Source organism: Pseudopodoces humilis, chromosome 4 (genome assembly GCF_049639895.1).
Source record: "Pseudopodoces humilis isolate 2021_Gansu_Grassland_sample_001 chromosome 4, ASM4963989v1, whole genome shotgun sequence".
Taxonomy (NCBI): Eukaryota; Metazoa; Chordata; class Aves; order Passeriformes; family Paridae; genus Pseudopodoces; species Pseudopodoces humilis.
This window is the reverse complement of record NC_142203.1, coordinates 62,331,651-62,403,739: the sequence shown is the minus strand read 5'-3', so window position 1 is coordinate 62,403,739 and position 72,089 is coordinate 62,331,651. Positions and strand designations below refer to the sequence as shown.

At 38.2% G+C, this 72,089-nt stretch overlaps 1 protein-coding gene and 1 long non-coding RNA gene across 3 annotated transcripts; one reads left to right on the top strand and one right to left on the bottom strand.

Annotated features, from left to right (window-relative positions):
- Positions 1–21,788: 21,788 nt before the first annotated feature.
- EMB (embigin) lies at positions 21,789–47,052 on the bottom strand. 2 transcript variants are annotated; one of them, XM_014260965.2, is made up of 10 exons: positions 46,749–47,052; positions 41,797–41,877; positions 38,707–38,772; positions 36,499–36,661; positions 35,276–35,364; positions 31,699–31,823; positions 30,496–30,772; positions 29,772–29,805; positions 28,115–28,179; positions 21,789–25,938 (listed from the first exon to the last, which is right to left on the bottom strand). In XM_014260965.2, exons 1-9 carry the CDS (start codon positions 46,834–46,836, stop codon positions 28,143–28,145), a joined length of 960 nt encoding a protein of 319 aa, XP_014116440.2. In that variant the 5' UTR covers positions 46,837–47,052; the 3' UTR covers positions 21,789–25,938; positions 28,115–28,142. The 2 variants fall into 2 exon arrangements, with proteins under 2 accessions (XP_014116440.2, XP_087910793.1); XM_088054667.1 differs by lacking the exon at positions 29,772–29,805.
- A 4,993-nt stretch (positions 47,053–52,045) lies between these two features.
- Positions 52,046–54,520, top strand: LOC148184515 (uncharacterized). Its single transcript, XR_015772434.1, has 3 exons — positions 52,046–52,171; positions 52,907–53,076; positions 54,410–54,520. It is a non-coding gene; the product is annotated as an uncharacterized LOC148184515 (long non-coding RNA).
- The last annotated feature ends 17,569 nt before the right edge of the window (positions 54,521–72,089 follow it).

The window sequence follows — 72,089 nt, the reverse complement described above, 5'->3', positions numbered from 1 at the left end:
TTTAATTTTGAACAGGCAAACTTTTAATAAATAATTTGCATACAGCTAATGGATTTGAACAAATAAAATTAGAATCTTACCTAGCTTACTTACAGTAGCTAAGACAACAAAACTGGGGGTTATTCTCAGGGTAAAATATGAAAACAGCAATGAAGGAAGCGTGGTTTCCATCCCTTGAAGAACCATAATACAAACAAACCCAAAAGAACAATAGGAAACATAACCCTCAGAAACACAGAAAAGAAGATATTCTCCAGAGGATAGAAGGGTAAGGTTCCTTAATCTGCATATCCATTGTCTTAATTCTCTGAACGTGACACTTCACACATTTCCTATGAGACACATTGGTCACTGAGTGAGGAAGTACTACTGTGTGACTGAAACAGATAGGCTCCTGGTGGGATCCTGTGCTCTTTGGAAAACTTTTTTTAACTTTGATTTTAATGGCAGCTGCCCTTTAATAGTTCAAAGGTGTTAAGGTATGTATAAGATGTTAAGATGATTCTTTTGTCTTCCTCTGTGTGTTCTCTTACAGCTCAGTGAGCTGAAGTGCCTTTGCTTGCTATCATGCAAACTTTCAAACATTGCTTGAATATTTATGGTTTCTGTTCAGTTTTGTGCCCACCAGGATTCCCAGGTACTCTCCTGAAAAGTAATTTTCCATCTGTTAAGTCCCTATCAGAAGTGTAGGGAAAGAAAACAAAGAGCTTTTAGTTAGAAAAGGAAGGACTATTCAGTCAAGGCAGGACAGATGTAATAACATTTTTAAAATGTAACAAGTAGAAGTAGCACAGTAGTTTTACAGAAGAAATTGTTAGACAAGCACTTGTCTTAGGGGAAAAAAGCTGATGTTGCTATTAGGGAATCAATCACGCATATTATTGGTTAGCAGACATCTGAACATTTATACTACTGGCTACCCAGGCTCAGGCTATTCTAACCTGACAGTGAAAATGTTTCCAGATGTACCACATCTCGGGAGCCCACCTCATGTGTTCCATAGGAGTGCCTGGAGCTGTTCTCCCTTGGTTCTAGTACTTGGCACTACTTTTTCTTGTATTTATTGATGTTTCTGTCAGCCTGTTTCTCCAGCCTGCCGAGGTCCCTCTGGAAGGCACCACAATCCTCTGTAGTATCTGCCACTTCTGGTTTTATATCATCCTCTGCAGTATCTACCCCTTCTCCTGGTTTTATATCATCAGCAGCCTTGCTGAGGGTACCCTCTGCTCCTTCATCCAGGCCCTTGATGAAGATATGGAATGGCATCAGGTCCAGCGTGGGCTCCTGAGATACCTTTCTAGCTACTGGCCTCCAGCTAAACTTCATGCCACTGATCACAATCCTCTGGCCCTATCCCTTCATCCAACCCTGCTGTCTGCTCACCTAGCCCATACTTCAGCAGCTTCTCTGTGAGGATTTTATGGGCAGCAGCATCAGAAACACTGATGAAGTCTAGGTAGTCAAGTAGGAAATATCTGCTGGTCTCCCTCCCCATTTCTGCCAAGTCAAACATTTCATCACAGATTATTAGTCTGGGAAAGCAGGACATCTCTGTGAATCCATGCTGATGGGTTGTCCTAGTTTCAGATAGGGCAGAGAGTTAATTCCCCTGCAGTTGCTGTGAGGGGCATGGAGCCTGGAGCAGTATGGGCATGTTTAGGTTGTTATTCATTACCATAATACAGGGCATGACTTTGGGTGGAAGAAAAAAGGAATGCAACACACAGTCAATGGCATTTTGTTCCTTTTTTCAAGGGGAGAAGAAAAGCAGTGAACATAGTGGTGTACGTGATCCGGCTTGGAGGTTTATCCATCCTTGTTTTTCACTGCCTTGGGTTTGGGGGAAAAATACTTCAGCTGTGGTAACATCTGCCATTTTCTCCCTTTGCTCAGGAAGCCACATGCCTCTGGCCACAGTAACAATGGGTGGGTTGGATTTCTGTAGCCATATTTTGCACGCAATACCCTATTTTATACTCTGTTTTTATTAGTGTTGTTGGTATTACTCTTTATTTTCCTCATCTAATTGCTGTTCTAGTAAATTGTTGTCTAAACCTGTAATCTCTGCCTTTTTGCTCCTTTTTTACTGCAAGGGGTGGTGGGAAGGGAAGATGTAGCTTGGAGCTTAATTTCCAGGTAGTTTTAAATCACAGCACCAGTCCTGATCAGCTTCTTTTTCTTCATGTCCAAGGAATGGTTATTCCATCACCTTCCAAACTGTTCTCAGAAGCTATTTTAGTAAACATTCCAAGGAGGGGAGTATGTCTGGGTGCAGATACAAAACTTGCATAGAATATTTAATTTATCATAATTTAAATGTCATGAAGTTGCATTGAAAGCAAGAACATCTAGTCCTTACCAGGTAGCCAAAAGGTCTGTCTCACTTCTTAATTAAAAGAAGGTAAAACCTCAATGGTTTATGTCTATGAAAATTGCTTTACTGCATGAATAACAGTCCCAAACATGCTTGCTTCTAAGGATTCCAGCACCGCCTAACATAGTGCAGAGGGACAGATGTACTGGTTATGCATGGGAGCAGCCATTTGGAATGTGGTTTGTCAAGGATGATGGTGGGGAATTGCAGATGAAGCATCTCTGGATAGCCTCTGAGGAGTCTGTGACCACTTCCATGGGTGAAAATCTTGCCAAATGTCCTTCACCCGTGCCCTCTCCCCAGTGGGCTCTCCACTTCTATATTGTGTTGCTTCTATATTGTGTGAGTTCTGTAGTATAGAGGGGATTAAACTGTGATGCTCGCGGTCAGTGGCAACTCTTTGCATGATTCATTACAGGCACTACAGGAAATATGGTAACAGGCTTGCAAAAAGATTGGTCATTCCTCACTAATTCTTCCCTTGTTCTGTTACTCTGCTCTATATTGTACAGAAGAAACTGCACTGGAGGAGTAAAGCAGTGATGCAGCCCTTGTTTTTCCTTCACGTGTTTGTCTGTACAGCAAATAACTTCAGGATATTGTACTTCTAAACATGCATTGGGAATAAACATTACCATAGTATTTAACAAACTAAGATTGAGCCATTTATCCCTGGTATCTTTCCATCAGGAAGCTTGGAAAATGCCCAGTATGCATTGCAGGTTTGAGGTTTTTGCCCTCTGTATAGAGGCAAACATTTTTATATTTGTCATGTGCCTTCTACATTTTCAAGAGTAAATCAGCATTATTTTGCTGACTGAATTAGAGAGCTGCTGGTGATTTGTGTGTGTCTGTGTTTATGTGTGTGCAGTCACAGGTGAAGTTTCCATTACCTGTACATGCAAAAGTTAAAAATCATTGTGCTTTGGCAATTGCTTTGAGATGTCAAGGAATATTGATGTCAGAATTACATAATGTATTGATATTTTCATGAAATGGTTTCAGAGACAGCCTTGTCCCCAGCAAGATACCCGAGTAGAGTACTAAAGTCTTATTCTAGTGACACAGAACAACATAGATAGATTAGAATATATTTATTTAATTATATTTTTGCATATTAAATATACATTGTCCTCCATTGTAAACAAATAGCTTAATCAGCTATGAAAAGAAATAACTCATACACTTATGAAATACGTGATCTTAATTTGAACATTTTATTCTTTACGACAATTATGTCTGCAACAAATGTGTGTCTTATTGTGTTTGCCTCCAGTAACAATTGCTTGTTGCAATATGCAACATTTTTAGCATAGTTTTGGAAGATTTTTTTCTTTTATTTCAAAATAATTTAAAAATACATGTATCCTTAGAAAATATGATTGAGAGATAAAGATTAGTATAATCTAGAAACTATATGACTTGTGACCAAACTCCTGTTCATATTTAAGGTGAATATTTCAGAATACTCATGAGAATATGTGAGGCCTTTTTTTATTTGAAAAAGCCATACTTCCTTATTTCTCTTGAGTGAATCTAACCTGGATTATTCAGAGTTGATCTTTGGCTTTTCTACAGCTTTTTTGTCACCTAACCTGACATCTTTCCTCCTCATTCTTACATCTTTAAGTCCCTATGTGTTCATCTTCACACTTAATATTATAACATTTATGTTACTGCATTTCTAAATTTCACACAGTTTTTCTGTATTTCAGAGATATTTCTGGTTTTGCTAACTTTCCAGAGAAAGCCTTCAGCCTTCACAGTCTATTTCAGTATTGCTGCTCTTAGCAGAAGCTTCAGCCTGTTTATGTTTGACCATTAATCTGTTCAGTGTAAATCATGGTAATTTTACTTCAGTCTATTAATGGGATGAATTGAAAATTAATTATATTTTAATTATATTGTCCTACCAGACAGACCTTTACAATATAAACTGCATTGTATGTTATTTTTTTAATTTGAATAAATAAATAAAGGCTATCATCACAACTAGATTATTTATTTATTTGTGACCAGTCAGAAACTATGGGAGAATTCTTTACTTGATATGAAACAATTTATTTGTCATTTAGACAAAGTTTTTTCTGAAGTGGCCTTCTCTTTGCATTTTTTTCATTGTAAGTCTATACATGTCTTTGCAAGGACATTTATTTATCAATAATCCTCCTCTCAGGTTTCATAGCTCATCTTACACTTCCCAATAAAAGAGAACACAATAGGAGAGTCTTAATAAAATTCTTAGTTCTGCAGAACTACCAGTTATGCTTGTGGTACACTCTATTTGTTCCCCAAAAACAAGACAAAAAATGTGATTCCGTTCCTATAAATCATCATTTTTTAAACAGGTCTTTCATTTGAAGTAGTTTGCTTCTGCTTTTGAGCTTGACTCACACAGTAATTCTAAAAGAAAGACAGAAAAAATATAAATGTCTAGACAATTTGCTGTCCTAGTTGCAGAACTGTAAAGAGAGACCAATTGAAGATTTACCCTTTGTTTGTTGTTTTTGCAAAGAGCATCAAAATGCTGTCTGCCCCTCAAAGTGTGTAAGTGTAATCTTCATGCTGAAAGGAATTAAAATTGGAAAAAAAAAAAAAATTAAAGAAGACTAAAGGGTTATGTTTACAATCCTTATTATATACCCTCTCCACTACCTTTCAGTCTGGGAGCTATCTTGTCACACAGTGTCCATGGGATATATATGGAAAGAAAGCTTTGACATAAACCTTTCTAAAGAGGAAAGATCTCCCTCCTATTAAGATAAACTTAGTAAGACACAACGTACACTGTAGATAGAACACAATTTTCAGCTTATTAATTTTATTATTATTTCAACTTTATTGATGTTTTTTGCCTACCAATCTCAAAAATGAGCAAGAAAATTATGATGCATAAGGCCCTGACCTTCATTGCCCTTGATAAGTGAATCAGTGCTTTTGCTCCATGCCTGTCTTGGTTTAGCATACTTTAGTTAAAGAAAACAAGAGAAAATCAGTTAAATTTAATCTCTCTTTACTAAACTCCTGAGTTCAAAATTTTTTGAGGGCCCAAAGATCCTATAACTCTGAAACACAGATTATCAAAAGGTTTTACTTTCTCTAAAGAACGGTTTGAGAGAAGGAGACAGACAAATAACCACAAAAGCTACAAGTATCTTTCTGTTTTAGCAACTTCTTCATCTTTTGACAAAGCAATAAATCCTGACAAATACAGAGGAGAGTGAAGGAGAAAGGGAATGAAGACTGTGTAGCAATTCCCCAGGGTATACTCCCAATGTTCATACCTAAAGGTCTGTCTGTTTCAGATATACCATCTTGATGTATTTTTCTTGGACAAATATTTGTTCACCTCTTGCAGATCGTGCATAAGCTTTTAACATCTGCAGTACCCTGACCCAAGAAATTCAAAAGCTCAACTGCAATCGCCTAAAGTGACCCTGAAAGAGACTACAAATAGTTCTGTATTTGCCTTCTTTTTGCCACTCATTATTCAACTTCCACATATAGGTCTCCAGCAAATCCTACTACCAGCCACCTCTGGATTGAAGTGTAACTAGTTCTGAAAATACTTTCTTACTGGTAGAAACCCAGAATGGGTATACCAGAAACAGCTAAGTAGCCCAAAGTTTTCCAGCCTATGGAGACCATATGGTGGGTTTGTGAAATCAGGAGAGAGGGTGGATTGTGTGAGAATAAGTACATATTTTCCAATGTAAGTGCCAGAAAGCATTGAATAAAGCTATGGTGTAAAGGCTGAGAACAAACCAAAGGCAGAAGTCTTTTGCATGATGTTCAATTAAACTATGGGACTTCACTGCCATAAGCTGCTGTGGAGAGAGAAAATTTGCATGGGTTCAATCAGTTTATTATCAAAGTGATGGGAAGAAAATCCTCTGCAAGTTATTAGTACATAGGCATTGTGTTCAGTCAGCAAGCCCTAGACCTGCATGTTTTTGAAGGTTACAAGGGCATTTGAAAAAACAACAGTATATTAATTCTGGTCTGATTTTCCTACTTAGGCATCCACTAGAGCCAGGTATTAGAGCATGTATAATGCGTTGGATGGACCACCGATCTATGCAGCCCTTGGGATCTGCACTCTTGTGGGTTTGCTTTGTCATTTTAGTTTCTCTGTCCTTACTTTCTGTAAGCTATTGCAAAAATGAAGAAAACATAGAAACTGAGATTAGCATAACAGTCTTTTATCAGGGACACCTCAGATGATGATTACCTTATAAAGGCTGTAGAATTTTTTTGACTGTTGACCCTTAAAATGGGCATATTCCTCTAGCTGATGCAGGAGCTGCCAGCACATTTAATTTGAGGTCTCTTAACTGAAAAATCCCTTTAGCAACATGTGCTCCTTTCTCTGCCAGGTCACTTGCCTATGAAGTGTAGATGCTGACAGTAATGTCTTTGAAAAAAAACCTGCCCTTTGGAATTACTTCAGCAAATGTTGCTTTTTCTTATAATGAGAATTTTTCCACAGTAGAATGTCTCGTCAGGCAAATACAACTTGCCATTAGTATTATTTCTTTCAGGATTTTGAAGTTAATGGTAACGTTTTAACCTGTAAGTCTAGCAAGAACTAGAATATGTACAAATCCAAATACAGATGCTGGTTTCTCAACATAGAGAAAAATCTTTTTTCTTTATACCCACCTAATTGTACTATTTCTTAGGTTTTACTAGACATTTGTGTAGGTATTTGTCTTTTTTTTCAGCTTTAGCTTTCTACAGGATTATTTGCCTAGTATTTAAATTCCAGCTGTATTTGTCAGGTAGAAAACTATATTCATAAAATGCTTTGAAGCTATCAAGTAGATTTTTATGTTATGATGTCTTCTGCAGTTTGTATGGTGATTCCTTTGGTCCAGGTATTAATTATAATTCAATAGGATAACATCTCTAAGCATTGTTTCATTGTCCATTTAAAATTAGTTATCTGATCCTGTAACTATAGGCACTCTAAGTGTAGTAGATCCAGGCCAGAGAGGAGAGAATGATAATGTCCACACAGGTACATGTGGTCTGATGCCTGAAAGCTTGAAATGAGACAAACATCATTATTTTAGAAATAAACGTGAATTTGAAAGCCTATTTGCATAAATACTATTAAAATCTTTGACTCACCTGCTCTAGGCATTTATGTCAGAAAACTTAAGGGACTGTTTTTCACACATGTCTGTCAAGCAGTTCTGTTAGAGGATATTGCCACTGAGAAGCCTATCATTTCAAATGTCAAGGCCACATATATGACTTCTCTTCTGTTGTTTTTTTTTTATGTTAATTCTCACTAACGAGAAGAGGAAGTGGTGGGTGGCTACCACAATTGAGGACTGATTTTACCAGCTACTGTTAAGAACAGTAACCCCTCCACTTGGGTTGCACCCCCATTACCCAGAATTTCATGAGCTGATTCCTTTAATGCAGCAGTCTTCAAAATTTTTAATCACACACTCCACCATTAAAAAGATTTTCAGCACACCCCCTATGTATTTTTAGTTTTTAAAAGGTTTTACATATTTACTGTTGTAATATTATGCACACTATAAGGCATGCACAAAAAAAAAAGATTAAAAAGCGTGAGATTAAGGTAAATTTTGAGGTGGTATTCTAAAATCTCTTTTATTGTCTATACAAAAAATATTTTCCCCCCAAATCTGAAAACCAGTACTTTCCTGTGCATGCACCCCACTTTGGAGACCAGTGCCCTTGTGAATCAGTTCAGACATTTCAGAAAACTAACCCTGCAAAACAAATAGATTGATTATTGCTGTCTGCACTCTCAGAACAATCTTTCTGAGAGCTCACAGGAGACCTGGGGGATCAGGAAGCATCACATTAGAAACAGGGAAGTGTGACCATCCCAGTTTCAGCAGCTAGGTCATCAGAGCCAGAGCATCATCCCCTGCCTAACTGCAGGAGTCCAGAGTCTCAGGCTCCTTTCCATGTTTTCCTCATTTGTAAACTGGTTGAGTTAACCCTTCTCAGGACAAAATTACCTGTATGGCACCCTATGTTATGGTTATTGCGGCCTTAGTCCTTGAATCCCAAAGGAAACTTTAACTACAGATTTTCAGGCACATCAAAAACTGGAGTTTACCCTGGGAATAATAAAAGGATAGTGTTATGTACTGAGCTCCCTAAGGGAAAAAAAGTGTGTACTACAGACAAGCTTTAAAAACATAAAATAAATGTTTTCTATCAAGGTAAAGGTTAAGAACATAACTTCTCATTGTGGAACTATCTTACATCCATTATAGAACAGACTCATTTGACTTGTTTTATCATCTTTATTTTCATCTTCCTGCACAGAGAAGCAGACAGCTCTATATATCATCACTTAAGCCAGAGCTCCTCTTTCCCTTCTCCCTGTACTTGTATGAGCTTTCTACCCAGCAGCCAGGGACAGAGTCATCCCAAACAAATGACCAGGACATGGCATCTCCTCACAGTCATGTCTCAGCATACCTCCACAGCAGCACTTCCTGGGGTGACAGCTCCTGCTGCCTTCACAGAAGTGAGAGCAGCTCAGACCTGCAGGGGAGGGTTTAGCACTCACAGCACTGGATGTTGCAATGCTGTCCCCCCCCACCCCTTTTTTTTTTTTTTTTTTTTTTTTACATGCCTCAAAGAATTTTACAAAAAAAATGCATCACGCTGAGTTAGGAACCACCTATACTTCCATATGGCACATTAAGGCTTCTACAAGGAAATACTGAGGACAGTGACACTTGTAAACCTGCTGCTACCAAAATGCGTAACTGCAAGAGCACTCAGACATCCATTTCAACTAAGTTAATCTGTTAAATTTGGGCAGAAGCAAATAAGGAAAAAGGAGTCTCTGCCTTTGGGAACTGATACTAACCATGGTCTAATTCTACTTCCTGACCTGTAATAAGATATATTTGTTCTTACTGCCCTATCTACACAATACACAATACAATGTTTCCCAAGGAGACAAAACTTCATTTTTCATGGACTAGAAAAGATGATGGTGAAATGGAAGTACAAACAGTGAAAACACAGACAGACAACTTGACCTAGACACAGAAATATTCTATCTGAACACTTTTTGATGAAACTGATCTCTGTCAGCTGATCATACTTTGATTCTGCAGTCATAAAACAATGTCCTTGTTCTGATATTTCAACTTCATGTCACAGCTCATCCTTTTCAGATTCATTTGGATTGAGAAAGTTATCAATCCTGTGATGTAATCAATGTAGACTACTCCTTGCAGCTGTCAGTGCTACCTGAAGTGAGTTTCATGCATATTAATGCTGAAATTTTATTAAAGCTTTTGTACAGATAATATGATACCTAGTGAGACACTAAGGAGGAGAACACAAGACATCAGGACTTAGAAGTGAGAGAGGTGCAAATGACAGAATGATGGCAAAAGTCCTTCATTCATTGTTCAATTTCTATTTCTTGATGGAGAAACAACAGTACCAAAAAAACCCCAAAAAACCCAAAAACCCAAAACCAAACCCTAAAAACCCCCAAAACCTCAAGCCTGTGAATAACTTCAGCTTCTCTTCAATAAATGATTATCAATTTGATATTTCCCTCTTTAATTGCTAATGAATCATATAAAATATTAATTACTGCTCTTGTGTATTAGGCTGGACATCTGTGCTACATTATCTTACAAACATAATGCTGCAATATTTGATACTGTTGTGAGATTAGGGTCATTTTGAAAAGCAGTCTCTGGTGATGAGGAGGAGTTTTTCTGAACTGTTGGTAAATTGGAAAAGACAGTAGAAATTAGAGTGATTTCATTGGTTAGGTCAGCAGAGAGAGGTGGCTTGCAGGCTGCACACTAATGTCTATGCTGCCTTCAGGTCTGTCAGCTAAAATTAATGATTCACTGCAAACTAGAAAGGACTGTTTTCTGAGAGCTGCTGGGGGATAAAACAGCTTTGCAAGGTCACTTTCTGTGCACACTGTTCCTCATTAACCTCCGCCTGGCCTAATCACCAGTGAAAAACAAAATCCCCATGTAGACATATGAAAAAAGGCAGTAATATCTGATTATATTTGGGAGACCAACAGGAGGTCGGGGAGCTTATTCTATGAACAATGTATTTAGCTAGATAAAACCTGGCAGAGCAAAGCTGGGTTTTACTGGAATTAATGGAAACAAAATATTAATACATTTCGTATCTAAGAACAGAGTATGGTCCTACAATAATCACTTTAGAATATGCATTTCTTTTTAAAAATATATATATATTTCACATGCATTTCAGCTTGCTTTCTTAATTTTCCACTGTTCATCAATATTACTTACACAGAAATATATTCTGAATCTAAAGTGATAGACATCTAAATTATATAAAACATTAAAACTACCACTTTTCATTTTGTTCTATTGAGATTGCTACAAGAGGAGGCAGGAGAGGAAAAGATGCTGGCAGAGACTTCCAACTCTGCCAGAAAAGAGTATATTTTGACCTTTCACCAGGATATTCATGTCAAACCAAATCCTGTATTCAAAAAATTAGATATTTTATGTCTTCATTTCCTCCAGAAATTTAGGCATGGTGTTAAAGATCTTCAGATAGGAAAGGAATTATGTGTCCCTCAAGAGACTGAGAAAAAAGCACATAAAGCAAACTTTACAAAAAAAATCCATAAATATTTTAGAAGTAGAGATGTTGAAGACTAAAACAAAGCCCAAATAAATCTAAAGTAATCGAGAATTATTTAAAATAATAACATATGCTTAGTCAACATAGTAGAAAATATATCCTGTTCATACAATATAGATTGACAGAATGATATTTCAAATACTACATTCTTAGCCAACAAACTAGAAAACATATATAGTTCACATGATATGCATTGGTATAATGATGTTTCCCAGTTGTCAGCAAATTAAGCCAGGCACTGTACACACAGTACACACAGTAACAGCCATTTTCCAGTGAACTCAGACAGCTGCAAAGCAGCCACATTTTGGCAGCCCCTTGGAGCTGCTACCTTTCCCAGAGGTCTAAATACATTTTGAGTATGCCAATGGGATTTTTTGATTTGACCTATTGCACCTTATAAAACAGATATCCTCATTCTCTCCAGAAAAGTAATGAGAATCTGGTTATTTAGTATGATGCATAAGAGCAATGCTTTCCTTTTATTTTTTTACACACTTTTTAAGGTTTCCATAAAGCATTATTTAAGATAAATAGTGAATTACAAGAGCTCCCTGATATATTTTTAATAGAGGTATGAGTTAGAGGAAGAATCTGCCACTCTTTCTATCACAGTGGAAAGGATCAAACATACTCAGTGAACTTTATTGTTTTCCTAAATCAAAATATAGGGAGCCATTTTGTTGCAATGTATCATAATAAGTGTAAGCATACCAAACAGTGATTTTCTGCATATACTGTGTATGTTAAATACTTCTGCTTTTATAGAATTATTGTGCTCGCCTAATGCTTCATTAACTCCATTCTAGAAGGTCATGTCTTTTGTACTGGCACAGCACATTATGAACTAACATGGTTGACAACAGTGAGTTATAATTTTGGAATAACACAGTAGTGTTATTCACAGTGATTCTAATAGGATCTGACAGGGAGAGTGTGTGAAGGCTGTGCAGAAGGTGATTATCTAAAAAATTCCAACTCCATGGAACATTTACAAGGATGTTTGTGCAGATCTGCTGCTCACAGAGTGTTTCTTTTGAATAAAATCTGTGATGCTGGAAAATAGTTCCAGAAACAACTGTTAGGCAAGTAGAGCCTTGCCAGGGAAGATGAGACCTATACCTTTTACAACTGATATAAATCAATGTTTCAAGCATTGCATCCTTGTTGGAAAAATCCAGTGAAGAAGAGGCAGTCCAGATTCATCCTGGCACTATCTTCTAGTGTTTTACTGAGGTGCTGACCTAGGGGGAGTCCTTTAGCTCAGGATGCTTCACACGACAGAGGGCAGATTTATAGCTCTGTTAACTCCGAGTTGCTACTGGATGCATCTCTCTGGCTCTTCATGAAATCCAGATGGAGTAGGATAAATAGATGTCTAAAGTGCCCAACAGTGGGAAAGAAAATGTCAGGTCTGACAATCTACTGCTGTTCTTCCTTACCCTCCCACTCACTTCTCAGTAACATTGCTGCCTTTGGTCTCATGCTTCCCTATCATCTGTTAGTTGTTAGAAGCAGCACTGTCTCTTGCAGTTAAAAGCAAAACAAAATAGTTCAGAAACTGTTAATTCTTTGAACAGAAAGCAGCCCTGTCTCCTGCAATGTACATGTTGCCAAATGCTGGCAGAAAGTTGACTAATAAAATGGGTGCAGAAATTTAGGAATATTACCTAATTCTCAGATAGAAAACCATGACATTCCTTAAAAGCATCAGGAATGAAAACAGTGGGCAGACTTGCAGTGTCTTTGCTGTCAGGAGGCCCAGCTGAGAGCCTCAGACTGGTGGTTGTAGCCACGGTGCTCAGGGTATCCCAGTGCCTGGGACATTCCTGTGCTGAGGACATCCCTGTGCTCAGGACATCCCAGTGCTTGGAATATCCCTGTGCTTGGGGCATCCCTGTGCTCGGGACATCCCAGTGCTCGGGATATCCCTGTGCTCAGGACATCCTTGTGCTCGGGATATGCCAGTGCTCAGGACATCCCTGTGCCGCACTCGAGTCGCTCTGGGCACTGGGGGTTCTGCAGAGCCACAGCAGTTCGTCCCAAGCCTGCAAACCACGGTGACAAAGTGACACCTTCCGGCCAAAGGAAGATTTGCAAGACGCCCAAACTGCTGTAGCTCGGAGGGTGCAGGCGTGGAAACAGACCAATTACTGTCTCTCCTGCAGCCTCTGTTTTCTTTAAAATACTGAAAGCTAATTATTTTCTACCGATACCATTCAACGGCCTAATGCTGGCAATCATAATATTCCACTGCTGGTATTTGGCCAGTGATGTTTTGGAATTGGCTGAAATAAAGAAATCAACGATCTTTTTAATCGCTTATGAATATTCGTTTAAAACCTAATGAATATTCATTACTGAAGGAAACGGAGGATGTGAAAATCTCTACAGATGTGTGGTAATGGTATCATCATTACCTGGTGCTAATGCTATGTGGCAGGCACAGGAGTGCTCCATGTGACACACACTGAACTTCTCAAGCAACCTGGGGTTCTGCAGATTGTGACACAGGTGCCAAGCACTAGCACCCAGTTTCTTTCACAGCTCGAAAATGTGTGAACAGGTAAGGCTGCTGAGTGTCCGAAGCATTTCAGGATCAGCTAGTTAATAAAACCTTTATATTATTCTTTCTATGTACTGAATTTGCTAGAAGTCTCTAGAAAATCTACCCTTGATTGAAATGTTGCCTATCATCATGGCCATTGATGAATAGAATTGGTGAGAGCAGGGTGTTGCACAATGGCAAAGCAGTACGACACCGACTCTCTTGTGAGTTGAACAGTAGAGCAAGGTTTATTACCTCAGATCTTTTACAGACCAATATGCGAAAGTACAGAAAAGAAAACTCTTATTGATCAGTGAACTAACACATCACCATCATTGGTCAGTGGGGTTCACCACCCCTCGACCTTCTCTTGCAAGAAAACAAGGAACAGACAAACAGCACCTGCAAGGCTGTCTTCTGTCTCTGACGATCGTTTTAATTCCTCCTAATGATTTCCCAGGCCATTTTCTCGGGTGAGACTGAGAAAGTTATGTGGCCTGCTATTCCACAGACACTGTGCTCCCTGCTTTCTGCTCACATTTAGCAAACATAACAGGGGGAATAGAGCAAGATGGGGTTTTGGTTGGTTGACTCAGCTGAGTCAGTCCTCTACTGTTATACCAACTGAGAGCTTATGAACTGCTGTAATGGAAAAATACTATTCTTTTAAACATGACTTGGAATTTAATAACTCAGCCAAATGGCTTTAGCTTGACTTGTAGTAAGTCAAGGGGGGAAATGAAATAGACTAGAACCTCATTTTCTCCTAATTTGTGTGGTTGGGCAAGTCAATAGTTAAAAATAATCCCCAAAAGCAAGCAATGAATCACTGTTGGTAGTAAACTGATAACCATGTAAGAGACAGTGACCATGTTCTGATTCAATATGTTGGTGCTCTGCCATTGCCCATAATTTCAGCCAGGTATACCTTACAGATCATTCCCTTTGGGGATCTCCAATTATTCATCAAACCACTGTATGGAAATCTCATTTCCACTTACAGGATTTTTTTCAAACACTGTGCTAATATTGCCTGCTTGCAGAAATCTCTTCTGCTGCATTCTTTTCAGCAACAGTCTGCCTGTGGTTGTTCAGTAGTACCACTGCACCGTGTCTCATCCTAGGCTGCTTTTTTGTGTTCTAATCACGTTTCTGTGGTCCCTTCTATCAGAGATGATAATGAGTAACTCTTTATAACTAAGGGACACTGGATAGTTTCAGTAAGAAATTGAATGACACTTATCAGCTATTTCTTCATTGTCATTAGAGCTACAACACTGATAAGGATACAGTATTTTTACTTCAGTTGTCAAATTTTGATAAATAGGATGTAGAATTTCTTTCATTGGTACTTTTTGTTTAATTGCCCAGTAGTTTAAATAAATAAATTCCTGACAAATTCACATCAAGGGTCACATGATGTTTCCTGACTGGCTTCCCCCTGTTAAAATAACTTCCCAGCTGCCTCACTTGGTCCCTGCATTTTCAGGCACAGAGTTTACCATGTACCTTTCTGTACATTTCAGAAGTTTGCTACAAGAATTTCCTTTTCAGAGGCTGGGAGTCACCAGTTACTCAGGCTCCTGGTGAGCAAGGGAAAGGAATTTTTGTGACCTTTTTGCTATTACAGAAACAGTTCTTCCATTTCTCCTTAAGAACAACATCAAGATATTTTTTTCTGGATAAAATAATTTAAATATAGGCTACATTGGCCAGTGAAATAATTGGATTGACAAATGAGTCAACAGAGTTACACCATCAGATTCAAGCCTGAATCAGTTTTTTGATGTCCAGGCTCTAGTCATATAACCAAACATGTTGCACCAGTGCCTTTAGGTGCCTTTATTTTGATCTAACTCTAATTAGATAGGGTATAAATATATACCTAGTTACAAGTATGCCTCCAAAGCACTGTGCAATGGGAGGTCATTTGCTTTTATGAATAATTTTATTAAAGGAAATTATAATCTTGAATTCCCATTTGTGGAACACAAAAACATGAGAAGTTTATTTTGCTTGATTTCCTCCCACATATATAGATAAATATTTAGCTGTTTTTTGGTGCAGATATAGCTCTTTTTTGATTAACAGAGAGGTAATTATGAAATCTTACACTATAGGATGGACCAAGGATCAATCTCCCAGCTGGACCTTAAAGTAGAAGATCTGATTTCATCTTCTGCTAAGATTTGTGGAAGAGAGATGAAAAAGCAAGTAACAGCCTTGAACCTGACTATATTGCTGCTTCATCTTGCATGAAAAGCCTTTACTTCCAGAAACACCCCAAATCTACAAAATCACCAGTGGCAAATACAACTACTTGAAAAACTTTAAAATCCCAAAAGAAGCATATGTGCCTTACCTATTGCCAACTATTGAAGGATATATGCTTTAAAGAATGATATATTTTACATTCAATACTTTCAGAGGAAGGGGAGGAATTGTATTGCCTTAATAGTTGTTCTCATTACTTAGGCCTCTGCCTTTTTGACTCCTGCTGGAAATTTTCAGTCAGTTAAGTCAGTGGGAAAGAAGCTTGATAAGTTTATGACAGTTGTGTAGGAAGAGATTTTTTGGTTTGCTTTCAGGCCAGTGTTGGAAAGGAGATGCAAACCTTGTATAATGCTGGTGTACTGGGTCTGGATGGGACAAGTCAATGTCATTCACTGCAGCCCATACAGTGCTTGCTCCAAAATTGTAGCTGAGTGGCGAAACAGTGCTGATAACACTGATAACACTGATAGCTGATAACAGCAGTGTTTTGGGCACAGCTGAACAAAACTTGCACAGTGTCAAGGGTTTCTCTTTTGTGCTCTGACTTCCCAGAGAGTAAACCCAGGCATGGCATTAGAAGGCCACCCAGTCAGGACAGCTCTCTGACTGACCAAAGGAATTTTCCACCCCCTAGAGCATCCTCCTGTCCAATAAAGGCTCAGAGAAAGTATATGAGATATGACAGAGGACATATTTGCCCTCTCAAGCAGCTGTTACACATGCTGAGGGCCTGATTCCCAGGATGAATTTGGACATCTGCCCACCAATGGCAGGTAGTGAATGAATCCCTGTTTTTGCTTTGCTTGCATGCACAGCCTTTGCTTCCCCTATTAAAGTGTCACTATCTCGATGCCAGAGTTCCTGCCTTCCATTTCCTCTGCGTCTCGCAGGGAAGCAGAAGAAATGAGCACAGTGTGGGTTTTTGGCTGTTGGCCAGGATCAAACCTCCCCCACAGTCAGGTAGGTTGTTTCCAACAACAGGAAAAGCATAGACTTTTGGGGCATATACCCCTAATACAGGTCTTCCAACATAAAAAAATATAATTGTTGAAAATAAAGTCAATAGCCTTTCAATTGTCCCTTCTGAAATATTTTTAATAAATATTTTTAATATTTTAAATATTTTATTATAAATATTTTAATAGTTTAATAATTATTTATTATTTATTATTTATTATTTATCCTGATATGAAAAACCCCAAAGTGATATGAGTGAAGAATCACACACTAGAAAAAAACATTGTTGCCTTATTAAGGTATATAAACAATTTCTAGATGGCATTTTTCATTGGGAAAAATGAAAAAATGGATAAACTGTACCTTAGCTTTTTTTGATCTAAAGAGTCTTTTAGTGCTAATTGGTGACAAACAATCTTGAAAAAAAGAAATCTGTATTATGCAGTTTTTCTATAATTATTGCAGCATTAACCCTGAAGTAAGGGAACAAGCAAAAATTCAGCATGTTTCTGCTGTCCTTAGCATACCATTAGAAAGGGTATGAGTATGGCAGGCACACATTGATATGCTTCAGGGATATCTGCCACGATTTGACCCATCCTTGGATTAGACTGTCCTTGAGACAAAGGCTCTAATCAGTGCTCACTACTGGCAGACTTTGCATTTGTGAATTTACATAATTACTTTTTAAGCTTGTCTAAGCTTTGATATTCATAATATGCTGCACCAGTTAGGTTTCAGTTTAATGATATCTTGTGGGAAAACTACAACTTAACAATTTGTACATAAACTAGCTATTGTTTTGTTTTTATCAACTTCTGTTATCTGCCACCTAATTGTGCTTAAAATGTTTTTCTTCTACAGCCCTGAGAACTCATTTTCAGATTCATAGTTAACTACCAGTGGTTTATCAGCTCACTAAGCACCCTTCTTGCTTTCATTACTGTGTTGAATATTGTAGATCTTGGTGTTGATCCCTGCACATTATTCAAATTTTTCTGTTTTTGTTAAATCAACTGTTGTTCTACAATAGGTCTGTTGCTTTTTTCCCCCATGCATTTTCAGACACTGCTAGTATGGGACCTTGTTAAAATTTTTGGAAGTCAAATACACCATTTCACTCTTACCATGACTATATTAGTTCCTTGAAATAACTCCTATACATTTGTGTGGTGACACTACTCCTATACGGATTCCTCCTCAGTGTACCGTCTATACTCATATCTGCTGATTTTACTTTTTACTGATGTATCAACAAATCTAAGATGAAGACCAGTCTACAATTAGAAAGATTTCTTTCCAGATGCTTTCCAAACTTTAGTTAATAATGAAGAGGGCAGGCTCTGAGCTGCTAGAAAGGTTTTTCCAGATGTATTACCAGGTTTATTCGTTCTAGCATTTCTGTGTTTCTTTGGTAACAGGAAGATGCTTTTCTGAAAGAACTGTTCTAAAGTGTGCTTGAATTCACCACCAGTGTTAGCTTTTGCTATTCATCTCCCTTGAAATCTATCAAACACTTTCCATTTCTTCGGCACACATCTTTGCCCATGCCTGTTCTCACTGGCTCTCCTTTTTGAAATCCTGTCACTTCTGACTCTCTGCTCATTCATGGTGTTCTGAGGGTGACATAATTTTCCTTGCTTTTCCTGCAGGTTATGCTCTCTTGCTTGCCCTGCATAGCTGCTGAAACAATGGCCAGCCACAAGACTCATTTATAGTGTGGTTTGTCCATGCTGTGATGGATCAGCACCAGAGTACTTTAATTTACACACCTTTTTCTGGGAGAAGTCACTAGGAGGACAAGATCAAGGGCACATCATCCAGCTTCTGTAAAGGATATCTGTGACCTTGCAAAAGCATACATAACAACTCTCTAGATTCAAAGGAAAATTCAAATGATACACAGTTGTTTTGTTTGGTTTTCTGACACTCAACATATATATTATGACCATGATCTTAGAAAAGATCAAGATGTTGTGCAAAGATAGCTTTTCCTGGTGTATTCTTGTAACTGTCACCTAATGTACATTCTTACTCAATACGTAAGACATAGCAGAAAAAATATTTGTCCTGTTTTTACAACTTCTTATGTGTTTTATCCAGTGGTAAACTGCCACGTCTTCCGCATTAAAATTTTGCACAGGGGTGACTGCTGCACAGTACTTGAGAGAAAATTCTCCCTTCTCTATAAAGCCACAATTCTTCCCTTACTCCACCATTTACCTGGACCCTTTTCCTTTGCATGCAGTAAGAATGCCCTAAAGCAGCCCTCGGGTAACTTGACAGCCCCATAGCTCCTGTTGAACAAAGTGAGCATGTCATCCTTAGGGTCCTAGATCTGATGTGCTGTTATCGTTACAAGCTGAAATAAGCAGCTGATGTCGTTCTTTCCAAAATGTGAGTTAGGACAAAGCCTGTTCTTTCTCTTCTTTGCACATTTTTCTTACTAGCAATGCCAGAAAGCCAGAAGCAATGTAAAATGCTTCCAGAGGTAGGGAACTCTGAAGGGTTCAGAATATTCTTTAGTTTGTATGTCTGCACTGTCAAAATCTGAGGCATGACAGAAGTGAAAATCACCTGAACAGCTTTTAAGCATTGTATCTTATTTCCTCGTGGTATCTCAAGAGCATACAGGCACATGCAGATCCTTCTGCCTAGCCTGATGTAACAAACTGATCCCACAGCTCATTTTCCCAAGTTAACTATCTGACAGAAATGCTTTTATTTACTTCTCCAAAAGCTTTTGCACTGCATTTTCTAGGCAGTGCCTATAGACACATGGATGGAAAAAACCCACTAAGAACTTCTTCATACACTCAATGTATGGGTTAAAAGTGTTAAAACCAGACACTTGGTTGAAAAAGAAAGGAATACTTTTGCTCAAAGTGACATGTCAGCTGGGAATGCTGAAATTGCCAGCGTGGGAAAACTCCCATTTCCTATGCCTACTGTTGCTCATCATTCGAGAAGCAGAAATCACATGGAGAGGTAAGACAGACATGTGCAAAACCTTTTGTTATATAGGGGAAGGCAGCAGGGCACCCCCGCTGTCTGCTAGGATGAGCTGAGCCTGATGGGGCCAGCGCCCCTGTGTGTCTCTGCTGCCTAGGCTTGGGTAATGAAATGAATGTGCTCTCTGCTTTTATCTCTGCTTTTTATCAGCGGTTTAACAGTTGTCTTTGAGAATTTCTGTTGATTCACACATTCAGCTTTTCTGAATGGATGGTTTTACCTTCTGGGATATAGATTTCTTTCTTACCACTTTGGTGGTGGCAGAGATTTGTGTGAACTCTGAGCAGAATCACTGCACCAGAACTTGCAGGTTCTGATGAAACAGTTGCATACAATGGCTGAGCTATGTGGAAAATTGAGATCAGCTCACCAAGAAAAACGTATCACTATAAAACAAATCATCCTAATTCCCAAGTTTCAAAGGGTCACTGCAGTTTGAGGGACCTGTAAATAATGTAGAGGTTAATGTATTTTAAATACATTTAAATACCACTTCTTTGTCCACAGAAACAGAATTAAAGTGAGTAAATAACAATTGTTCTGCAATATGGAAAGGCTATTGCCATTTTACTTGCATTGAGATGTTTAATTTCCAATCCATGGTATGTGTTTGAGCTGTCAACTTGTTTGGCATTTTAAACTGTTCAACCTGTTTTGCTTTATGATTTTTGGCAGTATTCATGCATTTAGCAGACTTATGACCCTTAACAGCAAAGGATACAAATTCCCTCATTCCCCTCTTTTGGAAGAACTCCAAACTTTGCCTCCCTCTGCTAATTCTCCATTTTCTACATGGTGCCTTTTAAATAGTAGATTTTTTTAAAAAAGACAGTATAGAAGTATGTGGTACTACAAACAGATTCACTTTTACTCCACTGCAGCAACTTGTCCACCAAGTGGTCTTGGCTGCACATCCTACATCTGCTTAGGATGTGACCATTTATTTACTATTAAATAACTATTAAATACTATTAAATAACTATTAAAGCAGTTAGCTTTAGTGTTTCCTAATTTTGTACAGACTTGTCCTGTGCAGCAAACTCCAAGTGGCAGAAATACAGGTAATGGTACTCGATCCTCTTCCGAAGGTCAGCCTGCCTGGTAACATCCTCTGCTAGAAGGGAACAAGCTCACACTCAAAACAGCTACCAAAAGAGGGAGCAAATATACCCTTGCTGCTGTGCAGTTTATTTAATTTATCCCATTTGAGCTCTTCTGGCAAAGACAGCACTGAGCAAGGATGTGCTCCTTAACACAAACAGTGTATGTACTAACAAAATGCCTATTATGCTTTTATGATCATAGAAGGTGGCAACCTAATGAAATACCCTTAGGTCTTCCTTCAACTGGTAACTGGCAGGAAAAAAACCAGCGCTTACTTCAATTTCCAAGGCAAGGACAGAGATTTATCTTCATGGGAAGACAAACACCAAATAAATGTGTTTTTATAGCTTGTGCTTTAGAGAAAAATTAGGACTGATACAGGGTGGGATTTACCCTGCTTAATCCAGATTCTATTTAGACTGCTATTTTCTGCTGGAAGATACCCTTTAGCACCACCTCCCATTAAAAGTGAAACACTAGATGCAACTTCCTAACTTGTATGTCAAAGTTACAAAGGGTGAATCTAGGCCAGATGAAGTGTGTGCATTTAAAAAGGAATTACACAGATTCTATTTTATGTTTGGGAATTTCCATCTAGAAGGTTACAGATCTAAGTAGAGACAGTTGGGTAATCAAGCAAATGAGCAGTCTGGGTCTAAAGATCTAAAGATAAAGGGTATGGAGAAATAAAATTAAAAAGAGGGAGTTACAGAAACAAAATCAGACAGCAGGCATTAGATCACAATCACTTTATGGTTAAATTTATTGAAATTATTTCTAAGTATACGTATCAATTCACACTACTCATAACTACCATCCTCATTATCTGATATACATCAAACAGGGTACTTCCATTTGCTTAAGCAACACAATGGAACCGTTGAGTGAGCACAGAATATAAAATCAGAACATAAAATAAGGCAAGCATGAAAAAAGCATTAGGCTTAGGAGTCTTCCACTAGAAAACATTTTGCTGTCAAGTTTCAGAGGAAAACTTTCAACAAACATATTGCAAAAGAGAAAAGCAAAATTAACTACAGTAAAAAAATTTCTTCCTTCCAGGCACTGTTAAAAGTTTTAATGTCAATCTGAAAATAACTCAGCAAGTCAGCTGATAGAAATATTATCATAAGTAATAGAAAAACCTGCAAAATCTCTTTGGTTCAATATAAAGCTGAAGACAAAAACAAAGCAGATGAAGTTTCTGTAAGGAAGTAATTTTGAGTATGACAGAATGAACATTCTACAAAAATGAACTCAATTGCCAACAGTAAATTTTGACAAATCAAGACCTTCAGTTAGAAGCTGTAAAGTTTGGAACTTGGTTTATTTTTTCACAAAGGATTATGTATGTGTATTCTAGCTTAATGAAGTAACAAGAGTACAAAATTGTTAAACTAGCAGAGAAGTATCTTCTAAGCAAGTAACTTCTAGTTCTGTCATGAGACATCTCATCTGGTTTTCTGCTTTCATCTGTTCAAGTGTTCAGCAATGGCAGATTGTTTTCAGCTGCTGTACAGAGCTTTCTACACAGTCTGAGTGGTACAACTGAAAACATGTTTTCTCCTAAAGATTTGCATTCAATCTTCCCTGTACATGTCTCACTGCAAGACAGCTTCTGCTACCTGTCTCTCAGGACCCCTACAGAACACCAATATGCAGTTCCTTCCCATGTCCCTACAACATTCTCAACTGGTTGCTTCCTCACTATCTGCACCTTCTGTTTTGGGGGAGCTTCCAGCTAGAACTGAATCATCATATGGCTAATTGTGGTCAGACAACACGTGCTGGGAAGCTCAACATTTAGGGTACCACTTGTCTCAAAAACCTCCCTTGACCTTAAGGTACCAATCAGCGTCTTTTCAATTTTCACTGCTCAGCAGTCACTGCTCAAAGGTTCTGAGGAACAATTTAAAGACAGAATATAAACCTCTTTCTCTGGCTGAAAAAGAGTTAAAGGCACATGGATGCTGATTCTAGTAGCAACACCAGTATTGATGTGCCTTCCCTCTCTGCCCCAGGATTACATGTGTTGAAGAATCAACAGCTAATCAATTTTTTTGAACAACTGTATGGTAATGCTTAAGTCTCCACACTGAAGAAATATTAATGCAGTTGTATTTGAACCCCCAGTTTGGAAGCTGTTCTAATATCTGTCCATCTTCACTAGGAATTTGGTCTCAGAGCTGCTTGTGTCTACTTTAGACCTAAGGGCAGGAAGGATTTGCAGTGAAGCAGCTGGAAGTATTAGCAAACAGCTCTTCAGGACTCTTTTTCGGATTTCAACCTTCTCTAAGAAACTGGTAAGGCTTTTGTTCATCTAAAATCCAGGAAAATATCCCCTCTTACAAGAAAAGGTTTTAATTTTGAAAGACAAGATTTGCCAAGCAGTTGCAGTTGTTAAGATTCAGTCTACCCACTTAAGTAAGTTATTACAGATTAATGTTTTGTTATTAAAACTAATTTTGTAGGTCCCTACACTTAGCTCCAACTACTGTTTGAAGGAAATTGTACAATTGTTTTGGATCTTATTTATTATCCCCTATTTCAAATGAAGTAAAAAAAAAAAAAAAAAAAAAAATCACCGCCTAGAGTTTTGGGCTTTTTTTAAAGTCACAAAGTTTTTGTTCTATTCAATGCTAAAATCATAAAGCAACTGCAGTGGGAATGCTTTGAATATATACATAACTTACTTCTCAAAAATATATTTCCACAGCTCCTTGTGTTACTTGGACCAAGAAAAGGAGAGCTTATGCTTTTGAAGTTGTCCATTAATTATGTCAATTATTAATATTTACCATTTAGTATTATTTCTTATTTCCCTTCATAGGGAAGCCCAAAAGGGTTTAAACCTAGGAGAAAATGCATAAAATAAAACCACTTAAAATGATTCAAAACTACTCACCAGCCTAAAAATAAACACCAAAACCCTCAGACAAACCAAGTAGAACATTCTAGAGGTAGGTCAAGGCAAAGCTATGCTTTCAGCAGCCAATCTGACTAAGGTAATATAGCTCTGATAGATCTAAGATGTGCTGCTTCCAAAATCCATGCTTAATCCATGTTTTCCCTGCTAATGTCAAATAAACTATCTATTGGTATGACTTGTCTATGTTAGCCAAGACTTTATAGCCCAACTGCAAAATCAGGTAGGAACTCTAAGTGAAGGCAGAAAGATTTACCATTTCTGATTAAGTGCCGGACTTTTTTCACAGATGGCATCTAACCTCATTTCCATTGCAAAATATGTTAATGCTGTTTTTTTCAGAATATAATTCTTATATCTCTAAGACTACCTTTTTTACTATTTAACTGCTTACAAGAAACAGATAACTACAAACTCTAAAATATGCCAATATACAGAAGTAACATTTTAAAACTGCCCATATTTACTTGATACAATAAAAATATCAATTATCTCAGTGAAAAATGCATATAAAAAACTGCAGATACATTGTTTTTAATAGTGCATAAAAGTCCAAAGCAAAATACAAAAAACACAGTATCTAAGTAAGAGGAATCTTTATCAATGTTCACTCCTTACAGCCAATCACCCAATGCTTTTATACTTCTCACTGTGTCTTATTTGGACCTTAACTTGGAGTTCTTCAAACTGGGAAATGAATTATGAAAAACAAAAAAATATATATCAGACTGGATTCTGTCTCCCACTTCCAACAAAACAGCCAATGCTAGGATTTCTGATCTTTTTCAAACCCATAAGAACAGTAAAATAGATAAAACAGATTTAATTCCCTTCCCTCATGTTTTCTATTTTTTTCTACATTTATGTTCAAAGAAAAATGACCAGTACGAAGAAGTTACGTGTATTTTTTTCTTCTTTCACTTTCTTAGATTCTGCAAATGCTGCCTCTTTCTTTGCATTTTTATGTAGAAAATACATTTTTCTGAAGATTTTACTTCTTCCTCTCAAAATTGATGTTTTAATTATTTCAAACAAAGGCAACTGATGCAACAGTTTTCTTACTAGCTGAGCATTTTTCAATTGCTGAATGCATAATTTAACTAAATGGTATTATGGCAACTCACTCTTCTAAAGCAGTACTGTCACTAACACCAGTGTTGAGATTTTTGTGTAAGAGAAGTAGTGGCATTCATGTTGCTTTATCCTACTATACTGAAAATTTTAGCTGCTCAAGACCCACTTTGCTCTGCAAGTCTAAGAAACAAGTTTGCTGAAAGAAGCAGAAATACCAACTAGACATTATGTATGATCAGATGCATACATAGGTATATTCCTGAAAATTCAGCATTCCATATAAATTATAATAACCAAACTGGCTTTTCAGGTCCAGAGAGTGTGAAAATTTTTTTTAAGGCATAAGGGATTATTGCAGTTATAGTCTGAAAAAGTACTGTATACCCAGTACTTATTTACTCTGAAATACCTGAGTAGCATGGTATTTAAATGTTTAGCCTACTAAGGACTACAATATAGTAGAACTGAGAACAAAGCCAAGAAAAGTCAGAATGAAGACATTTTACTGTTCTGAGTAAATCACAACTTTCTTAATTGTTTCATTTAAGTTCTGATGAAGATTCCTCTTACACCATTTCTTTGGTAAAACTGACTGCACCACATTTGCTTCATCAGCTGGTAAAAAGGCATTTTCTTTGGAGGAAATACTTTTTGTGATCTTGTATGTCCAGTTTTATAACACTCAGATAATATGCACACCCTATATTAACCATTTATTCAGCAAATAAAACACTAGTTTCAGTCTGGGAAACAAAGATCAAACAGACCAATCACAAACCAACAGTAAGCCTAATCATGTAAAAAACTACCTGCTGCAGATAAATTTTTAAATACAGTATATCATATTATCTGTATAAAATGAGTAGTTTCAGAGTTATTTTAAAAATATCTTATTACTCAAATGTAGAGGACTTTACTTCAAAACACAATGAATGTTTAAAATGCATAGTTGCATATATCTTCTGTAGCTTTGCGATGATTTCCACTTCTCTTGGCTTAAATCTCCTGCAATAAAAAAGAATAAACATATTTTATTACAATATGAATATTTATTCAGTATAATATACTGAATTACTCAATAACTGAATAATATATTCTGTTATTTTGCTGGTTAGTAAAACTTACTTGAAAAACTTAATTCTAATCAAAACATTAGTTTTTTGAATGGTCCAATTTGCAAATCACATCATGGAATCATTTAGATTAGAGAAGACCTCTAAGACCATCAAGTCCAACCATTAACTTGGCACCACCACATTTAGAAGTAAACCATAACTCTAAGTGCCACATCCACACACCTTCTGAGCATGCCCAGGATTGATGATTCCATCACTTTCCTGGACAACCTGCTCCAATGCCCGTCAGAGAAGCAAGCCTGCCTAACACTTAATATAGAACTCTTCTGATACAACTTGAGGCCATTTCCTCCTGTTCCATCACTTGTTACTTGGAAGAAGAGACTGATCTCCACCTTGCTACAATCTATTTTCAGGGAGTTAAAGGGAACAACTGGCATTTATCCTGTTAACACATCAAAACTTTTGACACTGTACATGATGACAAAGCAAGTGATTCTCAGAGAATAATTCTTATTTATTGACTGAGTGCTATGTGTCAAAAGAATTTTTTAAGAATGGAACCTCAGACCCAACATGAGATAAATCCTTGTATGCTGGTTTTGATTGGAATAAAGTCAATTCTTTTCACAGCACATGGTATAGGGCTAGGTTTGGATTTGTGCTGGAAACAGTACTGATAGCACAGGAATGTTTCAGGTATTGCTCATCAGTGGTTACACAGTCACAAGGTCTTGTCCTCTCCCTCACCAGCAAGGACGCTGGAAGAATATAAGGGAGGCGACACAGCCAGAGCACCTGTCCCTAGCTGATCACAGGGATTCTCCATTCCATACAGCATCATGCTCAGCATGTAAAGCTGGGGGAACAAGGAGAAATGGGGAGGGGACACACATTCAGAGTCACAGTATTTATTTGCTTGATTAACTGAAGCAGCTATTACACATTTTTGAGCATGATGAAGCCCTTCTGTCCTGGAGACAGCTGAACATCTGCCTGCCCATAAGAAATAGTGGAAATTTATTAGTGGAATCGTTTCTTTTGCTTCTGTGTTCAGCTTTTGCTTTCTTCTGTTAAGCTGTATATCAGACCCTGAGCTCACCTATTTTTACTCATCTGATTCTGTCCCCCATCCCACCAGAGAGAGCAACAGCAAGTGGCTGCGTGGGGCTGAGTTGCCAGTTAAGAGTTAAATCTAAGAGGAACAGAGACCATATCATCTCAAAGTATTTGTTCTGGATCATTTTCTGAGTATGTGAACTCTACCTAACATGTTTCCTTCTGTTCTTTAAAACAAAGGGTATGGTAACAATCTTAACTTGGGTAGATGGCTTGTGATGAGGATGAACCAGCAGTGATGTGAATACAAAATCATTCACACCTCTCATCCACAGATCAGAGGCTGAGGTGCCAGATGCAGAAGAGAAACAAGTGTGTGTAGGATCGCTCCTCAAGTGACAGACTATCCTCTGACAAGCATTTCCAGATGGCGTAAGTAGAAACAGCCTATAATCAGACTGTAAAGAGGGTACAGAATCAGGAAGTTCATTATATAGCTCTTGAGGGACTACACACACTCTGGTTCCTCATTCTACAACTAGTCCTTTCAATCACCATCTATTAAGCTCAGTCTTCTTTCCCAGACTCCTCTAAATCTCTCTAGCACTGTCATATTCCCCACTTGCTATAACAGAGGATCCCTCCTCCATAAACTCCCAACACACTAAATATAGCCAGAAAGAGTGGCATTTTGAACACAGCAGTACCTTTATGCATCTCAGCATCTACCCTGGCATTCACTGAATTCTTTCATGATCAGGAGTCAAGCAGGTTAACCTGGGTCTCATTTTAAAGACTGCATGGTTTAACAGAGCTAGTAAATCACAATGACAACACAATTGAGTTAAAATGATTTAGACTCAGTTTCCTGTTCAACTGTATCTGACTTTACCTAAACAATGATTTAATTACTATGTTACTTCCACATAAAAAGAAAGATTGGGACAGCAAAGCAGACTTCTTTTTCCTAGTATTAGCCTGCCCAAAAGATAAGTGAACTCTGGTCTCTCATCTCTTACTTACCTTTCAAGAAACCTCTTACTTACTTTTTGAGGTTTACTTCTCTGCCTAGAACTACTTGGATCTCCCAGCAATGTTTTCTTCTGATTTACTACAAGAAAAAAAGCAAAAATTCCAAAACTGAACAGTAAGATATTCCAGAAGTCTCCTTCTGGAATAACTGTAACTAGATATTATGCTGTGACTTGAATTAGAAGTTTTCTTGCTAAAAAAAGTTTGTGATTCACTAGGCTCCCACCTAAATACACTGCTGGATGTGACATTTAATTATAACCTCATCAACCAAATACAGCTGTATCAGTCATCCCTGACATAACAGACCAGACAGGCTCCTTTGGAGCCACTCTCTGGTACACAAATCCATCTTCTAAACAGCCAATAGTTGAAATAAATTTCAGTTCTTGAATCATGGAAGTACATAGGTAATAAATTTTCCTCATATGTGTTTATCTAAGAATTACACAATAAAGATTATAAGCAACTGTGAAGAACCACATCCCACAAGGACAAAAACGTTATTTTGGTGCACTATTCTGTTATCATCCTGGTATTTTCAGCATGTTTATGAGAAGCAGGCTGTGCAATAAAGGCAATTTTTCAATTTTCAACTCAAGACATAGCCCCAAACATATAGCAGTATAATAGCATACTATATTCCCAAGACATACTCCCACTTTATTCTGTAATTGAATTAGAACTTTAAGTCTGTTCAGATAAGTGAAAAAGCACCAAAATGTATTTTCAGCACTGAAAAAAGGAGTAAGAAAGTGAATACAACACAGGAAAACTAAGGAGGTCACTGCAGCAAAACAAGAAATCGAGGAGGGAAAGAGATACTCAGAAGAAAAAGGGAGACAAATACAGCAGGAGAGAAGGGATCAAGGAGATAAAGAGCAGACTGGACACATATAAAAAGAGGACCTGTTAGGCAATTTTCCTCTTGTTTTAAGAAATAAATAGGCTAGGTAAGGGAACCAGGCTTCAGCAGATAGGCAGAGAGACAGGTATAGCATACTTCAGCAAGCAAGCCTAAAGAAATAGATTACCCTAAGCACAGGGGAGCCAGCATAGGAGCACAGACCCTGGAACAGCAGAGGAGCAACTGAAGTGCCTACACCTGGTTCCTTTGGTTAACAGCAACGCAGCCCAAACTACTAGCACAGTGCAATCTCCTGAGAAGTTGGAGTTAGCCCCCAAAACAGCCAACAATACCAGCTCCCAGCACCCCAGCAGCTACAGACTTAGCTACAAGAGTTAGGGCTTTGACCACGTGCCAATGAGAGAAATGTATGTTAACATGGACAACTATACTTAGAAAAAAAAAAAAGTGCCTCTTTCAGGTTGCACTTTCACCTGGAAGTAATTTCCATGAAATTATAGTCTTCTAGAATTAGCTTATAATGAGGATGCATTGTGCTCTCACAAAAAACCAAAACAACCCCAAAATCAACACAAAACTAACAAACCACCAAAAAAATTCCTCATTTCAAAATCAAGCTCAAGGTGGGAAAGAGTGTTCTTCTCACTCTGGAATTAGAAAGTCTTAAGGAAAAGAATAAGACATTCTTTCACATTGACCATCATCCCCCTTACCAATGAGATCAACAACAAGGTATAATTTTGTACAACACAAATACACATAGGAACAAATATTGAACTACAGTATAGGAACTTTTTGCTTACAGTTTCTCAATTTGGTCAAACTCTTTTCCACCTCCTGCAGAACAAAAGAAGTACTACATAAAAGTATCCATTTAATAAATATAAAATTTATTGTTTAGTACATTTAGTAATTGTTTAATCAGAACAAAATGTTATTTTTTTATTTTGTTAGTTTTCTTTAATATGTATTTCAAATTACCTTGTTTATCTATTCAAGGGAATTACCTCCGAATTGTTGAAAAAGCTTATTTTAATGAAGTTTTATTAGTCTTATTTTAATAAAAATCATCTTTTATATAGGTCTATACCTATCTATATAGGTTGATACATTTCTGTATTTTAAAATAGAGATACCATGCATTTATGTCTGTATTAGACACATGCCTTTCTCCTTCTTATTGAATGTCTCTGAAGAATTTTCTCCCATCAAGGCTACCAAGAATTGCTTCCATTCCTTAGCACTCCCTCAAAAATTATAGCCTCAAAATTCCCTTGTATTGTAAGGAAAAAAACCACCAGGACTATATCAAAACTGTTATGGGTAAGTAATGTTTAGTGAAAGCTCCTTTCATTGTAGTGTTTTATATGAAAGAATTTTATCAGAAATACAGATGTGAAAATAACCCATCTTCATGTATGATGCACTATGGGTAATTTTCTACTTTCGGCTGTAATTTAACAGAAAGCTAGAAATTAATTTAAAAAACCCAAATCAACCAACCAAAAACTCCCCACCAAAACTTACCTTTTCCTTTCCTTTTTGAATACACCTCATAGAGGACAATAGTAGTTACGAGAATAGCAACTTCAGCCACAACTGCTATAAAGGGTTTGAGAGGTGCTGAGATGGAAAGAACTTTAAGTTCAAACCTCGCTTTACTTCTCCCTAAATCAAAAACAGCTTCACACCAATATACACCACGATCTTTCTTTGTGAGCTTGAAGATCTCCAGACGGCTTACTTTGGCAGATTTTCTCATAATTTCAAACTTGTCAGTATGCAAAATCGTATTAATGGGAGCCTGAAAAAAATACATTGCAAGTCTTAATGTAATGAGAAGGCATTTAATCAAACAGTATCATCAACATTCAGTCCTGTATAGATATGTACAATGAGTTAGGAACAAAAGGCATTCATGAAGCACCATTACCCCACCTTAGAGGGAAGGACTTATTTTATGGACACCCTAGTTCCTTCTAGACTACTCACTGGAGGAAAATACAAAGTTTCAGTGGGAAAATTGTCTGACCTGTTTTAGTTTATTTACAATCACACAAAAGGCATCTTTGGTTCTATTGACTCTCCAATGACAAAGGACATCCTTGGCTGCCAGATCTAATGCATGGGTTTCACCACACCACAGAACACGCACTTCCAAGGAAGTGGAAGAGGGGGCTCTCCCTCACTGGGACATACACTGATTCTCTTAAAAAAGTCAGTGCTGATCTCCAGCATTACAAAGGAGACAGATCTGTTTGCATTCTCTCAGTTGACAGTGCTGCCCCTCAGAAGAGGGATGAAAAGGAAGCTATGCTTTCTGCATCTGTCGTAAGGCTAAGAGATAGAATTACTTCTACCTGGAGGAAGTAAAAGGTTATATATCATCTTACAGGTGAAAGGATGTCCCACTGTAAGATTATTTTTGTATCCAGTAGCAATATTTGGGTAGTATAACCATTATAAATACAGTAAAAACAAGTCTCTCAACACTCACCGCACTTGGGTGTATGGCAGGGCCTTTTAGTATGAAGAAGAAATATGCAAACCAAAACAAAAAACTACATCCCTATAACAAGGAATACTTGCATATATTAGATTTTTTTTCCATTTCCATAAAGGTATTTCCATTAATGGAAATGCCATTTGTAGAGCTTGCAGTAAAGTACAAAGTATCTGTACTTATTTTTTGTCATACTGTTTTGCTTGGCCAACAGAGGGAGACCTTACCAGCTCAGTTCCATTGGTCATATACCAGGTCCAAGCCTTGGCATTATACTCAGTTTTACAAACCATTACAGCTGTATCTCCTATATAAGTGATAACAGGTTTTTCTCTTCCTTCAGTCTTGGGTACTAAGAACAACGAGAGAAAAAATCAAAGAGAGAGATACAGGTTTTCATTAGTGTTACAAAGAACGTGTTTAGGTTGTTCATTTATAATACTCCATTCACTTTTTCTAGTTAAAACCCTCATGGTTCTATAATTCATGACACAACGTAAATGACGAGTCATTTCGGGCTGCTATTTCAAGTATATAATCTGTGCAGAAGACTAGAGGAATCCTATTTTCAGTTGCTGCGTGATCTTGAAAGTTGCCAATTAATATCAAATGTCAAGTGAAAAAAATCAAACCATGATTTCTACCCTTGCCCACATTTCCTCTTTCCCTTCCTTGGCAGCTGCAAGCTATATGCTTCAGTTCTAGTATAGTAGAAACAAATACGTAATTTTCCTGCAATTTCACTCAATCTGAAGAAACTGATGGAAGTCTATTTCAGCTCAATACAACTTCATAATGGTATCTGACAAACTGTACATGCAGAGAATGTTTCTGTAACTGAAGAAAATCTGCAGATTGTTAGATATTTGTAGTTACAAACATCTTCTGAGCTGAAGCAATGACTTTTGGTGTATGCCAATAAACAAGACTTTTGTTCCAATCTTGCTGAGGACAGAATACAGTCAACAAGAAATAAGACATCAGTTTAACTTTAGAGCTACTTGTCCTAGCCATCGTAACTGCTTGTGACCCACAAGCTTCCAAAAAGATGTGCCCAGAAAGGCAGTTGAACATACAGACTATCCCCCAGATACTGTTAGAGCTTAGCAAACGCATTATACTGAAGTATATGTACTTCCTCTTCCTTTCCCTCTTTATTAGGATTTTTACCAATAGGCTTCCCTCAGATCCACCCATTTTGAATTTTACTTCAAGTCTGATTGCTCTACATTTTAAGTACAAATCCAGTACATACTTTAGATTTTTGTGATCACACTAGACTAAACAGGCCAAGTATTTGCTTTCAGCAGTTATGATGAACGATTTGACACAAGCTAAGATCGCTCTTGTCCTCTCACCTTCCTGACCAGTGGGCACAAATTATTATTTAACCAAAAAAGTCTGCTTCTCATGTTTATTCAAACTTAAGTTTCCTATGCAGAAATATATATGAAACCAATTTGTTAATAAGAATGCTGTTTTCAGTCTCAGAATTTGCTGCACCATACAACAAGACTCTTTACTAGTGAAGTTGTCTCACTCTAATGAGTGCGATTTAATCATTAATCATTAAACACTATCCTTTTAAACAGTAGCAGAGTATCTTCCGTGCCATCATTAAAAGGGATGACCTTACTAATTACTGCTGCAATCTCCCTTGCAATGTAGAGAACACACAAGCAGGTTGAGATAAAACACCCTGCATACCCAGCGCAACAAGCTGATGCAGCAGTTGAAGAGATTTAGCCACACTGACAAGTGGCAAAGCTCAGCTACAGGCATGCCACCAATACATGTGATTTAGCCACGATTACATGTGAATTAGCAACAACTAAGGAAATTAATATCTGTTACAACTTCTGGGATCTGGCTCTGTAGCAGTTAAACCTTGAATACAGGCAAGGCTTGTCACAAGTATTTTTGCAAGTGGATCATACCGAATTTGGTGACAAAATACTTCTGCTGCACAGACAAAGCCAACTTTTGAAGAAACAGACAGGTGTCAGCACCAGCAAGCGCACCAGTCAGATTTCCACAGTTTTAAAAACCAGAGCTATTTCACGGTGCACGTATCTCGGAGTGCTGCTTAAAGGTCCCCTGAACAAAGGGCAAATAAATTAATCTGTTCTACCCTTTTAGAAACTAGCAGCACTTCACATTTTGTAATATCCATGAATGTCCTCTGTTATTTATTAACTTCCTGTAAATATCTAATTGCTTTCTGCAAATCTGAGTAAAAACGTAACTCCTCAAAATCTGAGGGGTTATGCCAGGCCAGAAATCGGGGGGCAGAAGAGGAGAGGTAACACATCCAATAATCCCACAAACTGCCCTGTGGAAAAGCTATTGCAGTTAGTTACAGCAGTGATGACTTAAGTCACTGAGTCTATACCAACACATTACTCATCTTTCAGTTTGAAAATTGTTCTCCCTGCATTATTGACTGGAAGATTCAAGGACTTCTCTTTCCCATTTCCTTCACTATTGCATTAATCTTAAAAAGCATCAAGCCAGTACTTTTTATGGCATCAGAAGTGGCAGCATTCAACCATCATGCAGCAATTCTCTGATCTTCTTCTAATAAATCAACCAGTCCTATGCACTGTCCTGGAAAAGATGACTTTCCTCTTGAGTCATTGCTGCCCTTACCATAATAGTTATTGTGTACTTAGAGAAAAAGAAAAAATAAAGTCTCCTTGGACTTTTTTCCATCTACACTGACTTGGCTGGCTGTTCAACTAAACCTTAGCCACATGCTGACAAGAAAAATACATAATTATTTTTTAGAGATTAAAAAGCCTGAATAAACTTAAATTTTTGTCTTTATGCAGCACTGCAAGCTAGTTTCTCCTGGCTGAATGTCTGAAAGCAGGTATCAGTATTTGATATTTGAACCCACACAAGTTCATTCAAGTTCTATTACTGGCTATTCCACAGAACAAAGGCAACTTGCAGCTGAAGAACTAGAGAGCCCCACTGCTTAATTTAGCTGGGGTTAAGGTAATGATTTGAATAGTTAGGGTTTCTCAGAGCCTGTGTTTCGGGAAAAACACTCCTATATCAGCCTTCACAGATTAAATTACTGCATTGCTCTTTGCAAAATTTGGATGAACAGAGAAAGGAGTATCTCCCATTAGAGTTATTCATCAGCTCAGCAGCTTGTATTATCATTTCCACACAACTGAATTTCACCTAGTACTTCCAGAGTAACATTACTGGAGAACACAAAACAGAAGAAAGGGCAGTTATGCTGCCCAATGAAGCACACTAATTGTTCATCTAAATACTATTCTTATACTATTACAGAATAAAAGAAGCATTGAAGTAATAATGTAGTGTTTCAGAAATACAAATGCAGTTTTAAAAATCCTGCCTCCATTTTACCAATCATTACTTCACTTTTAACACCGAATCTCAGATTCAACTTGCTAACTATTTGCTCTGCTTTTTGAAGATATTTCTGAGACACCATCATTTATTCTCATGTCCCAGAAAGTAAAGTGTATTCACATCTACTGTAGAGATGGAGGAAAAATCAATTTGTCAAGAAGGGTGAAAATAAAGACTTCATGCTCTTTCAGTTACTAGAATTTTTTTTAAAAGGCTTTTAGTTTTTGGTTCAAAATTCTTCAATCCATGCTACAGAAATTACTTTGATAGTTATTTTCACTTAGTCTGACTCTACTAGTCATAACTTATCAAATTATGTTGCAATTTCCATACTATCCAGAAAGAATATTAATAAACCTTTGCAGTGGTTAGCTGAAACAAAAATTTAAAATAAATACAAATTAATTAAATTACCATGCAAATGAAATGTAGCACTGAGTTCTTTTTCACCTTTCAGAATACAAGTGTAACTTCCCAGCTGACTGCTTTCTGAAATGGTCACTCTAAAAAAAAGAAATCATTAATTTGGGGGCTTTTTTAATATTTTCTCTTTTTACTGCTACAGGTGACTGCTAATTAGCATTCTAAAAAACCCAGTAAGAATCAGTAATGGAGCAGAAAACATCACTGCAACACTAGGATTCAGGTTTAGTGTAATGCAGAAACGGTGTCATGTTTTTAAGAAAATGGAAAAGCACAAGCACACTTTGGATCATAAACACCATTTTCACCCTTCACACTGACAGAAGGCCACCTTTATGCAGCATTATCACAGATTACTGAATTGGACATGGGTTCACCATCTGAACTGTGAAGCGCATCCTATATAGGGCTTTAGGAAGAAGAAACCATTTAAGTAATCTCATCAACACAAAAAACAGTTTTAAAGAGCTTTCATCTAATGAAGAACAGCATCTTCTTCACCGGCAAACTATGCATTCTACTGTCACTTTGAGAAAGATTTACAAGTCTATGTATATGGAGTATCAGGAAAGTAACAGTTTTATTCTTATTGTATTTTCTACAACCAAAATTTATGTAAATACTACTGCTCCTAAAGCTATGGAGAAATCAACTGGCAACCAGTCAGTTAAAATGTGCAATTGGCCTAATTCTAAAGAACAATAAATTGTATCAATTGTAGAAAGGCTTCAACATTTTTTGAGTTTCTGTAGAAATCTGAAAGACTTAAGAAAACCTTCAAAATATCTTTACTGTAAAATTTCACGTCTACCTTTGTTAACTATGAAGAAAAGAAAATGACCATTGCTACCTTCCATACTCTTGCAAAGCAGCAATGAGGTGGAAAAGAGCACATGGAAAATTAGGGAGTAGAAAAAGAAATTGCTAAAATATTTTCATCTCAGACTGATCATTATTTCACTTACTGAAAAAATTGTTGGACTTCAAGGAACTGTTTCCTTCTTCTATGTTCTTTTTTAGAAAAAAAACAACCTTGTTTTTCATGCACTAGAGGAAAAATAGGAGCAACCTTTCTCCTTTCCACCAGCTTCAGTATGTTGATTAATCTTTGCATTTGTCCATTTTCCAATATACACATTACTAGTACTGGGCAACATATATAATATGGTAACTCACTAGAATCTGCAAATCACAGTGTAAAGAATGCTACTTACTGGATGCTCCAGCTGTTCTGAGTTTTAGTGGTGTGACTGATTGTTTCACCTCCCTTTTTCCAAGTCACTTGAGGATTTTTCAAATTGGAATCCTCACCTAATTTGCATAGAAGTTCAACTTTAGTTGGACTGGCTACAGAGATATTTTTTTCCACTGGAGCACCTGTAAGAAAGTTTAAGAACGTTTAATGAAAAAAACGCATTTCCTCAGTCTGGGCAAAAAAACTTCAGAGACTGTGTTTAGATATACAGGATTACAGGTCAACACAGGTGCTCTTTATACTCTCCAGGACAAAAAAGCCCCTGCAAATACATAAAATAACACACTCCCATTTTGTAGGTAAACTTCCTAGAGGGCTCTAATATAGAAGGATAGATAATCAATTCACTGAGAGCAAGAGAGACTTAAGAGATAGACTTAAGCTTTTACATTATTTAATCCACACAAAAAAATATTAAGTACTTAATATGTCTATAGAAAATTATATTATTAGTGTCAAGAAGGGTTAAGATATAAGTATATATAACCATCTGGACTTTAGCCAGCTGCAGATTTTTATGATGCTGTGAGATACTACTGCTAGGGAAGCTATAGATAAAATGTACACCCTTAACACTGCTGGATCATGCCTTTCATGCTGCAGTTACGCAACCTGACACAAATCCTCTTCAAACCCATTTAGGGCTGGCTTTGCCTTCCTGGCAGGCCAGTAGAATTACGGAGGGAAAATACTCCAATACAGTAGAAAAACTTGTCAGTTTTTTGTCTTCCATGAGCATAGGTTCATAAAAACCTAAAATAAGCACAGCCAAAAAGTAGGTAACGGCAGATATCTTCTCCAATCCATAGAAACAGCCTTTTATAAGAAAACACTTTAGATGTTGTACCTGTTAGCAGTGACATTTTATTTCGTAACTGGCCTTCTCTTTCATGCCTTCTAGACAGACGTTCAGTTAGTCATCTAACAAGAAAATTTATTCATGCCTCACTTCAATTTTAGATGTACTCTGTATTATTTGGTGGTCAATAAAGTGTAGGTGTATTACACAGTTCACATTCTTTCCAAGAGCAAATGAAGTTTTAAAGTACAGCTCACTGACTTAGTAATGCAAGTCATACCTATGCAGCAGCAAAGTCTCACTGGAGTGAGTGCACCAATTCCAGAGTAAGTGAACTTTACCAGGTCTGGCAGAGACATTTACAACCTGAAGAACAGCATATCCAGAATTGCAAGTCCCAGCCAAAACACTTCAGATCTGCTGAACTGGAGATAAACTTAGAAGTGCAACACATCAGTTTTCCATTGCAGAGCAACATCAGTTACTGAAACTCATTTATTAGAGCAATTAGGCTGAATAAATGAGCCAAGCGTAACCCAGCTTGTTGAGGCTGCTTATGATCAAAGTAATTTTACAACTGGAATTGGTTTCACAGCAGCAAGAGTTTTACAGTCAGACTAATTACACCAGCTGAAAATATTATCTGTCCTTTACGAAATTATTTTAAAATTAAATCCATCCTTTGAATGAACGAAACATAAAACCACATGATGTTGAAGATTCACCAATAGCAAGACTGATTTTTGGGGCATCCCTGTACTAAGAGTGCAGATACCACAACAGGAAACAGAGAGTACTTTAAGTTTCCTGCTAGAAGAAAACACAGCATAAATGCTGCAAAATTACATCCTTAAAATATCATGCCAGTATTTTGCAAATCTTCCAGAGATACTTCAGTTAGATCAGTTTCTCCAGCTAACCAAGAAATAACAGGATACTATTTGGCAACTAGGAACTTTGTAAGTACTTTAGGAACAGGTTTATTTTTGCTGTTCTTCATGCTTTAACTCGTGCAATGTTGCTAAGCCAACACCTGCTGTTCAGCAAGTACTCTAGCTTATGTGCCCTCTGCAAGTGGATTCACTAATGCAAAAAGCTATCATTTCAATTGATTTGGAGGAAAAGAGTTATGAATTAGTTTTAATGAAAGTAGCAATCTAATTCTCCACTGAAAAATAGGTATTAGAACAGAGAAGTTAATAACAGCATAAATGTACTTACTTTTTACTGGGCTCATCACATACTCACTGCAACATCCTCACTTTATCAAGAACCTGCCATTCTAGATGCTTCTACAACTCATATGGAAGTTTGTGTGTACTTACATTCAATATAAATTAACTGGAAGACAAAAAATAATGCACTCACCAGATAGGACTATCTCATATTCTGAGTCATCCTTGCTTGCTGGCTTGAGTTCTTGTGTGGCAACATCTGGACCCAACAAGATTTGGGCAGAAACAAAGTTAAGTTATCCTATGTAAGTAATCACACAGTAGCATCAATGCGGTTTGGCAATTATCAACTATAACAATTTTAAAAGGAGAAAATGGACCTTGCCAAACGCAGACTAGGGTGGAGATCCTTTTATAGACCTGTGTTAGCATCCATAATCTTAAAGCAGCAGTGTTGTGGGGTTGCTGTTATAGCAATTGCTAGATAATGGTTTTTAGCTTTATTGTAATGTTGAATTTGTGAATATCAGTGTCTAAAAATGTCAGAGCTACTTTATAGCCTGACTCAAGAAGTCACCTACTGCCTACATACATGACTTCTACATCAATGTCTAAATAGTTCTTGAAAAAAGTAATAAGCTTTAGAAAAAAATAATGAAGCCAAACCAACCATGCAAGAGAAACAAAACCAAAAAACCACCCAACAAAAAACCCCAGAACAACAGAATGCTACCATTCCCAAAGCTACTACAATCTAACAATACAGCCAGGAAGTCAGAGGCAGACAGTCTAATCTAAGGTGCTTCTTTAATGAATGCAGGGTAAGAACACCTTGTGGTTCACTACAAAATGGTCAAAGATACTCACTGCTCCTCAAAAATTCTGATATATAGCAGGCAATGCCCTTCTACAAAGGAAATGTTAACCAACATATGTCTGACCTAAAAATATTTTTCTCCTTTTGTGAAGAAAACCTACATTTACAAGGTATATGGTCACCAAAATTCCTTTTTGGTGCAGCTCTGGATCACATACCCTTCAGAACATATGAGATCTTTTACAAAGCTCTACAGAGCTTGATACAGCAATTCTTACCACAGCCTGTTCCCATCACCTCTTCTCACGCATTTCGAGAATAGAGAAAGAAAGCAAATTAATAAGCTGCAGCTCAAACAGATGTAGCCCAGCTACAATAATCTTATTTTAATTAAGGTGATGAAAAGAGAAAAATAGATTTAACCACCAGCCCAAAAGATACACTAAATGTTTTACACCACACATGCTTTTACACACTTGGAAAGTAATTTCACTGTCAAATGTTTCATAATGCATTGCAGAAAGGTATGAACAGTAATTAGAGACTGATTCTGCCTAGTCACACAGCATTATAAGAGAAAAACATCCTGGCTTTTGTAGAAGAAAAGAGGCTTGATTACATCATGGATCAGAAAGATTCATGGATCATAAAGATTCCAAATCACAACTGAGAAGACAAAGGAACTGGGCTACAGCTTTAGCCCTCCCACTGAGAGACGCACTGGGTAGCCAAACTGATCACTCTGCAGTAGAAATAGCTCCTCAGAAAGCCTACATCTCATCACTATTGCTCCTTCTCTTTCCCTGCATAAAACACTGAACTCGAAGGTAAAGCTCTTAAACACTTGCCTCTGAGCTACTGCTGAGAGCATCTGGCTGTGTTGAAGGAGGTCCCTGCTAGTGGTTTGCATCTAAAGGCATAAGCAGAGGTACATCTGCCTTTTCAAGTTGTTGGCCAGTTTCAGAAAACATCCTATCAAGCTCACAGCACAAGGAATTCTGTGCCTCAGGCAACCAACCTTTCTGCCAGGCTTGCTCCATCTGCATTTTCATACTTTCCTTCAAGCTTCAACCAGTTTAAGCAAAAATAAATGTGTATATTAAGGTGGTTGGTAATGAAAATTACGAACTAAATACCAGGCTATTTCATTTGGTGTTGTTGACAGCAGATTGTTGTCAATCTCAACTGATAGTAAAAAATGGCTTTTTAAGCAGAGAAATCAAAGCTGTCTTCAGCAGTAGACAATAGTCCTGTTGGCCCTAGACAAGAACACAAAAAGCCTCGATCTCTGCCCCATGGAGAAGTAAACCAGTCCAAGTATTTACCCAGGAAATAATATCAAGGCTTGAAAGTTCTGGCAGATCTTAACCTGCCTGTGTGCACAAACACTCAGACAGCATGGCAGACTTGTCACAGATCACCCACGTTTATGTCAGTCGAGTACACTCATCACCTGCTTTTTTACCTAAATCTCTCACAACGATACATTCAGAAGGCACCAATGCTAGTTCATATGGTAGATCAAGCCACAAAAAACTCATCAGCCTTTGAAATGTCTTGCAACAAATAGGATTTTCATACTGATTTTCTTCCTCAATTCACATATCAAAAGGAAATACTGAGGTGAGGTCATATTATATGAAACACTTTCTATGTCTCATAAATGTGTGTGTTTATGTATGTAGAGAGTTATTCAATTTAGTAGCTATTGCACTCCTACTTCTCACATTGTGCTAAAAAGCTCCTAAGATGAAAAGCAGATAAATACCCTTGATCTCAAAAAAACCTCCAACTTGTAGGTGAAATTAACTTGCCAGCACTTGACTGAGTGAAATGTAACTCAGCTCATATTTGACTTGACAAATCAACATGAGCTTTGGGACAGCACTGAAATTCTGATTCTCTGATCTTTATGGGGAAAGACAAAGTAGAACCAACAATCATTCGTTTCTTGTCCTGCCTGGAACTTATTCTCAGCACCCTGTAGAAAAAACAATTAAGGTATAATGGACAACAGACAGTTTTGACACAGCCATAATTAAGAAAGATTAAGCTAGCAGGCATGGTGATGCAAGGGCATTTTTATACCTTTCAATAACATACAGGCATAACAAGCTCTCATATTAAATAATTATTATGTCTAAAGGCTAGAACACAACTCCCTGCAGAGGTACTAGTTTGGGCACTTTCTGACCTCCAGGGTCATTGCCTTCTTTTAAGGCATACATGTCTAAGGGCAACACGTCATGAAAATGGCAGTTGCATAGCTTTTTCCAGTTCTGGAGATACCCATGACACTCAAGCTCTTGCAGTGGCTTTGAAAGACCTAGGAGCTGTATCTGTTTCTTCCAAAAAGTCACAATTTTATTTCAAGACACTTAACCGTGAAAATGTAAACTCTATATGATAAACTAGTATCAATAGGAGAAAGGCATAGTTTTAAAAGTACTGAAATGAAACAATTACCAGATGATTCATGTCCAGGTTGCATCTTAGTGACAGAATTCACCTGTGTCTGACTTGAATCTTGTGTTGTCATAGCTGGATCTAAAAAAAAAAAAATCAAACCAAAAACAACATCAGAAAAGGTTTAAAGAAACTTAAGAGTTAGTAAAAGCTAGTTCATGAAAATAATTCCAGCAGAATGTCCTCAACTCAGCCTCTCCCCTCCATTTTTTCCCCCAAGTTCTGAGCATACACCATTATAAAATGCACAATAATCGTTTTTCATCAGTTGTTTAGCTCACTTTAGGCAAGAAAAGATTAAAGAATGGAGACAATATTTGATCTCTAATTTCCGTAGAGTTCTTGCCGTTAGCTTATGGCTAAGAAAAGCCATTCTCAGAATGTTCCAGCAACTTTTTAAACTGTACTCACATCCTTTCTGTTCATGGGCTTTAAAAACACCACTTACGCCACTGACACTGGTCAATAACTTCAAACAGATTAGAAAATTTTCCAATAGAGTAAGGACTTCATTACAACCTTACAAATCTAGTGTGATGAACAAGCAATGACCATATCCTCCTTTGCTTCCACTAGCACCTCGATAAGAAAAAGAAAAGACATCTGTATCAAACATTAACTTCAACATCCAACACTAATAAATATTTCCAACTTTCCTCAGTACCACACTGCAAATCTGATCCTGCTCCTATGATACAGTTTTTACAAGAACCATTTAAGAATCTAGTATGCTTTAATGTTCTTGACTGGAAAAAGAACAGGAATGAAAGAGGCAAAGGACTTGGTTAGCAGCTGTGTCACTCTTAAAAACTCGAAATATCTAGATGTTTTAAAAGAATGGAAATGTCTCCTCATTCCTTTATTTCCACTTTTGGGTGACAGAACTAGTGTTTATTTTGTACTATCTTCACTAACAAACGTATTCCAGGACGTAGTTTAGAGCCACAGCACTATTTATAGAAAGTGATTCAGCCACAAGAGAAAAAGAGGACATGTATTTTGCATCTGTAATTGAAGTCTTGGGAGAGGGGTGGAATTGGGATCATGAACTCTTCTGGACACCCAGGACAGCAACAAACATGCACAGATCACAAAATCACAGAACATTCAGAATCGGAAGGGACCCACAAGGATCCAATCCAACACTTAAGTACACAGTGAAAAGCTAACTCATATTTTAAGTGCATTCAATCTCAAATGCACTTAAGTCAATTCAGACTTGAGAATCACATACTTTCTGCAGAAGATGAAGTCAGCACTCCGCCATTTCACAAATGAACATTACTTACACTCCTACCTCATTTCAGCACCAATAGGCAGAGACAATCTATAGATTCGCCACTGGAACCTCCAGTACACAGTTACTCCACTACTGCCATGCTTGGCTTACACCATCTGCTGTCTCCATCTGTCCATCATACTTCAAACAGTTTGGACCAAGAGTAAAACATGGTAATTGAAAGATATGATTAAAAGAATTAAGCAATACTGGTCCTTAACAGCAGCCCACTTTTTTATCAGTCCACTGGTCCCACAGCCAGCTGTTCCCTCTGAGCCCTTCAGCTAAGAAAAGAACTTTTAAAATCTGCTCTAAGGATGTACCAGCCTATGAGCCAGACATTAAGAAGACTGAGTCTTACTCTTTGCCTGACAGAGGTACTGAGCACAGAGAGCTATTATTTTTCTGATATTCATAGTACAACTGAAGAAAGGTCCAAGAATTTTTATAACTGCAGCATCTTGAGGCATTTTAAGTATGTCATGGATCACCTGCACATTAATTAAATCCCCAAAGATGATAAATTTAGAAGGTGCCAGTGCCAAGCTGTACAGCAGCTCTGTTATCTCTCTGCAATAAAGGCTGATAACCTGCAATGTGGTTTGCATACTAACAGGGTTCTCATCTTGGCTTTCTTCCTTTATCCTATCCTTTATTTCTTCCTTTATCCATGTATCAAGTAAAAAAAGTCAAGTAGTAGTATTTTTTGTCACCCCTGCTTCCAGATCTTTCATCTAATCTGTGCACATGTCAAATTACATAGAACAGAGATAACATTGCACCACTCTCTTCCTCTCATGTATACTTGCTAAATAGCACTGGTGATCAAAATGGGCCAGCACTGCATTATTAGTGTCATCCAGCCAGGCAATGATGTAAGCAAGTCACGCGGAGTAATTTCTCAAACTATTGAGTCATGGCTGCATGCCTTAGCCTATAATTATTCTGCACTAGATTTAATCAATAGTGTGATAGGCTATAGAGTTCTCATCTCCTTGATTTCCATGCAGGAAGGAATATGCAAGTGTATGACATCATGAATTTAATCTTCTACATTGCCTCTGCTTTGTATGGTAGTCAGAATTTTGGGAGGGACAAAAGCATGGATGTACCATGCTTACTATTACCAGAGTAACTTCAGGATTAAAAATTTCCTTGCTCTCTTTCAGCCAGAAAAGCAGCTGAGTAAGAAAAGGCTGAAATAATATTTGGTTTAACATCTTTATCTTACTGCTTAATTTAATACCAATCAGACACTTTTTAAGTTCACATGCAGTCAGTAGCATCCAAAACCAGCCACCAGAACCTCCTAATGCCCCAGAGACATCAGAGAATCAACATTAAGGCCTTCCAAATACCCTGATAAAAGCTGTTCCCTCAGGTCAAACCAGAAAAACACAACTTGGAAGCAGTCTGTAAGGAATGAGGTGTGCTCTACACTCATAGTTCCTTGATATCTTCAGGACTAGAAAGTGAGAGATGAGATGTGGTGGGATTGCTTTTCCTAAATCAATCTGGCAACATTTGCTGCAACTAAATTAAGAAAACCACAAAGGAAATCAAACAGAGCAGAAAGATCTGAACAAGTGTTCTGACACTCAGAACTTACTCTTTATGCAAAACAAAAACAAGAGTTTAGATTTTTCCAAAACAATTAACAGTTACATGACTAAGATAAGAATAATAAAATAAGTATCTTCTTCAAGATATTATCTCAAAATAAAAATCTAATAGTGCTTTTGGGGAATCTGCCTGACCATCTGCAGACTATGTAATCCACTTTCCTCAAACTCAGTTCTTGTATAGCAAGTGTTCCCTTTGCTTACTTTTATTGCAAGCATTTCTTTTGGTTGAAGAGCCCTCACATCCCCAAAACAAACACGATTGCTGGACTTCACTGGAAAACAGTTTTAAATTCTTCTTCCTTCAAGTGACATGAACTTCCCTTTGCTGCAGCTGTGTAGATAGTCCCTGTGTTCAATTAGCTTTATACACATTTAGTTAATGACCAGTGAAAGAGTAAACTACCATTTTTTGTTTAAATCATCACAGAAGTCACAGTATGATGCCTCCCTATCTAGTTCATACAGCTATAAAAACAGTTAATAACAGAAGTCTGGAAAACAGGTTCACTCTATACAGATAAGCTAGTGGCTTCTTTTTGAAGTCTGCTCTAAGCCACACAATACACATCACTTTAGGAAGATGGTAGATCTGTGGAATTTTTGGAAACACAAAAAAAGATTTGCTGTTTGATTCACTTGTTTTGTTTTTTTCTTTGAGGTGCTATAGTTTTACCAATGGCTTTACATAAACTTAAAATTGCTTCAGCCACCATCAGGTATGATTTTCGAAATTAACAGTTATCAATAATAAGTATCTTATGGCAATTAGCCACATGGTGACTCGCACATTCCTACAAATATCACACCATTTACACTCAAAAAACTCAAATGAGTAAACTGTTCAAAAGGACTTCAATCCTGCTTTTACATATATATGCACATGTATTTTAAAGAAGACTTAATAGCTACAAAGCAGATTCTTGTCTTTGTACAGACTTAAATATGCATTTCAAAGGAGACTTGAGAAGTGCAAAGTACATTTCCTTTCACATTAAGTAAAACTACAAGAAATTTTACAGACAGTACCATCACCTGGGAGCAGAACTGGTCCTCTAGGTACCAGGAAGTGCAACTGAGATGAAGAAAACCTAACTGCTTTTATTTCATACACTGAAAATGCAGCTAAACCACACTGAATTCAAGTCACAGCATTGGCGTTCACATACAAGTATGTGTATGCACATATACACGGGACAGTACTCTTGGCCCAGCAAGACCTGCTCCAAGAATCTCACTCGGAACAGCAAACACCAACAATCTGGTAATTCCTACTACAATCCTTCTCTGCTACTGTGCAACGCCTCAAAAAGAAGAGAAAATTAACCAAAATCCACTAGTTTTAGAAACACGATCGTATTTCCTGAGAAGCAGCTGGCCTGCTCCTGAACTGCCGAAAGCCTCTAGAGGAGGAATGGGGCCCAGAAGGCTCAAGTCCCTCTTTCTTCATGGATTTTAAATGCCATTTTTAAAAACGCAAGGCAAAATCCTAAGGAGTACCACTCATAACCCATTAGGCACATTCGTATCTCAGTAATGTGATCTGCAGGGGGGTTTGCGGAGTTTTTTATTCAGCATTTAAACGCTTTACGCAGTGAGGACCGGACAGAAAAGAGACACAACACCACACCTTCCCAATCCTGCACCTGTGATCCAATTAACCCTTCCATAAGTAAGGGAGAAGGGGCTGAGGCTACAGGACGGCTGATCACCGATGCGGCTCTCCCCATCTGCCGCCGCCCACCACCTCGGTGCGGGGGCATAGCGAGAGCGGAGCCCCGCTGTCCCATGAGAACCCCGAGCACTGAGGGAGGCAGGGGCGCCGGGCAGGATCGGGGCCGTTGAGAAAAAGAAACGCCTCAGCTGCTCCCACAGGCAAAGCCGAAAGGCAGCCGCCGTGCCGGGGCAGCGCTGCGTTCCCCCAAGAGCCGGGGGGGATGCTGCGGAGCAAGGAGGACCTTTGCTCCCAGACGGTGCTCCAGTCCACCTCACACCGGCCCGCCGGACACAGAGGGCGGAGGGGGCCCGACCCGGGGAGAGTTTACATTTACCTGCAGGGGTCCCGCCCGAGACCCTGGTGCCGAGAAGCAGTAGTAGCAGCAGGCGCCCCAGGCCCCACTCGGAGAAGGTTGAAGGCATGGTGCCCCCGCCGCGCTCCCCTGGCTCGGCCCGGATCCGCACCCCACGGGCTTCACCACCTGAGGAAGCCTCAAGCGGGCCGGAGTGGCTCTGCGGGAAATCCTGCCACTCCAGCAACGACAGGGACAAAATGCAAAGCTGCTCCAAATTCACTGAGAGGAAAAAAAAAAAAAAAAAACAGGCCAAAAAGCCGCGGAGGAGGCGTTGGGGCCACAACCGTTCCCCTCTGCGGGAGAATGTGCTCAGTGGAGGGCCCGCCGCGCTTTAAGTGGCGGAGGAAGGGCGGGGGCGCGCACCGGTGGCTAATTGGACCGAGGCCTCGTCACCTCAGCCGTCCTAGAGCCCCCCAGGCACCGGGAAGCTGACCGGGCAGGTAGCGGCACAGGTTCGGGACTTACTTTTGGCCCGAAGGGGTAGTGGCTGCAGGGCCACCTGGCCAGGAGCACTCCTCGGCGGCAAACGGCTCCGGCAGGTTTTGCCCAGAAAAGGTTGCCTGAGGCAGAGCCTGTGTGTCCCTGCCCTTTGGCTGGCAATCTTATGGAGAGCCCAGCTTCAAGGGTCAGCAGCTCCAGGATAGCTGGGTTATACTGTATGGGACTTGCAACTCTTTTGCATCCCTTTTTCTAAATCTCCCAGATTGTGCAGCAGTGCCCAGGGAGCATCATTTCTAGCAAAAGCTCCTCAGGTTTTGGATTATAGCTAAGTAAAATTGTTTGCCCTTTTTTTTTTCTGTATACGTGTGTGCTTACCTAGTAAACCCACTCATATGTATGCATATATTAATATATGTGCATTATATGCATTTCTGTTTGTTGCTTGGTAAATAACAATTCTGACAGTGCAAAATGGACTCTAGCAAGGTGGCATTCTCTGAAAGAATAACTTCGTGATGGGGTACTTCCTTTTTCTTCCTTCTTGTCAGCTTCAGCTTACGCAGAGTTTGTGTAAGAGGTTTGTATCAATGATACAAAAAGGTCACTGCAAAAAAGCCCTTACATTGTCTTAGCTCACCATGCTAACAGAGCTGTAGAATTTTATGCAGAGTAAATGTCCAGTGCGATGACTTTCCAGCACCAGACATGTTCATGCTTCCGTCCATATTTTCCAATACCAGTACAGTGATCTTCAGGATAAAATTTTCATTCATAAAAACTCCCAGTAAATGCAACTGATGGCAAAAGAGTAGGAACAGGACTGTTTTGTTAGGCCCTTTGCTGCGTGTTCCTGAGTACTAACAATGCAATGTGCTATGAGGAGAGATTGAACCTCCCCATGTTTGTTAATCTGCTAGCCTGCTAAAACTGAACAGAGTGATGGAATTCAGAGAGAGAATCCAATTCAGATAAAGCTGTTTAGGAATGGTAGATGATCTTCAGCTTTTAATAGAAAAAAATTGGCTGGCACTTGAAAGCTGTTTTATCTGAACCAGTTAGGACTGAAGAGACTTATCTCTTGGTAGTGGGGGAGGGTGAGGGATAGGAGAGGAGAGGAGGAGAGGCAGAGAAGTGTCAACCACCTAAAGATATGAAAGGACTGGTTTGTAGTTCCAGTTAGCTCTCCCTGGAATTGGTGAAAACTTTATATTCACTTTATTTAGTGGTTGGTTATGCAGCATCTTTTGGTAAGACAGATTTTATCCACCTGGAACCAACATGGATTGGTTGGTAGAACTGTGTGACTAAACACTGGCAGCTGGCACAAATGGATTTGCTGGGACAGTCTCATCTGGGACCTAGCTGTAGCTTTGCCAGCTCTTGCTCAGTGGAAACTGCAGAGGTTCTGATGGAGACAATTTGTTTTGAGTGACTTAGTGCTTAGTCCTGTATAGGACTGTCTTCTCTTTTTCACCAAGTTAACTTTGGTGAGCAGTCAGAATATGTGATGAACATCTTTGCAGGATTCCATCTCAGCTATTGTCATCTCGTAAAGGTACATCCCACACTTAATGCTCAATTGAAAGAAAGCAATTATTGAACTGCTGCTGAGGGAGATATGTTTTCCTATATGCATGGTATGAGATACAGAAGGCACAAGTGGAACAGTATGAAAAGTAAAAAGAAAAGCAAAGGCAGGAGGAAGGATGGCAGAATGAAGGCAAAAAAGAAGCAGAGTTTAGAGGAAACCAAACAGCCCTTTAAGGGTTTCCATGCTCCAGAGTTCACCTTAGCATTATAATATGCTAGATTATACTACTTCTTAAGAACTATAGCTATGTTAGGTAAAATCATTCAAAGAATGAGAGGTTTCAGAAATCATAAGGTTAGTGATAATAATGATAAAATAGAATATTTGGGGTGTTAAAAAAAATCAACTATTAGCTTGCATTTGGAAACATTGTCTGTTGACTAATTAGGAAAAGTGTTTAAATTTTACATACCAAGTCTAATCTCTTCCATTTATTAATCTCCAGCATATTTTCCTCTTCTCTCACTTCCACAGAGACACTTACATGGTAGTTACTTGGCAAATGTGACAATTGTTTTAGAACAAGGATTCATATGTTGCACCATACTCTGGCTTATAAAAAACTTATATTTTGTAAAACCTCTGATACATTTATTCAGCTGATTCAGGAGGATCTTTGCTGAAATTTTACATGACAAAAGGAAAGTAAATGAGACTGAATACTGATATATGTTGGTTATTGGCTGAATAAAAATGTGGATTTTAATTTGTAATTATAAATTGTAATTTTTACAGCTCCTTTCCACCAACAACCAAATCCTGTGTTCTCAAAGCCCAGTCTTAGGCATTCATTTATTTAGTTAAAGCAGTAAAATAACCAGAGGACATATGTGATCCAGCAGTTTGCTTGGCTGGAGGTTTGCTTTTTATAAAATCAGTTCAGATTTTGAAAAGGTGACTAGTATGTATCTGAGAAGAGCTTTGAAAAAGAAGGAAAGGTCTGAAAACCATTTAAGGTGAAAGTTGACTTCAAGGGAGGGTGCTTAGCAGCTTTCAATATCTGAAGCTGAATCATCAAGACCTTATCAGGCTAGATTTTTCTTTTTTTGGGGCATGAAATTTTTAATTCTAAAAGCATGAAAAGAAACATGCTTTCTTAAAATAGGAGTAAATTTCTAGTAAATAGGAGACACAATTTAGAAATACTTTAGAAATAAGTTTTGCAAGGTATCAAGGAAATAATTTTGAACGGCCAGGAGATAATGTGTTGCTGAACAGTGAATCACTATCAAAAGGATGTCCTGAAATAGATGTTATGCAACACGTGAATTGGGGAATGAGTTCCCCATTCTGTGGTAACAGTCAGGTTATAATAAAATTTTTAGAAAACAATGCAAAATGTGCATGTTTCTGAGAGCCAAAGTAATATACTGAGTGCCAGTACAAGACTACAGACCAGTATTTTATTGTCTCTGGCAAACATTTATCTTTTGCTTGTTCACTTTTAAGGATTTAACTAAACAGAAGTCTTGTCTGGATTTAAAATTACAGGCCAAGTTATGCAATCTGCATATTCTGCAGTTGCTTTCTCTGCACTGTCTGCATCCTGCTGAGTGGCTGTAAATCCAAATATCTTCTGCTACCTCCTTGAAGACAATTTGCAAGATTGAGCATATAATCTCTGTTGAGAATTATCAAATGTTAAATGTTGTGTTCTAAGATCAGAGGTGTATATGAAACAAAAATTGGGGCTATAGTGCTTTAGGATCATATTTTTTGAAAATCTTAGGTTGCTGCCAGTACCAGTTATTGAGATTGTCAGTGCTGGATATCAATACTGTCAATACTCAGTTGTTACTGTGAGGGGTTGCAGATTATGCAGTAAAGGCTTTTTTCACATGGCCAACACACCATCATAAGGAACTGGTATCCAAACATTCAAGCAAGATATTTGGCAAAGAATTTCTTCTGCCCACCAGTCCCCTGCTTTCTGATATCTGAACAAAAATCAATTTTTTAAATGGAAAGTATAATGAAGAATCAGTACTTTGTTGAAAACACAATTTAAATTGCAGCCTTACGTACAGACAAGAAATGTGTACAATCTGTTAGTTTAATGTAGAATTAAAGTTCACTGTGATACAAATGGATACCACCTCATCACAGCGTTTGCTTTGCAAGCTGTGCTTCAAAATTTGCAGAAGATATTTTAAATGATTCAAACAGGATCAGACTTCAAGGGAGGAAGGGAGGCAGCATTCTTCATTGCAGTAATATACTTGTAAAAGTAAGGCAGCCTCTGATCTGAATACAATTTAAGAACAGTTACTCTAAATCTGAATGCAAATGGAGAACAATTACTGTGATTGTAATTATGATGAAGGCATACAGGTGAGTCTCACCTACGGCTTTAATATCAACATGGAGATCATCTTTGATGAGTATTTTTCACAAATTCTCCATTTTTTCTAACCTTTCTGACTTTTAAAAACAGCCTCTTTTTTGGCAACAATAAAAAGTCATGAGAATTTTATATATAATATTAATTATAAATGAAAGTATCCTCTATTCTGCTGCAGTAGTTGCCCAATTATTACTAATAAGTAGAAGCACTAAATTGTCTGAAGAACCAGGCCTTACTTATGTAATTACATTTGGGATACTTGGGGCTCCTACTCTGGTATGATCTATGTATCAGAATGCTTTCTGTTTCTTGTGGGTATGGTGACAGAGTGTAGACTTTTTCTCATCCAAATTATGTGTTTTATGGTTTTCCTGGATGGGGGGGGTTTGTAGTTTGTTTGGGGTTTTTTTTTTGGGTAGTTGACAGAAACTTGGTTTCATCATTTTTTTTAATTTTTTTTTTTTTTAATTTGGAAATATGTTTGTCATTTTGAAGATAAAACCTGAAGATAAGGCAGCATAAAATAAGTAACAAACAGCATAAGCCTTCCCTGGTGGAGGAAAGCAATCAAGTTAAATTCTGCTCCATTTATTTATGAGCAAACTTCAGTAAACTTTAGAAAGTCTGACAGCATCCTTTTACATTGAGCATTTTTTTTTTCCTTTAGTTGTTATGTATTACTTTAGAAGGGGAAAATAGGGCTTCAATGAAAAAAAAAGTGAAGAAAGCTATGTAACTAAAAGTGCTATTTGTATTTCCAAAACCCTTTAAACAGCTTTTATTAGTCTTTTGCCATTTCATTCTTCTGTCTCTTAAATGAAAGCTAAAGGTTTTGGTTTTTTTGCTAATGACAGGACTCCTACTCCCAGTGACGGAGCAGAAATAAGGAAGATGAAAAAGGTTGCAAAAGCCATAAGACAATCTTCAGCACTTTTACTAACTACAGAGCCATCACAACCAAAACCAGAACTGAAGTGGAAGGAACTATGCCATCATTTGATCACATTACAACTTTGCAGAAGGCAGGTAAGATATGCCCCTGTCCTCATCAGCACAGAGGCAGAGACCTCAGTCTGTGTGTATTGGACATACCTAACCGTAGAGAATCATCTGAATGAATGTGCATATTCACTCTCCTAAATTTTAAGAATACATACTCATACTGGTAGAGCAATACCATCTAAGACAGCAGAAACAAATGTACCCTAGAATTTCCACATTATGGGAATATATCCAAGCTTATTGTACCATACTCTTCCTGTTAAAGAGAAAATTCAGTTTTGATGCTTACTGAGAATGATAATTCAACTAGTTTTTAATTCATCCAAATTCAACATTTATGTAACAGAATACAGAACTATTTAAATATTCATTGAAATGATGCATACTTAGAACTTAGAATCCCCTAGTACTTTAATTAAAAAGAAGTATGTTGGTTCAGGGAGAGGTGGTCTTGGATAATTATCTTCATGTGTGAAGGAAAGCACTGTTTTAACATAGAACAATTTGCAAACATTTCTAGTTCTTTGCATATGGAAGGGCTGTTTTCCAGTCTGCAAATATTTTGTTTGGAGAAGTGGAAAATATCAGGCAGGAGAGTTCAGAGGCCATCTGAGGCCAATATTAAGCCATCTGAGCCTTAATATTAAGGAGATTAATAAGGAAATTATTGCCTGTTGCCATAAGAGTGATTATAAAGACTCAGGTTTTTCATGCCAAGAATCTGTGGAATACTTATTTTTCCCTTGTTTTCTTTTTCAGGCAGACTGTGCATCATAATCTTACTGTTTTTTTGGTGCCTAAAGCAATATGCATGCTGTAGTTCTGCATGGGAATAATTTTCATCCAGTGGTTTACACTTCATTAGAAGCATCCAGTGGGATGAATTAGAGGAGCTCCTGTGCCAAGTCATCTTTTATCTTTTTAATCCTGTAAGTACATAAATTTTATTTGACACTGGTAATAATAGAGTTAAAGTGGCTTTTTCAGCTGAGATTGTGTCACACCAGAGTTCAAAGATGAACTTCTGAGTGTGACTTTTTAACAGCAGATTTGTTCTGCAAGGCATTTCCACAAAAGATTCATCAGGGTTATATTACAACTTGGGTAATACTTCCAGAGGCAAAGCACATACATATATATTTTTAAAAGTGGAAGTATCCTAAAATGTATTGGTGTATAAACTGTGGATTTCAAAGTGAAAAAGAATAACAAGTAGTTTTTCATTTTAGATGTTATTCAGCAATTGGCAATATATTTCCAAATACTTCTCGTCTTGGTAAGTTGTGGGAGGATTAAACAAAGATAACTTACTCTAATTGAATTTTACCTTACAATATAAATTTAATTTAAAAATTATTAATGAAGAGAAGAATGCGCACAGCATATCCATAGTGAAAAATCTACAGAGGTAATATAAATTTCTCCAACAATAACTGATAGCAACTTGCCCTAACTTACCTGGCTGATCTATGAATTTTATTTCTGGTTTTGTAAACCTCAGAAATACCAGGGGGAATGAAAGGCGTATTTTCATTTTTTGTTGATCCAGTTTCCTCTGTAGTGTGTTTTACCTTCTTTTGGTTGTGAGAGTTACTGGAACCAATACTTAATTGTATTGTAGCATTTAAATATCTAGTGTCAGAATTAATTAACTGTAATTATTGAATTTTGATTGATTTACCCACAAATTAGAGTTAGCACCACTAAGACCATGTTTTATAAGAAAAAAATAATTTCATTTGGTTTTTAAATAACTCGTATAAGAAGAACAATAATTTGTATCTCACAGTGGTAGGGCTTTAGAAAACATACTGCTAAGGGTTGCTTAGTTATTTGCTGGAACATTGTGTTTCAGATAAAAATGTTAAACATTCTACTTAGAGGATATTGGGTCTGATTATTTTATTTATTAATTCTGAGTATTAAGTTTGCTTATATTTCTGAGTTTGACTCAGGGCTGTCTGAGGGAAAGGTGATCTCTCCATGTGGATCCTATTCCCATGCTTGGCAACATTTAATGTGTTTGTCCTTACATCAGCCTCGTGGGTACTGTTAAGTCCAGTGAAACACAAAGTGGCTCACCCGAAATAACCCAGGAAGAGGGCTACATTTAACTATTCTTTTTTCTATTTTTTTTCTGCCCCATGCCAGGTTCTTTTTGATTCCAAGGATAAAGCTGAGTAGGTAGAAAAGGCTACTTAGGGTGCACTGGAAAAGTCAGAGGCATTCCCTGATGACCTTTATTACTCTTCCTTCTTTTAGGAGAGAGCAAACCTTGCCCTTTGTACAGACAGCATGTTTGGACTTGGCTTGGGAAGAATGAGAGTTGCAGTCTCTGGCACACAGTACAGATAGCAGGTGAGCATCTGAGGCAGAAGACAGCTCTGTGAACACAGTAATTTTGATGAAAACAAATGTTTAAGCACTTCTATGCATTGGCATTGTTGTAAATTAGATTCCAAGTATGACTGACCTGAAAACCGCTGTTCATGTTTTTTTAATCCTCTAGGACTTCTGCAAAGGATTTGATTGTAGATCTTTAGGGGCTTCATGGTTACAGATCTCCTTGATTTGTAGCTAGTGTATCAACTACAAAAACTGCTTTCCTTTTAAGGCAAAGCTTCTTACAGAGGTGTCTTTTCTAGGTTTATGAAAAATTTTGTCCAGCTTTACTGTAAAAGTGGTGTGCTCATTTCTACATTTGAACTGTCTTGGGATTTTCAAACCAGAAATAAAATTTCAGTTATAGTTGTATTTATACACACTTCTTTTAAACATGCTTGAGAGTTTCATAAAATTATTTCAAGATTCCTATAAAATTGTAAAGACAAAGCTTATTAATTCTAAATTACATTGGGTCATTTTCTTCTCTCAGTTATACACTCTTGAGGATAGTGGAGCTTCACTAGTATGATGCATCAAGCCAGGGGCAGTGCAGGTGTTAATTACATTTTTAAAAATAATAATTAAATAGTTCTTATTTCACACAGAGACCATGAACTCCATGCAGTAAATTAATTGAATTTAGGAATAGGAAAATAAGAGAATAAATCTGGATTGCAAAGACACTGACAGAAATCTGTGACTAGAGTGGTTGGAAAATAAATTATACGCTGCATATCACTGTTTCATTTAATCTTGATAAGGGAGGTTGGACTAGATGTCCTTTTAAAATTCTCTTCCAACTCAACCCATTCTATGATGATTCTATATAGGCATGGGACAAACCGCCTGCATCATCATATCAGTTTTATCAGTGCATAATTCATCACTATTTCTACAACTCCTTTGTAGCCTCATCCTTGAACAGTGAAAAACAGTTCTTAGGCAGTTCTCATGAGAGTGCACTAATTTTTCCAGCTGTTGTGTACTGCAGAAGTAGCTCTGCCCACTGAAACCCTGTGAATCATGTATTTCCTTCCAAGTAGGAAAAGAAAAATGGCCCATCCATTGCCCATGAAGACCTTTGCACTATTTAACAGATCCTCAAAGCATGTGTGATGTCTGAGGTAGAAGCAGTACAGGTGTTATTACTGGAGAAACAGCAAACCTTGCAAGGGAAGGGCATCTCTATTTGGGATTGTAACAAGGAATATTTTGTAGTCCATGAGACACTTAGTTTTATCCTATTGGCTGAATGAGTGATGAGTATGCTGGTTTTGACTGCAATAAAGTTGTTTTTTTTCACAGTAGCTGGTATGGGACTGTGTTTCAGATTTGCTGAAAACAGTACTGATAATACACAGATGTTTTGGTTACTGATGAGCAGTGCTTATACAGTAGCAAGGCCTTTTCTGCACCTCACCCCATCTCACCAGCCATCCTAGGGATGGCTGAACATCTGCTTGCCAATGGAAAGTGGTGAATGAATCTTTGTGTGCATGGCTTTTGCTTTCCCTATTAAACTGTTTTTATCTTGAGCCACAAGTTTTCTCACTTGTATTCCTCTGATTCACTCCCCCATTCTGCTGTTGGGGAAGGAATGAGTGAGTGGCTCTGTAGCTGAATTGCCAGCTGGGGTTAGATCACAACATGACCTTTCAGCTCTTTCAGCTGCCTTTATTTCACTTCTTCTTTTTTCTTTTTTTTTTTTTTTTCTTAATGAATCTCTTTTCAAGTACTTTTTTTTTTTTTTTTTTTTTTACAACATGCTAAGTTGATACCACAATAAAGGAGAAGGTTTTTACTATCTAAAGATTTTCCTAAAACACATACTGTGTAACATTGTGAACACTCAAATAATCCACATTTTGAGATTTTCAGAAGAGAAACTTTCCAAAAGAGACAGGATCCTATAATGGCAACCTGAAGTCAACTGAAGCCAGAAGCATCACACTTCCCAATTCTTTGTCTGCCAAGTATGCAGCTTATCTGATTCACAGTATGACTGTCCACATTTAGTCCTAAACAGAAATCCTCTGTAGTTCACAAAAATTAAAATTCTGGGCATTTAAAAAAGGAAGCAAAGTACAAAAGGGAGATCTCTCACAAAAGGGCTGAATTTCTCTGGGAACTGAGCAAACATTTCTCCAGAAGATTTCTACTGAGAACAGAAGGGCTATCAAGTAGCACTTTTATGTTTCTTATTCAGATAAAGCCTTTGTTCAGTGTTTGCTAAATTTTCCCTCTTAGAACAGAAGCTACTGAAGGTTTCTAAACTGTACATTTGTTTATTTCTCTCTTGGTGTTACCTATCTGCAATATCTTTTGCCATTTTTTATGTGTGTGCATGTGAATATTATCTGAATGAACAGGTACACTCATCAGCTGTAGTTCTTATTGGAAAAGATGAGATAGGGAATGTGAATATCATCCCTAATGCTAAGTTTATACTGTGGTTTGTTTTTTTTTTTATCGCTTTTCTTCTTTATAGACCTAGAGGGAAAATGCTGTCTATAGAATACGTTTAGAGCATGAGCTACAGGCACAAAAAATTGCCTTGTTGGAAATATGCACTGTTTTTCACAGTTTGAAGTAGCAGTTTTACTGTCAGTAGGCACTGATTAGAGAGCAGGAAGGAATGTGCTTGGGGTCATACTGAACAGTGGTGTGTAGTTTGCTGTCCTTTAGCAATGGTTGAGTCTTACCCAAAGTCCATGTACTTCTGGCATGGATGAACTTCGACTTGTGTGCAGATTTGGGTCTGTATCTGGAAAACAGTGTAGACATATCTAAACTAGTCACGTTTATATAAACCCCAGCTATCCATGAATATTCAAATCAGGCTTAAATTGAAACAAAAATCCTTTATGCAATGCAAGATTAACTTTTTGAATGATAATGACAAATCATTAGTTTTCTTTCACAGATACCACTAAGTGCCCTGGGGCATAGCTCTGCAGGAAAGAAAACCTCCTTTTTTCAGGTTCTCTCTCATTATCTCTAGATAACTTCACTGATATACTGACATGCAAGCATGCAGGATTCAGTGACAAGAGAGAGTAGATGGGTGGTGGTAGCTATTTTATTTTGGGAAGTAAGGTGATCTCAACTCTCCTGGAACATAAATTGACCTTTATGACAGTCTTCCAATAAACATATTTTTAAATCAGGCTCTGTTTTTCAATTCAGCAAGCTCTGTTAAGCTAACAAATTTACATATCTGCAGTGAATCAGTGGTGGGTTAAATTTGTGTATATCAGAAATCACTGATGCATACTAAGAAAAAGCCTTCTCTTTCAAAGACATCCAAAAGTAACATATATCTTAAAATCATACCAAATCTGCCCTTCTCAGAGTTCTCACCAAATCCTATTACAGATGTATTTTATTAGAAAATAATAAATTGGAAAATAAAATTGGAATTGTTTTGACTTTTTTCCACTTTGTGCTGTGCTTTATGTAGGGTGCAGTTATGCTTTCTGGCTAAGCAGATTCATTTCTGAACCTCAGTTTTGTCTAATGACCTAGCAGAATATCCTAGTCATAGAATAACAGAAGCCTTTAGGTTGGAAAAGATCTCTGAGATCATTGAGTCCAATGCTTGACTGATCACTGTGTTGTCAACTGGGCTATGGCACTAGTTGACGCTTCCAATCATTTGTTGAACACCTCCAGGGATGATCATTCCTCCACTTCCCTGAGCAGTCCATTCCAATGCTTAATATCCCTCTCTGTAAAGAAATTTCTTCTGTCTCAATTCCTTTTGATGTCCAAAACTGGCACACCATCTTGTTTCCTGTATTTATGACACAAATCCACATTGGAAAAAGGGTCGGCCTGCTTGGGATAAATTCATCTCCCGCAGATACTCATGAATTGTGTCTCTTCTGAATTTCAGCTCCAAACAATGTTACATGCCTGATCGTAAACATCCCTACAGCAAGGCTGTGTTTGGACACCACTTACTACCAGCAGGTTAGGATCCAAGGCACTCGTAGCTAGTTGGTCCATGTGTAGTAGACACTGGGAACACATTTTAAAACTGTAGTTCCCTTGTTTGTATTTGTCTTCGAAACTGAAGAGAAATTCCTGGAACTACAGTGTATGGTACTATTTTAAACAGATGAGAATTTAATGGCATTATAATAAGTAATGTGCTTTTTGTGTGTAATTTTCTACCAGGTTTAGAATCCTAGTGTGTTTTGTTATTACACTGGACACTCACGTGTTTACTCACTGCATCCTTTCATTCTAGAAGCCATCAGAAACAGATTTTAAAGACATCTTCTTCAAAAACAGATCAGCAGCCCACGCTAGTTTTATTTTTCTGAGCTATTTCTTCTTTTAGGTGGGACATGACTAAAAGTATTCCAGTTGTTTGTAAAAGTGCTTACATTATTCCTATACACTGCAATGTGCTTGCACTCTATATACTGCAATAAAGTTTTGGCAAAAAAGCTCAGAATGCAACAAGAATTTATAGTGCACTGTATAAAGTATGGAATACTTTAATGAGAGAAACAACATTCACTCATTGCTTAGATAAGCTCATTTTGACTGCTGACCTGTAAGACAGAGGGAGAGGTCCTCATTCTCCAGTGACACTAAAAATCTGTGTAGTTGCAAATTTAAAAACATGTTCTTGATCCTTGCTGGAAGCTACTATATGTTTGGGTTTTTTTTAAGATTTGTTGTTTTGGTTATTTTTGTGTGGAAGTTTTACCACTCGTTGAGGTAAATCATACATTTAGTAAAAGGCCATTGTTATAAGTATTTATATTGTTATGATTTTAATTGTTAGTCTGTTGGTATGTTCTTGTTCTCCCCTATTAACTGTGTTGGTTTTAATCCCAGTTGTCACTTATGTAAACCCCTCCCCTTACCCCAGTTGTCAGTTATGTAAACCCCTCCCCTTATTCTCGAACCTTCCCTGCCCGTCACCCCGGCCTGCCCTAATCCCCTATCCATCATTGTAAACCCGACCCTTCCTTCCAGAACCTTCCATGCTCCTCACCCCTAGTTCGGTTTGTGATTGGTTCCCTAGCTGCCGTCCCGCCCATGACATGTCCCTATTGGTTCCCAGTAGTGCAACTGCCCTCCTTCACTCCTCCTCCCCTGATCCCTCATTGGACCCTGAGTTGTACCCTCCCCTGGGGATCGAGCGGTATATAACCTTGTGCACAGCTGTGTTGGGGGGCTCCTTCCTCGTCGGGTTGTGAGTTGCAGGGATCCAGGCTACCCTGTCTTCCTACTCCTGTTGGTATTTTTGTCATCGAATAAAGGTTTGGCTACTTCTTTTAACATCCAGAAGAGTCCAGGCCCTTGTTTTTGACAGCCATAGTCAGAAAATCAGTATTCCTAGTAACTGAATTTTACTGACGATCATAGAATGGTTTGGGTTGGAAAGGACCTTACAGATCACGTAGTTCCAAACCTGCCATGGGCAGGGACAACTTGTTCTAGACCTTGAAAGGGCAGAGTAGAGAGGCAGAATCACCTCTCAGCCTACTGGCCACTCTGCTTTTGATGCAGCCTAGGTTGGTTTTCTGGCCTTTGAATGCACATTGCTTCTTGACAGAAATATGCAAGATGATGAACAACAGTCATACGACTGTAGATCAAGAAGTGTGAATGTTTTAACGTGGTCTGTGCAATTTTTTTCTGTTATCTGATTATGGCAACTCAGCTGTTGAATCTTATTCATCTTTCATGCTTGGTATAGTAGGTTAGATGGTGACAGTGTTAAGTGAATTCAAAACACTTAGAAATATGAGAGAATGCTGAATACAGAATGTGGCAAGGAGTTCTTTTTGTTGCAGTCAATACAAAATTGAGATGGCCTTAGAAACAATGCCTTGATTCCTCCTTGTAAAGATTAAAGTGCATTATTTCAAACAGTTGAATGCTACAGTTAATCCTAGCATACCTACTTAAATGCTTCCAAGGACATTCCTGTAATCTGGTAATTAGCAAAGTAAAGCTTTAGTTATCTAATTGTAGTTGACAATTCCAGAGTTATAGTGATAATGATAAATACATTTTGAAGAATTGAGGTGCAGGAGCTTTTGAGAGCTTTCATTTATTTTAAGGAGGAAAAAATACAGAAGTCTGTGTCAGATGTTCAAAGTTTGCTTGGCATAGCATATTGAAGTTCTGGATGCCTCATGTTGAATATGACACCCGTCAAAGAGGATATAGTGAGAAAGGCAGGAAAACTATTGTTGGGAAAAAAATTGTTGTGTATCTCAGTATTTCTTGGTGTGCCTAATTATTTATTTCTTTCTCTTTTTTTTTCTATTTTTTTTATTCCCTTCTTGCTGTGTCTGCCCAAGCCACCCTGAATTAAATGTTTTCCTCTTAGTAAGAAAAGTTGAGACTTGAGAAAATTGTTCCTTAGGGTGAGACTCATGTCTTTTTCTCCTGTTTTTGCTTCAACTATGTTCACTCTTTGTTTACAATCCAGTTGTTGTTTGAGATTTTGCCTCAATTGTTTATTTTGTAGAAGCAAGGAATTTATATACTCTTGCACATAAGCACCTGCTCATCTATCTATCAAATTCAGTACTACAGTGAGCAGTTTGCATATGTTTTTATGCTTCTAGCTTCTCATAATTTTTATCTTCTCAGGTCTTACATTCCCCCTCTCTCTATTCTTCCCTATTTCTCAGGTTTGTCATGAGACTCTTCTGAGCTTTGTTCTTTTAATAGAATTATTTCTGTCCTAGGTTCAAAAATACTTTTATTTTTGTTCCTATCTGGTTTTGTGAATTTTTTTCATTGTTTTGATAGCTATGCTTGTACAGACACTTCAGTATATATATATTTTTTTAAGGAAAAAAGCTAAAACAAATCTGCCTTTGTCTCTTCAGTATGCTACTTAAAATACATAACAGATACTGCATGCTCAAGGTAAGAGTTACTGATACCAACATCACAACTAAATTGCACTTTCTAAGTTTAAAATTAGAGCAGATACAGAGATGTGTCTTAGGGATTGACCCTGACCTGAGTTGGCTGATGAATGAGAAACAGTGAAATTATATCCTCTCAATGTCCAAAGTGGGATGAAATCCTAAACTTGGATGGCACTTGCACCACATCAGGTTCCATCCCATCCCAGAGGGGGTCTCTCCACTCCCTCTGAAGTAGCTTTCACATTTGTTACAGAATAATTAAAGATTAATTAGGTGACAAAGGCAGACTGAAAAGGGGCATGAATCTGTGGCCATGTGGTCACTGGGGAGTGACTGAAAATACTCTAAATGCCATTTATGTACTTGGTTCAATAACAGTTATTGAAACAGCATCTGGTATCAATTTTTTTATTTAATTTCAAATTTAAAGTTTTAAAGTGTTATCAGTAGCTCTCAACTCATGTGTTTCCTGTGATAGAAACATTTTTCAGCCATATGATGGGAAGCAGAAGAATCCCCTTTAGCAGGGGAAGGTGCTGAGCCCATGCCCCAAGGTGTTGAAGGCACTCCGGGTAAGTCCAGCACCTCTGAATACTCCAGCCATTACATAAGCATTTCATCTAGTGACAGTTTAATTAATTACAGACCTTGAAATGCAGACCAAAAGAAGAGCCTTGTGATATTAAATCCCTTTCATGTTCCTGCCAGCCCCTGAATCTCAGCTGTTGAACAGGGGCTTTGGCAGCGGTGGGGAGCACTGGAGGAGGAGAACCTGTAGCAGTATCTGTGCCACAGCAGAGTGTCCTACCTGCTGATCCCTCACTGGCTCCTGGAACTCCCTGCAAGGCTGTCCCCCAGCTGTCTTGCTTGGAGCTAGCTGTCTTGCTAGGACTGGCTGCCCTTAGGGAAGGGAGCTGGTTCTTAGCAGTGCTGAAATCTACCCTGGAAGACAGAGGAACACCAGGAGGGTTATGGTGCAGTCTGACTGGGGATGCTGAGCACCTCAGTGCCATCAAAATGAACGTGTGATGCACAGAGCCCTTTTGAGTGATGCCTATCAAATGCACAGCCCGTGGCACTTGGTGGCATTTGACTGCAAGGTAAGCTGCCTGCTAAATGGTGTTTTCAGGCTGAGTAGAAAATTCCTCTTTGAATGCCTACACCAAGGACCTCTCTTTTCCCTGAATCTGGCCCAGGTTTGTACTAGCTGTTGTTTGATTGCTACATACCTACTAAGGGTTACACTTTCTCTAAAAGAATCACACACTAATTTAATCAGGAAATGTAATCTTCCATTGCCTCAATACAGGCAAACTCTTTTATTATTGTCACTGTGAACCTCCTCAAAACTGAAGCGCTTTTAAGTAGTTCAGTCTTTAAATATCTTCTTTTATTCTCATTCAAGAAAGTCTGGTTTTGATAACAGTCAAAGATTTTAGTTTTTTATTTCAGCTAAAAAAAAAAAATGGTCCAAGGAGAAATATGGTAGTTTTTATTCATTTAATTATGGGGGTATTTTCTAACATAGAACAGTGAAATCTGGCTAACAACATATAATTAAAGTAAAATAATTTTATCTTTGATTTTACTGTTTTAGTGATTCTTGAAGTAAAAATACACCTCTGTATATGATTTTGCTCACCCACTACTTTTAAGCCTCAGTAAGAACTGCTCCTGTTGTACAATAATCAGCATTTCGCCTGTATTTTTATGCATGCAATTTGTCATCAGTTTATGCCTCTTTAAGGCTTGGCTGCGATTTCTTAAAAAGTCTGTTCTAGTTGTAGTGCTCAAAAATTACTTTTTCTTCCTGAAGCTCCTTGGTAAAAGACAGAAGAAAGCATAGTGGCAGAAGTATTCTAAACTGAAGCAGATGGCATTTTGGTTTTGTAGAATATAATGAAGCTTGCACATAAAGTTAATTGTCCTATAACCAAGAACATTTCTTGAACTATGATGAAAATCAACCAGACATTTCCAGGAAGAAGGATTTTCACATAATTTAAAAAAGTGTCAGTAAGTAACATGCAAATAAATATAATAATTTCAGACTGGGAAGACTTGGGGAGGTCAACAAATAAGCTAATTCAAGGAGTTTGGCTGGCTGATGCTTTTGAAAATGATGACGATGGCTATGTTTAAAATTCTCATTTAGACAGAAACTGTAATTCCAAGTACTGAAACATCAAGATTAAGAGAAACATTGAATGGACTCATCCCCAGTCACTTCCTTTGGGAGCTGTCAGTAGCAGGATTAAATCAGAATTGACAAATATATCAAATGGTCATTTGAGAAGAGATTTGTTCATTGAAGTTGAAATAAGCTTTATCAATACAAAAATGTAAATGTCTTTTCAGATCAAAAGGTAGTTTGAGTAAGGTGTTTTTAATGATCTCTAGCATAGTGTCAAGACTATTCTATTTGAATGGAGAAAAGTGCTTATGGTTCATTTTGGAGAAGAAATAAAATAATGTGCTGCTGTGACAGAGTAAACAGTGGTGGTGTAAACTTATTACTTACCGTAATTTGCTGTAATTTTGGGATGAAAAAGATGGTGTTAGATCTGAGCACTTCTGAACAAGCATCAGAGAATATTGATATAAACTACAGAGACAAAATTAGTGTCTTTGATGTAAAACAAAAAGCATGCAAGATCTCCCTTGCTTGTTTTTACTTTTTTTTGTGTTTTTACTTGTCTCTGGACTGTCTTATCTCTTTCAGTCTTTCCCATTTTTTTTTCTGTCAACATATTCTTGGATTATAACTCTTTGCCATGGTATATATTTAAAATGTAGAAATTTTTTTATTCATTCATTGAGTGTGTGTTACTAAATTTTATGCAACATATACCGTGAACTTTATATAATACACAGAAAGAATTGCCAGCCATAAGTCTTGCATGTGCAAGGGGACAAAGTGTTCATATCTGATTATGCTGCCTTCCATCAGCATTAGTGGAACTCTTATTATAACCCAGTAGTCTGTAGTCTGCATATGCAGATGGCTCTTGATTCACTACAAAATAATTGTTTACAACAAACCCTTCTACTTGGTTTTGCTTAAACTACAAGTGGTCATGTTTATGTTTTTTCAAATACTCAGGAGTGGTTTTTCATTTCCTCAATACAGAATAGAGCACTGAGTAGTAATGATCTAATTCAGAAAGAGGAAATCTCTAATGCATATGAGATGTAAAGTAGTATTTGGAAGATATATACATGATCTGGAACCTATACAGGGGGAAGAGGGGAGTTATCACAGGTATGATTACAGATACGTAATCATACCTGTTTTTTGAAAGATCATATACTTTTACCAAGGAAATGCTGTTGAACTAGAATATCAAAGTTAAACTATGACACCAACAGAAGAGAGTCAGACTCCATCTGGTCCTCCAGGGTCTGTGGGAGACTTTGCTTCCTTAATCTCAAAGCACAGATTTTGGCTGTAGCCATATAGGATATTTGTTGTTTCTTTCTCCAACAATTCATCCATTGTATTTTCTGCCAGCCTGGACATTGTGTAATCACATTGTCTAGGCCATCGTTTCACTGTAACTTCAGCTGAATGAACTTCATGCCTTTCAAAGGAAATCTGTCATTGCTTTTTGTTTCACTTCCCCCATTCCTACTCCGACTGTTGAAGGAAATCTCTGCATGATGGAGATCGAATCTTCTGTATGATTGAAGCAGAGCTCACAGCCTGGCAGACAGCAGCAACAGAACACATGGAGCTGAAGGTGTGCTATGGAGAAACAAACAGGTAGTCAGGGGACATCTCCAGCCCACAGCATTGAGGGAAGCTCATGACATTTGCAACAAGTCAGAAAGGGGGAATGCGTTTCAGAACAAAGGCATGCACTTTAGTAGGACAGGCAGCTTGCTTCCAGCTATAGAGAGAATAGCTAGGGGAGTCTACAGGAGCCTTATCTCTAGTTACTTACCCCCAACTCTGAGTGTTGCAACAATTTTTGTCATGTGCAAATGACAAACAATTTTTGTCATTGCAAACAAATTTTGTCATTACTTATAGCAGTGGTCAGCATACAGTTGAGAGAGATGAGGGGATGCTTCTTGTCAGAAATTATCTAGAACTCAAGCTTCTGCTATAAAAGCACAGTTGCTTAGGAAAAAAAAAAAAAGTGAGGCAAATTTTAAATTTAAACCAAATCATCAGTTTCTGCTGTCCACTTGGCTTATGTACCTACCACATTTATTTTCTTGTTCACCTGTTGTGTTGAACCCCACACACTTACTTCCCAAACTCCTCAAGTACCCCCATATCTTAAAAGACTCCAAGAAAAAAAAAGTTGCACCAGTCAACCTGATGTACAGTCCTAGAACTGAAAGAATATGTACAGCCCAAAAGCAATTTTTAGCTTTCAAAAATAATAAATATAGAAGGCCTCAGATATCTAACTGAGTATTTCTAATTACATACAATTAAAAGACTTTTACTCAGATATCTATTATTTGCTATGATCTTGAGACAGATATCACAATGAGATTTAGCAAATCTTTTTACATTTAACTAATGAATGGATGAAGTTATGAAGCACAAACTTTTCTATCAGTTACATCTGGATGTAAATGAGAAAGTAACCACAGAGAATAATTAGAGAAAGCTGAAAACAGCCACATAAAAAGTTTTATTCTTTGTGCTCACAATGTGAAGCTTGATGCCAATACACTATCTTTACTGTTAAAAAATAATTCAGGATAATGTGGATAAATTGACTAAATCTATAGCTGAATATCACAGAGGTAAAAGAATGAATACAAGTGTACAGGTCTCCACACTCATTTATTTCTGAAGAATTAGGAATGCTACATTACTTTCTTAAAATGTAATAAGGCCATAGGACAATACTTAATTTTAAAATGTGAAGAATTTAATGGGGCATATGCTACTAAAGAAATTTAGTTTCTGAACTTATGATCAAATGCTTGTACAACAAGTAACTATGCCTCTTTTCTCCTGCAATATTTCTTCGGAAATTTTCTCTTCATAAATGGTGTTTAGAACAATTTATTGGATAGTGTCGCCACTCCTCTGTAGGCAGCAAGACAATTGAGGGATGGTCTTAACAATGTTTGCTTCTATGGATCATTGAAGTGGGAAGCTCACTGCTGGTGCCTGTTTAGGTGAGACAGTGACATTTGTTATTTCAGGCTGCAAGGAGGCTTGTCTTGAGGCTCTGTGCCCTCATAAACTGGAGCACACAGATCTATTCCCAGACTATCTGAAAAATCGAGACTGATGTTTACCTTGTGAGGATCATTCCTTCCTGGGTAGTTTGTGTCCTTTCCCACTTGGCAGCCTACCTGTCTCAAGGTTCCAGCTGTTTTGATTACCTGTGTGTTAAGGAAGTAACTGAGACAATTGCATCATGTTTTGTGGCCACCTGTTTTCTAAAACCTCCCTTGGTGACGAGTTACTTTGTCATCACATCACATGTTTCAGCAGTACAGCTCAGCTAGTGTTTTTTAGGACTTCTGATGTGAAGTGACATATTCTGTACTTCAGTAGAAGGTTTATATTGTAGACCATATGGGTTATGCTCTTGTGCAAGGGGTAGGTAGACTGCTTGGCTCTAATCAGTGTATGCATGATGACATTTGGACTTGGGAAATGTCATAATTTGACACTGGCCCAATACCAGGCACCCATGAGAGTTGCTCTCTCACCCTCCCCTGCCACAGCTGGGTAGAGGAGGGAGAAGGGAAAAAAAAAACTAACAAAGGGTTCATGAGTGAGACAAGGACTGGGATAAATATTTCAAAGGCAAAATAGGCTCAGCTTTAGTTGCAAAGTGAAATTTATTACTAACAGAATCAGAGGAGGATAATGAGAAGTAAAAGAAGCTCTTAAAACACCAGCCAACCCCTCTGTCTTTCCCAACAGTGCAGAGAAAATACAGGCATGGGAGTTTTGGTCCGTTCATCACCAAGATTTTCTTTGGCTGCTCTAGGAGAGGAGTCCTTCCCATGAGGCTGTGGGGTCCCTCCCACAGGAGACAGTTCTCTGTGAACTTCCCTGGCGTGGGTCCACTCTCACGAGCAGCAGCCAAACATCGCCTGCTGCAAACGTGAGTCCCTCCCATGGGCAGACAGTCCTCCCAAAACTGCTGTGATGTGGCTCTCTTCCCATGGGGTGTAGTCTTCCACAGACAGGCTGGGTCTTCCCACTGGGTCTTCCACTGGGTGTTCCACTGGATCACAGCCTCCTCCAGGCATCCACCTGCTCCAGTGTGGGCACCTCCCCCAGGGCTGTGGATGGATCTCTGCAACTCCATGGATCCCCATGGGCTGCAGGTGAATCTCTGCATCTCCCATGGTTCCCCACAGGCTGTGGGTGGATCTCTGCATCCCCTGTGGTTCCCCATGGGCTGTGGGTGGATCTCTGCATCCCCTGTGGTTCCCCATGGGCTGTGGGTGGATCTCTGCATCCCCCATGGTTTGCCATGGGCTGCAGATGGATCTCTGCATTCCCCTTGGATCCCCAGGGACTGCAGGGGCACAGCTGCTTCACCATGGTCTCACCATGGCTGCAGAGGAATCTCAGCTCCAGGGCCTGGAGCACCTCTTGCCCTTCCTTCTTCATTGACCTTGGTGTCTCCATGTTGTTTTCCTCACATGTTCTCATCTCCTCCTCCTCCCCTCTGACTAGAAGCTGAAACCTTGTGCCTTTGTTTTGATTTTCTTAAATGCCATCACAGAGGTGTTACCAACCTCTCTCATTGGCCCAGCTTTGTCCAGCAGCATGTCCTTCTTCAGAACCATCAGGATTTGACTCTACTGGACATGGTGGAAGCTTCCAGCAGCTTCTCACTGGAAGCATCTTTATGGTCTCCCTGCTACCAAAAACCAGGCCATACGAAACCGATACAGGAAACTTCTCAGGGTAGCTACAACTGACTGGTGCAGTTTTCTCTGGTCCTGTCCCCTCTCTTCAGTCAGCATGTTACTTGGTGTACAGTGTTGCAAAAAGCCATGTCAAGAGCTGATCTTGCTGAAAATAGCTTTTGATGTAAACTGGATTTTCAGTTTCATTCCCTGCATCAGCTAACTGTTTGCAAAAGCTCAAATGGTACACATAGGCAAAGGTAGAAGGTAAGTGGACTGTGGAAGCTTGTGCTGAACCTGTGAAATTTCATCATCATTTCAGAGGAGGAAATAGGGAGGAGAAGGAGGAAACTGCCTTCTATAGGTATGTTGTTGACATTCACATAAAAATTCACATTCAAAGTTTAGTGTGGATTGTTTTTTTTCTTTCATCTCTTTATTCTATTTTTGCATTTGTTCTTCTGCTTGAGTGTATGCTTTTTGTATTTTACAGCAATTTTGATTGATCATGTTTTGACCTGCTTGATGTTCTAGTTCAAGGAACATGGCCTTGAGAATACTAATGACTATGTCAATCAACAAATTTCTTCAAATTAAGGATTTTCAAACTCCAAAGGTGCTCTAATTATGCCTCATTTTCCTGGACATTGTTCTTATTTCTTCTTAGTAGAGTATCAGAGTATATGAACAATTGCTCTTTTTATCAAGTAACAGAAATGCCTTCTAAGGGAGATTTTGAATTTTTTATTCTGGTTAAATGCATGAATAGTTTATTTTTTCCCAGCAGAACATAATCTTCTCCTTCATTGAATAATGTGGCATGTGCATTCACTCCAGATATGGAAAAGTTGAACTGAGTTCCTTGCTCTTCAGGAGACACATTTTATGGTCCTGAACAGAGTGCCATAAATATACAGCTCTCAGATGGGTGCTTTTTCTCTGTGCTTGTAAAGTTGACTCTCTTTGTCTAAACCAAAACATTGAGCAAGGGCCTGGGGTCCTCCTGAGGGATTTCAAACAGTGGAGCTGAAGGTTCATTGCTTCTCTGTTCCAATCAAGGCAGAAAGAAAACTGCACCTGGCTTCTACCAAGTATTTTTGCTAGGAGCTGATGGAGTTTTCTAGAGTGGGGATCCTTTTTTGAAGCTATTTCACCTTCTGTAAAATATTTACCTACATGTCAAGAGGCATTCCATTAATATGAGGCATTGACGTGAGGTCTCCCCAGGCCTTGTAATCTGAATAAAAGGATGTTTCTTCATAGTGCAGTTTTATGAGCTTTAGTTTTTCTCAAATGAGTGTCCCAAAACAAAACTTCCTGTTTCAGGCTAAAAAGATCATTTTTTTGCTAAACGGACCAGAACTTCTCTATGTCCTATTTAATTCTCAAGAAGAGTTGACAAAAGTAAGTTTAGCTTTGTAATAAATAGAGACCCTTTTGTTCGCCTAAACATGTAAGATACGATGCTTTGCAAAACTATGCTTTGTGTAATAGAGATGAGGTTGAAGGCTGCTGCTGACGTCTGTATAATTATGAGAACAGCCTTGCAAGCTCTCTTGAATTCCAGAAAGTTAAGCCACTCAGATAAGCCTTAAAAGGAGAACAGTGAGGAAAGGTCAAAAGAGGAAGACTCCTGATCTTCATCCTACGACCACCAGAAGGAAAAAAGCGACCACCAGTGACCGGAGGCACATGCGCAGAGACACCCGAGAAAGGACACGTAACCCGGAAGTTGGACCACTTAAAAGGGAAGACACGGAAATCGGACGTGCGGCAGCCGAAGGAGTAGAGACTCCCCTGCCGCCCAGCGCTGATTTTTGCTTATTGCTTGCTTGCTGTAATTAATAAAATTTTTACCATATCACTCTCTTGAGTGCGTTCATAACAATTTGGTGCCCGTGACTCGGATGCAATCTGTAGGACAGATTCTCGGCACTACCGGGGGGGCGCCCCGCTATTATTTAGCGGCCTGGGGGGGGCCGGTTTCTGCCTCGGTTGCACTGACGAACCTAAAATTAAAGAAATAAGCAAAAGGGAGACCGGTCGACCCCTTAAAATCTGTGCACAGAGTCCAGATGAAGATGCGGGACGTGGGACGCGTGAGTATAACGGGGAACCGTTCGGTCGGGGTCGGGATCCCGGAGTGCGGCGATGTGGTGTGTGTGTGAGAGGGGAACTGGCAGCCAGATTCCCCAAGTGAGAGCGGACCCTTAATTAGTGCGTCTCCCATTAGCCCGCGAGGGCGTGGGCCATGAACAAGGGGAAGCGAAAGAGACTGTGTGATTTGGAAGGCACTCCGGAAGAATGGGGCAGGGGAAAAGCAAGCCCCCTGTATCTATTAAACTCCCACCGGTACCTAGAGATAGTCCGTTAGGTTATATGTTAGAAAATCGGCAGTATTTCCTGGGAACAGAAAATAAAGATAAGGTGAAAATGATTCATTATTGTGTAGAAGTATGAGGAGGAAAGGAAATTTCAAAGAAGGTATTTTAGCCTATATTTAGATCAACCGAAGATTGGGTTAGACAAAAGTTAAATTCCTGGGTAAACAAAAAGATCCCCTTTAGTTCAGAGGAAAGTGCTTATGCAGAGATCTGGGTAGTAAATCCCGAGGTTTTTATGTTTAAGCTGACAGAGAATTCGGAGGAGGGGAAGGGAAAGAAAAAGAAACCTCGGAAAGAAAATACTTTGATAATTCCCCCTCCATTTGTACCACCACCTCCTCCACGGGTCCCTCCCCCTCCGAACCCCGAGGAGGAGGATTTAGACGTGCCAGATGTGGGACTGTGGAAAAAAAAAAGGACACTTTAAGAAAGAATGTAGGGTAAGAATCCAGGATAAAAAGATGTTTAAAGAAGATTAGGGGGGGTAAGGGGCTCTTTATTATGGGGACCCGAGAACATCAGAAAGAGCCCTTGATAAAGTTAAAAGTGGGTCCCCAGCACCAAGAAATAACATTCTTGGTAGATACTGGAGCTGAGAGATCAACAATTCAGTTTTTACCTAAAGGATGTAGTATATCCAAAGAAACTACTATGGTAGTAGGGGCAAAGGGGGAACCCTTTGAAGTGAGGGTTATTAAAAATGTGATGATAGAATCAGAGTCAAAAATTGAGTTGAGGAATTTTTTTGTTAATACCAGAAGCATTAAGAATAAAGTAGGAACAACACACCCCTTAGCACCCTCAAAGTTCAGGGAAAGTGGAAAGGTGGAAAAGATGAATGGAGAAATAAAGAAGCAACATACTAAGCTAGTAATGGAAACAAAACTATCATGGGTCAAGTGTATTCCACTAGCCCTTCTGAATATTCGAACCCAGCCAAGGGCAGATTTGGGAATTTCCCCTTTTGAGATGCTATACGGTATGCCCTATAATATAGAAGAAGTTCAAACACATCCAAATGTGAGTGATCAATACATCAATGAGTATTTGATAAAATTAATGAAGTTTAAAAAAGCATTGTGAGAAAAAGGGATGCTAGCTCAAAAACCACCATTAGATTTTATATTGCACCAGGTACAACCCGGAGAGTGGGTGCTGATAAGAAGTTGGAAAGAAAATCCCCTAACACCGAAGTGGGAGGGGCCGTATCAAGTCTTACTAACAACTGACTCTGCAGTTCGAACAGCGGAAAAAAGGCTGGACACATGCGAGTCGAATAAAAGGACCTGTGAAACCACCAAAATCTAATAACTGAGAAGTGGGTAGCCCGGCTCGGACTTGAGACTTAAGATATCCTGAACAAAATAACATCCCAAAACTATTAATTTGCTTAGAAACTTATGAATAATAAATTCC

Bases quoted from the DNA above. Each gene is read 5' to 3' on its own strand.
- EMB (XM_088054667.1), bottom strand. From the start codon at position 46,836: ATGCCTTCAACCTTCTCCGAGTGGGGCCTGGGGCGCCTGCTGCTACTA. The intron at 38,773-41,796 runs GTAATTGTTTCA...TGTTGGGTCCAG, and splicing joins ACCTGGACATGAATCATCTG to ATGTTGCCACACAAGAACTC. The intron at 35,365-36,498 runs GTAAGTAGCATT...TCTTTTTTTTAG, and splicing joins CAGAACAGCTGGAGCATCCA to AGTGACCATTTCAGAAAGCA.